Here is a 72,089-nt window from a genome sequence, read left to right as displayed (position 1 = left end):
TAATCTCTAAAATGCACAGGAAAGTCCAACACCTCTACAACAAAAAGACAAATAATCCAATTAAAAAGTGGACAAAAGAAACGAACAGACACTTCGCCAGAGAAGACATTCAAGAGGCTAACAGACATGAGGAAAATGCTTGAGGTCACTAGTCATCAGAGAAATGCAAATCAAAACCATGATGAGATACCGTCTCACCCTGGCATTACTGGCACGAATTAAAAAAACAGAAAATAACAAATGTTGGAGAGGCTGCAAGGAGATAGGAACTCTTATGCACTGATGCTGGGAATGTAAAATGATACAACCATTTTGGAAAATGATATGGTGCTTCCCTACAAGCTAGAAATAGACATACCATATTACCCAGCAATCCCACTCCTGGGAATATATTCTAGAGGAATGAGAGCGGTCACATGAATAGATATATGCACACCTGTGTTCCCTGCAGCACTGTTTACAATAGCAAAAAGATGGAAACAACTTAGATCCCCGTGGACAGATGAATGGATAAACAAACTTTGATACATACACACAAAGGAGTATTACACAAGTATAAAGAACAATGATGAATCTGTGAAGCATCTCACAACATGGGTGAATCTGGAGGGCATTATGCTGAGTGAAATAAGTCAATCACAAAAGGACAAATATCGGATGAGACCACTGCTATATAAACTCATGAAAAGGTTTACACACAAAAAGAAACAATCTTTGATAGTTACGAGGGAGGGGAGGGGTGGGGATGGAAAAACACTAAACAGACAATAGATAAATGGTAACATTGGTAAAGGGTAAGACAGTACACAATACTGGGGAACCCAGCACTACTTGTACAAGGCAAGGCCATGGAAGCTCCATAGATGCATCCAAAGTCCCTGAGGGACTTAATTACTGAGCTGAGGGCTATGGGGACTATGGTCTCAGGGCGTATCTAGCTAAATTGAAAGAAAAGAAAAGGAAAGAAAACAAAACTTCATCATTTGCCCCAGGCAGCCACTGATTTGATTTTATCCCTACAGATTAAATGGCCTCTTTCTGAATTTCATACACATAGGAATTTATGACATCTAATTTTTTGTGTCTTTTGTGCTCTTTTGCTTAGCATAATGTTTTCGAAATTCATCCATGTAGTTGCATGTATTGGTAATTCATTCCTTTTAATTTTTGAATGGCTATTAAAAATGTCACAATGAGCTTTTAATTTTTTTGTACATGTTTTTTCTTGTATATGTGCATATTTTTCTATTGAATATATGCCCAGGAGTAAATTTATTGGCTCATAGGGAATGCCTATATTCTAATATAGTAGATATTACCAAAGAGATTTTTAAAACTCAGTAAAATACATACCCGCAGGCAGTGTATGAGAGTTCTCGTTTCTTCCCATCTTTACCGACACTTAATAGTGACAGTGTTTTGATTTTAGCCATTCTGGTGGGTGTTTAGTGGTATCTCATTTCTCTGAACTTCCCTAAAGATTAATGAGTTTGAGTATCTTTTCATATGTTTACTGGCTATTTATATATATCCTTCTTAGTAAAATGTCTGCTCATTCCTCTTGTTCATTTTCTGTTAAATTGTTGGTCTTTTTCTTAGTGACTTACAGGAGTTCTTGAACTATTTTGGATACACTAGTTCTTAATTTGGGTTACTCTTTATGTTATGTGTTGAGAATATCTTCTTGTACTCTGTGACTTGCCTTTTCACTCTTAATGGTGTCTTTTATGAGAGAAGTTTTAAATTTTAAAGTAGTCCTTTTTTTTTTTTTTTTTTTTACCAATCCTTCTCTTTACAGTTAGTGCTTTTTATTATTTTTTGGTAAAATCTTTCATTACCCCAAGGTTCTGATAATATTGTTCTATGTTGTCTTCTAGAGGAGTCCTAAACCCAGCCCAACCTAGATGGTGCAAATAGTTAATGTGGTTGGCTATTAACCGAAAGACTGGAGTTTCAAGTCCACCCAGAGGTGACTTGCAAGAAAGGCCTAGTGATCTACTTCTAAAAATCAGTCATTTAAAACTCTATGCAGCACAGTTCTACTCTGACACACATGGGTATCTTCTAGAAATTTTATTGTCCTTTTTGATTGTGCAAATTTATCACATATAAATCTATAATGTGTCTGGAAATGGTTTTTGTATTTGGCATGAAGAAGGCACAACCCAAATATTTGGAAAGTAAACAACAAACTTCTAAATAACTCATGGGTCAAACTGGAAATCACTAGAGAAATTAGAAAACATTTTGAATTACATGAAAGTGGAAAGATGGCATATTAAAATTAGTGGTATGCAGCTAAGCAGTACTTAAAGGGAAATATATGGCATTAAACACTTATATTACAAAAGAATAAAAGTCTCAAATCAATGATCTAAGCTTACAACTTGAGGACATAGAGAAAGAAGTGCAAATTAAATTAAACCTGAATCAAGCAGAAGGAAGGAAATAACAAAAATAAATGAAATTGAGAGCAGAAAATCATTGAAATCAAAAGCTGGTTATTTGAAATACTATATGAAATAGATAATCCTTTAGTCAGAATGATCAAGGGGGGCAAAAAAAGAAAAGAAATTATACAAAATAAAAATATCAGGAAAGAAAGAAAGGATACCACTACAGATTCCTGCGGATATTAAAATGATAATAATGGAATATTATGAAAAATTCTATGCCCATTAATTTTATAGCTTACATCAGTGGATAAATTTGTTGAAAGACACAACCTGCCAAAGCTCACTCACAAAGAAACAGATATCCTGAAGAGTCCTATCTGTTAAAGAAATTGAATTTGTAGTTAAAACAATTGTGACAAAGAAAATTCCAGGCTTTACTAGCTAATTATATCAAACACTTATGGAAGAAATAATGGTAATTCTCTACAAAATCTTCAAGAATATAACCAGTTTCTGTCAATTCAATTCTGACTCATTGCGACCCTATAGGACAGAGTAGAACTGTCCCATAGGGTTTCCAAGGAGCAGCTGGTAGATTTGAACGGCTGACCTTTTGGTTAGCAGCCAAACACTTAACCACTGCACACCACGGCCCCACAGAAGAGGAGAAAATTGTTCTCAACTCATTTTACGAGGTCAACATTGCCCTTGTACGAAGACGTTACAGATTAATATCCCTCATGAACACAGACACAAAAGGTTTTTAATTATAGATTTAATTTCTTTAATAGATGTAAAGCCTGTAAACATTTCTATTAGTCTCATACCAGTTTTGGATAAGTTGTGCTACCGAAAGAATTTTTCTATTTCATTTGCAAAGTACAGTTGATCTTCATTATTCACCGATTGCCTATTTGTGAATTCAGCTACTTGTTAAAATTCGTTTGTAACTCCAAAATCAACACTAACTGTGCTTTCAGGACTATTTGCAGACATGCACAGAGTGATGAAAAATTCAAGTCACCTGAGGCCGAACAAGATGATACTTCCTTATTTCAGCTGTCATAACGTAAACAAGTGTTGTTTTGCAATCTCTTTAGTGCTACAAGGGCAGTTGGGTAGTAGTGAGAGATTCGCCTACCCTGGGAATCTTTCCAAAACATTTATCTTTTCACAGTGGTACTCTACTTAAAGACCAATGATGACTTTTTTTGCCCACACGATAAAGTTTAAACTCCAGCATTACTAGGATATCGGGACATTCATACTCTGGTCTCTGCTAACGTTTATGGTTTCTTCAACCATTTTCCTTCACCCCAGGACTACTGTCCATTCCCTAAACAGGCAATGATCTAGTTTCCATACATGAGTTTTTCTCCATACCTACTTTTCCTGAAAGTATGGTCAGTTGTGATCAGTGGGTGCCATCAGTCATTGTTCCAGGATTCTCAGACAAATTGTCCTAGAGACATCCTGTAATTACTTTGTCTGTAATGAGTTCTTCCAGGATCTATACTGCTCTGGGATCCAGGGCCCCTAGGGTCCAGGGAAATTTAGAACAGGAGATGCAAGAACAGATGGTGTAGACAGACACAGGCTCCACACACCTATAGTGAATAAAGGAGAGCAGAATCTCAGGCCAGGGTCCTGGAGTCACCCTCAGACACACTGGGTGAGTTGGGCAGGTGGGTGAATGAGCTGATCCCTTAGTGTCCTTCCAATCTGAGAATCTTGATGTCCCAGGTTGTATGCTATTGGGTTGCCATGAGTCGGAATCGACTCAATGGCAAAGGGTTATATACTGCAGGATAGTTTTTTGGGTAGTATAGCCCTTCTCTCTAACACTTTTCTGCCTCCCAAGACTTCCTCACATCCTAGAAATATTTTTTTATTAATGTTCACCAGTTACAACCTCTTCGTTAATGATAACATTCATAAATATTACTTACTATGCAATGTGTTCTCCCAAAATTACATCATTTCAGCATAATGATAGCTCTGTTAGGTAGGCATTTAATACAAGAGATCTTAAGCCTTTTCTGTATGTTCACATTACTCAGGGAGCTTCAGAAACTTTGCCCTGGCTTCCTTCTCAGAGATTCTGAATACATTTATCTGAAGGGGCTCACCTATCTCTTTTTTTTTTTTTTAAGCATTGTATGTCAAAGTGTAGTCCATGGACCAGCAGCATTGGCATCACCTGGGTGCTTATTGAAAACGTATGACCTATAGGCTCAGAATCAAAATCTTAACAGAGTCACCAGGGTATTTGCATGAACATTAAATTTTTAGAAGCACTACCCTGAATGATTCTTATGTGCAGCCCAGGTTGAGAACTAACTGATTTAACATGCGTAGGAAATGAGAAGCTCATACACCTCCTCACTGGCAGCGCCTGGAAGTGATATCTCCCTTGTCTGTGATCCTTAATCATATTCTTGACACCAGAGATGGAGGCCACTCATTTACCAGGGAAGCAAAATTCTGAGAAAACAAGTGTTTTCTTCCCAGTATAATGTCAGCACATAACAGCCAATATGAAAACTGTTAATGTCACTGGGTTAAATAGTATCAGCAGGGTGAAAAGCCCATCAGTTGGACTCGCCATTGTCTTTTCAGTGAGGAGTTTCCTGTATCCCTTAATGCTCTTTCTTGCTTTCTTTGTCAGTTTTGAGGCACATTGAGGTATGGTTATCTGGGAAAGAACTCAAGTGAGTGCTTCAGAGTAGAAATTATCTTTGTTCTTTCTGCTTCTCCCATAATGTCTAAAATTCCCCGTCAGACTACTAATCACAATAATAAAAATAACATCATGTAGATTTAAACATAAGGGTGTTTAGACTGAGTTATTTGCATTAGTGAATAGCAGTTTTTCTGAGGTTCTCTGATATTTTTCATGGGTATTAAATTACATCCATGAAGTCTGCAATAGAGTGTCAAATTTAGTGCTAAATGGTTAAAGCTAATAAGTACTTGTTCTGGAAGAATTTAGTAGAAGTAGTTATTCTGACGTAACGAGAATGTCTGATGCCTTTAAATTTGGAGTAATGCATGTCATAACTGAATGACAGCCAATGAACGCATATGAAACACTGGCTACATGCCAGGCACTACGCCAGGTGCTGATGCTACAGCAGTCAAGAAAGCAGACATGGCCTTTCCTGCATGGAGTTTACAATGTGGTAGAGAAAAAGCTAAAGTAATTTCAAGTGTATAGAGTACTCTTGGGACAAGTACAGGATGCTGTGGAAGCACAGCGGTGTGTCCTGACTTAGTCCAGGAGACAGAGAATGTTTAGTTGAGTAAGCGACATGTAATGTTATACTTGAAGGCTAAGTAGGGTGAAGGTAAGTGAAGGGGGAGCAAAGGGAAGAAGGTGCGAGGCAGGAGGAACAGCAAATAAGAAAGGCTGAGGGCAAGAAATGATGACTTTGAATTCCCACATTGCTGAAGAGTGGAGTGCAAGTGTCACTTTGTGGCCAGATGAGGCTGTTAAAGTAGGCAAGGGTCAGGTCCTGAAGCACATTTTGTGCCCTTGAAAGGAACTTTGCTTTAATCTTAAGAGCAATGAGAAGGCACTAAGGAGCTTAAGCAGGAGAGACAGATGACCAGATTCTCATTTTAGAATGCTGCAGGGTGAATGGCGGGATTGAAGGAGAGTAAGCCTGGGAGCTGGGAGATGTTCCTGCAAGAATTGTCCAGATAGGATACGACGTCAGCCTGGGCTAGAGGAGTAGTGGTTGGGATGAAGAATGGATGAATTAGAAAGAGAATTATGTGGCAGAATATATAGGCTTGATAGATTGGTTGTTGATGATGAGAGAAAGAAATTAATGGAAGAACACTCTTAAATTTCTGACTTGATCACTTGGATACCTTTTACTGAGACACGAGACACTTGAGGCAGTGCAGGTTGGGAGGCGTGCAGGTTTGGATCATGAATTTAGTTTGAGATCTGTTGGGTTTAAGATGCCTGTGATATAACCAAGGGAAATAAGCAACTGAGTATACAGTTCTGAGATTACATGGAAATCTTTGCCATAGGAGGAGATGAGATTTTCATGGAGTATATGTATAAGAGAACCTTGTTTAGGAAATAACACTGGGAACATCATATGTAAGGTACTGACAGAGCAGAATAGAGTTCAGCTGCTAACCAGAAGGTCGGCAGTTCAAATCCACTTGCTGCTTCTTGGAAACCCTATGGGGCAGTTCTACTTTGTCCTGTAGGGTTTCTATGAGTCAGAATTGACTTGACAGCAATGGGTATGGCACAGATCAGAAGCCAATTACAGTCACGGAGAATGAATGAAGGGCCAGGCAAGTAGCAGAAAAAACAGACCATTGGTTATGTCACAAACTAAGAGGTGTGAGTCTTTTGGAAGGAGGGCATAATGTTATATGTTATAGAAAAGTGAAAACAAGTCATTTTTGATTATTGAGATTCTGATTGTAGAAATTGACATTGTTATGATGAGGGAAAAATAAAGTATCATTACAGAGCATCTAACATACCGTATATCAGAGAAATATGTTTATTCCTCTGGTCAGGTTTTTAATGAACACTATTTTTCTATTATTACTTCCTAGTGATGTTAGGAACAGATAATGTCAGGAAAGAATCAAACCACCATCTTTGAGTTCATCCTCCTGGGCCTGCCCATTGATCCAGAGCAGCAAATCCTGTTCTATGGCCTGTTCCTGGCCATGTATGTTACCACCGTCCTGGGCAACCTCGTCATCATAGTCCTCATTCGACTGGACTCCCATCTCCACACACCCATGTATTTGTTTCTCAGTAACTTGTCCCTTTCTGACCTCTGCTTCTCCTCGGTCACAATGCCCAAACTGCTGCAGAACATGCAGAGCCAAGTTCCATCCATCCCCTACGCCGGCTGCCTGGCCCAGATGTACTTGTTTCTGTTTTTTGCAGACCTGGAGAGCTTCCTGCTTGTGGCCATGGCCTATGACCGCTTTGTGGCCGTCTGTTTCCCCTTGCACTACACCACCATCATGAGCCCCCAGCTCTGTCTCTCCCTGGTGGCAGTGTCCTGGGTGCTGACTACGTTCCATGCCATGCTGCACACCCTGCTCACTGCCAGGTTGTGTTTTTGTGGAGACAACTTGATCCCCCATTTTTTCTGTGATATGTCTGCTCTACTGAAGCTGGCCTGCTCTGACACTCAAGTTAATGAGTTGGTGATATTTATCATAGGAGGACTCGTTGTCGCCATCCCATTCTTGCTCATCATCCTGTCCTATGTACGAATCACCTCCTCAATCCTCAAGATCCCTTCTGCCAGAGGTATTTGTAAGGCTTTCTCCACCTGTGGCTCCCACCTCTCTGTGGTGTCTCTTTTCTTTGGAACAATTATTGGTCTCTACTTATGCCCATCTGCTGATCGTTCTACTATTAAGGAAACTGTCATGGCTTTGATGTACACTGTGGTGACCCCCATGCTGAACCCCTTCATCTACAGCCTGAGGAACAGGGACATGAAGGGAGCCCTGGGGAGAGTCTTGTGTAAAAGAAAAATTCTCTCCTTTCTATGATTTGGAATTTTTACATTAATTATTTTTTTTTAGTAGGTATGTTGATATTGAATTAGGGCACTATTTCAGACTTCTTTTTACCTCACCACAGAAATGTCTTTTGTAATCAAATAGTACACAATTCTCCACTAGGTAAAAGAGAAGAAGTAGAGCTGTGTAGTTGAACTAGGGAACAGTTTGGGGTCTTGGTGACTTGCTGGCTACACCTTCCTCTTTGTGTTCCTACTAGGGAAAGTATAATTTAAGAACTGCTCTTTTATGGGATCTTTATGCTCTCTGTTGTTATACCACTGATGTATCACAGGAGTTAATTTTTTTAAACCAAAATGTGTTTTGATTGTGTTATCATTTTAAATAATACTCCACACTACTTTTGGTCAATACTGAATAAAATCCAAACATCTTAATCTCCCATCCTCCATCTGCTCGATCAGACTTCTTATTGTTGAATAAAAATATCTTCTACTTATGTACTCCTGCTCAATTTTCCCCATCATCTTATCTCTTAACAATTTTTCCCTGATTTATTTTCATTTCACCATTACCTTTTCTGATCTGGCCTGACCCTAAAGAAATTTTTCTATCCCCTAGGATTTCTTTTTGAACTACAGTAGTGTGTTTTTCATTTAAGTGAGAACTAGTTAATTCTCTGGGGCCTTAAACATTATTCCCCACCAGAAAAGGAGAAGGAAGCTAGAATCTACCAGATTCTAGCTAGAATCTTCTGTTTTGTATTTTGGACTTTACAAAAAATCTTTACATCTGTGTTCTTATTCTGCCCTCATGAAAATTGTAGGGAAGGAGAGACAATATTATCACTACTTGACAGACAAGTACGGAATTTGATAACTTACCAAATCACAGAGTGAGTCCACTGGTGAGCCTGTCTAAGATTCCAGACTTTCTGATTCTGCTCTTCTCCTTTTTTTTTTTTTTACAGTAAGAAGGGGGAAGCCATTATTTTTTAAACTCTTAACTTCGCCTATGGCATGGACTAGGTGTCCAACCTGAGTGCATTTTATTTCCTTATAGTCACCTCTAAGCGATGATATCTAAACTCATCATTTTAATTCTCTCACTTATTCTGCTGACCTCCAGATCTTTGCCTTCAGCTCAGACCTTTATCCATAGATCCCAATTATTATTCTCATTAGCCCAGGGGTCATTTCCACTTGATGTTCTACGAGCACTTCAATCTCAACATGCACAAAACTGAACTCCGTATATCCACCCCAAACCTGCTCTTTATCCTATATACCATATCTTGATTTGTGATGCCACCTTCTACTTAGTTACCCAAGCAACTACTTCTGTATAAGTACATACGTGTTTAGAAGTAGATTACAGTTCACACAGTTTGTAATTATGCTTTTCATTTAATATTGTATTCCCAGAAATACGTGTGGTACTCAAGGTAATACTATCTATTATAACACATAAGCCCTGAAATCTCTGAGGCATAATACAACAGAAGTATCAGTGACAAGATAAAAGATTAAATTCAATTTAAATTGCATTCTCCTATACCAGCAAAATCCAACTAAAAAGGCAATGAAATTGATCCTATTCTCTACAGAAATGAAAATATGTGGAAGAAATATAGGAAGAAAAAATTACTGAAGGATATAAAAGATGGAGTCCATGAGAATTTGAAATTATGTTCTGCATTTTCCTCCTTTTTGTCAAGATTCTTCTATGGCATCTTTGATCAAAATGTTCAGTAATGGTACCTGGGCACCGTCTAGTTCTGGTCTCATGGTAAAGGAGGCAGTTGTTCATGGAGGAAATCAGCCACACATTCCATGTCCTCCTCCTATTCCTGACTTTCCTTCTTTCTCTGTTGTTCTAGGCAAATAGAGACCAGTTGTTGTGCTTTAGATGGCCGCTTGCAAGTTTTTAAGACCCCAGGCACTACACATCCAACTAGGAGGTAGAAGAGAGACACTAAACATGTTATTAGGCCAATTAACTGGGATGTCCCATGAAACCATGACCCTAAACCTCCAAACCAAGAAACCAAATACCATGAGGTGTTTGGTTGTACACAAGCAACCTCAGCAGCTACTTTTTTTTTGGTCACTGTTGTAAATGTATCTAATACACAGCTTTTGCGAATTAAACCTTTTACAAGTGTACAACTTATTAACAGCACCTGCAATAATCAGCTGTGCAACTATACCCTTAATACGATTTTTCCATTCTCATCAATCCCCCCTCTTCTCCTATCTTCCACTCCTGGTAATCACTAATAAATTTGGTTTTTGCACATTTGCCTTTTCTTGTCTTTTTATATAAGTGCTGTCATACAATATTTGTCCTTTTGTGGTTGACTTATTTCACTCAGCATAATGTCTTCAAGCTTCACCCATATTGTAGCATGTATCAAGCAAGATTACATGTCTCCTACAGGCTGAGTAGTATTCTGCTGTAGGTATGTATCATATTTTGTTTATCTATTCATCTGTTGATGGACTTTTAGATTGTTTCCACCTTTTGGCTATTGTGAGTAGTGCTGGAATGAACATTGGTGTATTAGTCTCTGCTTTCAAGTCTTTTGGGATATACCTAGGAATGGAATTGTGGGTCATATGGAAGTTGTCAAGGATTTCATTTTACTTGAATCATCAATCAACAACCATGGAAGCAGCAGTCAGGAAATGAAATGATGCATTGCATTGGGCAAATCTGCTGCAAAAGTTCTCTCTATATTGTTAAAAAGCTAAGACGTAGCCTCGAAGACTAAGTTGTGCCTGACCCAGGGCATGCTGTTTTCAATCTTTTTTTTTTATATGCATGTGAAAACTGGACACTGATTAAGGAAGCCCAAAGAAGAATCGATGCCTTTGAATTATTTTGTTGGTGAAGAATATTGAACATACCAGGGGCTGCCAAAAGAACAAACAAATCTGTCTTGGAAGCAGTACAGCCAGAATGCTCATTAGAAGCAAGGGGGGCAAGATTTTGTCTCACACACTTTGGACTTGTTATCAAGAGGGATTGGTCCCTGGAGAAGGACATCAGGCTTGGTAGAGTAGAGGGTCAGACAAAAAGAGGAAGACCCTCTATGAAATGAATTGACATAGCGGCTGCAACAATGGGCTCAACCATAACAATGATTGTGAGGATGGTGCAGGACCAGGCAGTGTTTCATTCTGTTGTGTATAGGGTAGCTGTGAGTTGGAACTGACTTGATGGCACCTAACAACAACATAACAACATGGTACTTCTGTTTTTAGTTTTTTGAGGAACTGCAGCACTGTTTTCCAGAGCAGTTGTACCATTTTGCATTCCCACCAGCAATGGGTAAAGGTTCCAATTTCCCCATATACTTGCCAACATTTGTTATTTTCTGTTTTCTTTTTTTTAAATCTTAGCCATTCTAGTGTGAGTGAAATAGTATCTCATTGTGGTTTTGATTTGCATCTCTCTGATAGCGAATGATACCAGCATCTTTTCATGTGTTTGGTGGCCATATGAATGTCCTCTTTGGTGAAAAGCCTGTTCAAGTCCTTTGCCCATTTTAGGATTGGGCTATTTGTCTTTTTGTTGTTAAGTTGTTGAAGTTTTCTGTAGATTTTGGTTATTAGATTTTTGTCAGATATATGGTTTCTGAAGATATTCTCCCAGTCGGCAGCTTGTCTTTTCACTTTTTTGGTAAAGTCTTTTGATGGAGAAAAGTTTTTAATTTTTATGAGGTTGCATTTATTTATTTTGTCTTTTGCTATTCGTGCTTTTATTATTCTATTAGATAATCCATTGTTGAAAGCTAGGCCTGACAGCTTTGTCCCTGCTTGCTCTTCTAAGGATTTTATGGTTTTAGTTTGCACATTTACGCCCTTAATCCATTTTGAACTTGTTTTTGTATATGATGTGAGGGATGGATCCTGTTTCATTTTTTTGCATGTGGAATAATTTTCCCAGAACTGTTTATTGAAGAGACTCTTATTTCTCCATCAAGTGGACTTAGCACCATTGTCAAAAATCACTTGACCATAGATGCGTGGGCTTATTCCTGGACCGTCAATTCTATTCCATTGTTCTATGCGTCTATTGTTATACCAGTGCCAGACTGACTACTGTAGCTGTATCCAAAACCTGTTACCATTTAGTCGATTCCAATTCATAGTGATTCTATAGGACAGAGTAGAATTGCTCCATAGAGTTTGCAAGGACAGACTGGTGGATTCAAACTGCCGACCTCTTGGTTAGTAGCCGTAGCCCACCACAACTCTTAACCACTCTGCCACCAGGGCTCCTGTAGCAATATAGTATTTTTAAAAGCAGAAAGTGTGATTCCTCCTACTTCGTTCTCTTTTAACATTGCTTTAGCTATTTCGGGCCTCTTGCCATTTCATACAAAGTGGCAGATTTGTTTTTTTATTTCTGTAAAGAAGGCTATTAGATTTTTGATCAGGATTGCGTTGAATCTATAGATCACTTTGGATAGTATTGACATATTAAGAATATTAAGTCTTCCAATCTGTGAACATAGAACATCTTTCCATTTATTTAAGCCTTCTTTAATCTCTTTCAGCAGTGTTTTATAATTTTCGTTGTATAAATCCTTCACGTCTCTGGTTAGATTTATTCCTAGGTAATTTATTCTCTTAGATGCTTTTGTAAATTGAATTTTTTTCCTAATTTCCCTTTCAGATTTCTCATTGCTGGTGTATAGAAACCCAGATGATTTTTGTTTGTTGACTTCGTGCCCTGCAATTTTGCTAAACTCCTGTATTAGCTGTAGAAGTTTTCTTGTGGACTTTTTGGGATTTGGGATTTTCTATATATAGGATTTTATCACTTGTGAATAGAGATAATTTTACCTCTTTTCTAGTCTGGATAACTTTTATTTCTTTTTCTTGTCTTAGTGCTCTGGCTAGGACTTCTAACACAATATTGAATAGAAGTGGTGAGAGCAGGCATCTTTGTCTTGTTTTCAATTTCATTGGGAAAGCTATCAGTGTTTCTCCATTAAGTATAATGTTGGCTGTTGGTTTTTCATATGTATCCTGAATCACAGTCAGGAATTTCCCTTCTATTCCAATCTTATTTAGGGTTTTCATCAAGAAAGGGTGCTGGATTTTATTAAATGCTTTTCCTGCATCCAAAGAAATGATCATGTGGTTCTTTTCCTTTGTTCTATCGATGTGGTGTATTATGTTGTTTGATTTTCTAATGTTGAAGCATTCCTGCATTCCTGGAAAAAATTCCATTTGGTCATAGTGTATGACTTTTTTACTATGCTGTTGGATTCTGTTTGCCGGTATTTTGTTGAGGATTTTTGCATCCATATTCATAAGAGACATTGGCCTGTAGTTTTTTTTTCTTGTGGTATCTTTGTCTGGTTTTGGTATCAGGGTTATGTTTGCTTCATAGAATGAATTAGGGAGTATTCCTTTCTTCCCTAGCTTTTGGAAGAGTTTGAACAGTATTGGTGACAATTCTTCTCTAAATCTTTGGTAGAATTCCCTAGTGAAGCCATGTGGTCCAGGACTTTTTTTTTGTTGGGAGGTTTTTGATCACTGATTTGATATCTTCACTTGTTATGGGTCTGTTGAGACTTTCTATTTTCTCTTCAGTTAGTTTGGGTAGGTTGTGTGCTTCTAAGAATTTGTCCATTTCATCTACGTTAGCCAGTTTGTTGCCATACAGTGATTGTCTTCTTGACTGCATTGCTTCCAGTGAGAAATTTACTGTCATTTTTATGTTTGTTCTTATGTATATAAGGTGTCCCCCCTCACCCTGGCTGCTTTTAAGACTTTTTTTGTTTTAAGCGATTTGGTTATGATGTTCCTTCATATTATTTTCAGTTTTTTGCACTTGGGGGTTTGTCAAACTTCTTGGGTCTGCGGGTTTATAGTTTTTTTTTTTTTTAATCAAATTTGGAATAGTTTTGTTCTTTATTTTTGTGATAGACTCTGAACTAGAGGACCCAGCCAAGCCTTGCCTAGATTCCTGACCTACAAAAACTTTTCTTTGTTGCCTAATGCTTAATATCTTTTTTTTTTTTTCTTTAACAGAAGAATATATTTTCTCACAGTTTAGGAGGCTACAAATCTGAATTCAGGGATCTGGCTTTGGGAGAAGTGATGCACAGTATCTTGAAAGCTGTTTCACATATTTTGTCTCACATTTATGTTTAAGCAGGAGGGTACAGACAGTCTCTGTTACTGCATCTTGGTCAGAAGCAGAAGTAGAGCTTAGTTTTTTTTTTTTTTTCATTTTATCATGCTTTAGGTGAAAGTTTACAGCACGAATTAGTTTCTAATTAAAAAAATTTATACGCAAATTTTTTTGTGAAATTAATTGCAATTCTTGCAATGTGTCAGTACTTTCCCCCTTTCACCCTGAGTTCCTCTTGTCCATCTGTCTAGTTTTCCCGTCCCTTCCTACCTCCTTGTCTTTGCTTTTGGGCTAGTGTTACCCATTTGGTCTTGTATAGTTGATTGAACTAAGAAGCACGTTCCTTACGTGTGTTATTGCTTGTTTTATAGGCCTGTGTAATCTTTGGCTGAAAGGTGGACTTCGGGAGTTGCTTTAGTTCTGAGTTACCAGGGCGTCTGGTGGTCACAAACACTTAGTTTTTAATGGACCAGGTATGCCATAGACAGAGTCAGAGTGGGAAATCTGATAGAAGACAGGGCCTTTGAAGGATGATATCTGCAGTGGGTATATTAGAAAAAAATCCAATATGTTTTAGCCTTGGTTTGGGCTCGAGTGAAAAGAAAGCAAGCAAAAGTTTCTCCTGGCAAAATTACTAACCACAAGCCCACTTTCATGTGTGGCTGGAATTCATACTAACTACCAAAACGCTGGTAGTTCAGATCCACCAGCCCCTCACTGGAGACCCTACTATGGTCAGATGTGTGATTGTATACCGATTTACAGGCTCTGGTCAATGGTTTGACTAGATGGTCAGGGACTTGGAAGGAACATGATTGGAATATTGGAGACAAGGAGGTTTCAGGTGGAATTATGTGAATAGACCTCTCTGAATGGGCCATAAAAACCAAACCAAACCCGTTGCCGTTGAGTCAATTTCAGCTCATAGCAACCCTGTAGGACAGAGTAGAACTGCCCCATAGGGTTTCCAAGGAGTGCCTGGTGGATTCGAACTGCAGACCTTTTGGTTAGCAGCCATAGCTCTTAACCTCTACAGCACCAAGGTTTCCAAATGGACTGTGGAAGTGAAGATATTTGTGTCTCATGTGTATGGTCACTGAAGGGTGTCCTGGTTTCCACAGAACACGTTATCCTATCCACTTGATTGTCTGGAATGGATGGTAGAAGAAAAAAAAATTAAGGTAGTTCTAAATGCCAGTTACAACCATGTGACCTGTTGCAGACATGAAGACTTATTTCTATGAGTAGTCCTTCCTTGTATGTGTGCATCAAATATTTTAGTTTTCTTCATTTGTAAAATATAAGATGTAAATGGGGCTAGTGCATTTTCAGCTGTACGCATGTTGGTGGTATCATGTTAGGCACAGGTAAGATTTTGTAATTGTCTTCATTTAGAGAGTGCGTATGGTTTAAGGAGATGTGTACAGGTGCCAAGCTTAGAAGGAGTGGACTGTGATGATTAAGATTGTGTGTCAACTTGACTGGGCCATGATTCTCAGTGGTTTGTCAGTTAGGTAGTGATTTAGTTTGTCAGTTATGTACTGATGTAGTTTGTCAGTTATGTAATGATGTAATTTGGCAGTTAGGTAATGATATAGTTATACCTCATTTTGTGATATAATATAATCACCTCCATGAAGTGATCTGAGTTAATCAGCCAACCAGTTTTAAGGGGCATTTTCTCCAGGGTGTGACCTGCATCCAATACATATGGATGCTCTGGCAAAGCTCACTGGCTTTTGCTCACCCTGGATCCTGCATCTGGCTCTTTGTCATCTGGCCTCTGGTTCTTGCGACTTGAGCTGGTGGTCTGCCATATTGCCTGCTGCTCTTGGGATTAGTTGGCCTCCACAGCCTTTGGGCCAGCAGCCTGCTGTCTTATCTGTTGATCTTGGGTTTGTCAGCCCCTGCAGCTACAGGAGCCAGAAGAAGCCTCCAGCCTGAGACCTGACCCACGGACTGGGGCCTTGGTAGCCTTTACAACCGTGTGAGCTATTTCCTTGAGATAAATCTCTCTCTATATATATATTCTTCACTGGTTTTACTTCTCTACAGATCACGCTCTTATCTTCTCATCTCTGCTTTAGAGTGATTGTTGTCCTTTCGGTCTCATGTAGATTTTTTTTTTTTTAATTTTTTTAGTGGGGCACTATACTCATGAGTAATAGCCTTTATTTTGTGTGTCAATTTGTTATTTCCCTAGAAGGTGACCTCAGGGGATAGTTTTGGTTCAAGGTTTAAATAGTATTTCAGGACAATATACTCAGGGAGTTCTCTAGTCTCAACTGGTTCAGCATATCAGGACTTCTTAAGAATTTGAGTTCTGGTCTGCATTTTCCCCCCATTCTACCAGTGTCCACCTATTGTGCTCCTGAACAGAATGGTTGTTAGTGGTAGCTGGGCACCATCTAGGTCTACTTGTCTCAGGGTATATGAGGCCATGGTTCATGTAGACAGTCCTATAGACTAGTTTCTTCTCTGAGTTTTGGGTTTCCTTTTTCCTCTTTTGTTCCAAACAAGAAGAGACTGAGAGTTGTACGCTAGATGGCTGTTTACAAGCTTTTAAGACCCCAGGAGTTACTTACCTCTCTAGGATACAAAACATGAACTTTGTGGTACCAATTTGAGTTGTTCCATGAGACTAAGGTACTAAGCCTTGAAAACCTTTATTGCAAGGTGTTTGGTAATGTCTGAGAAGTATCTGTAACTGTGTCCTCTATGATTATATATGTATGCACACACATATCTGTATGTACCATATTTTTACACAAATAATACACACCTTCTATGTATGTTTTCCATCCAAACCCTCCCCCCACAAAGTATTTTTGTAAGTGCACTGTGCTAATTTTTTTTACAGCAACATGTAAAAAATTTGCATAATGGGACTTATGAAAATACCACTTGGGGGAGGGCACGGTTGGCAAGGATATACATATAAGTACTTCTAACTGTGCACACATATGTACTCACCTGTACCTATCTGTACACATATATGCCTATACAGCTACAGATGTGACCATACACTAGTTTTTTGGTTACTGTTGGTGTTGTAGCCAAATTCTATATGTCATATTTTTAGCACAAATGTCCTTTGTTCTTGTGTGCTTCTTAGTAGTATCAATTACTTTGGTCAAGCTGTGCTCATGACATCCACATTCTGGGCTACTTTTCTCATCACCAAAAATAACAAGTATCTACGATTTAGAGAGTGACTGCCCCGTCCCCCGTTCCTGGTAACCATCAATGAACATTGGTCTCTGTATATATATCTATTCTTGTCTTCTTATAAAAGTAGGATCATACAATATTTGTCCTTATGTGATTGACTCACTTAACTTAGCATTATGCCCTCCAGATCACTCCAGGTTATAGTATGCTTCTTGGACTTTATGGTTGTACAGTATTCCATTGTATGTACATACCACATTTTGCTTATCGATTCATTCATTGAAGAATATTTAGGCTGTTTCCTTTTTTTTCTTTTCTTTTTTTGCTACTGTGAATAATGCTGCAAAGAACATAGGTGTGTGCATATGTCTATTTGTGTCACTTCTATTAGGTCTCTAGGCTAAATACCTAGAAGTGGAATTGCTGGATGATAAGGTAGTTCTATTTTTAGTTTTTTTTTAGGACGCATCATACTGTTTTCCATAGTGGTTGTGCCATTTTGGCTGTAATCTTTTTGGAATCAGATCACCAGGTCTTTCTTCCACAGTGCCACTAGGTGGGTTTGAATTGCCAACCTTTCAGTTAGTAAACCAAAAAAACCCAAACGCATGGCCATCAAGTTGATTCTGACACATAGTGACCCTACAGGACAGAGTAGAACTGCCCCATAGGGTTTCTAAGCAGCAGCTGGTGGGTTTGAACTGCTGATCTTTTGGTTTGTAGCTCTAGTTTTAACCACTGCACCACCAGGGCTCAGTTAGTAGGTGAGTACAAACCATTTGCACCATCCAGGGACCTCCTTGACACACATGCTTTAAAACATATCTACTGCCTCTGTGTTAGTAAAGATTGTGAATATAGCTCACCTACACTCTCCCCATACTATTAACAATTTTTTCTAGTTACAGATTATTTTTAGTGCTATCATTTATATTGTTAAATAATATGCTAAAAACACCTGCACGGTATTTTATTTTGTGAGCTCATGTGACATTGGGCTGCCAGAGTGGTACTGACATGCTGATTTGGGGTGGCTCAGGTTGTTTATATAGACTGGGCTTTGTATAAAATATTTGCCTAGCCACATACTCTAGGGGTGACCCTAAATGTATGATACAAAATAGCTATTATCTACAACGTAAGGAACTCATATAAACAATGAGGACGCATAGGAATACTCTAATTAAATAAATGGCTAAGGGTCAGAAACAATTTACCGAAGAAGATGTGCTGGTAATTCTTCATTTTACTGCTTCTCCCTACCCTTCTTCTCCTCATATCCATTCTCTGCCCTGGATGACCTACTCTGTGCCCTGGAGGCTAACTCATGTGAAAGCATCCCTGGACTCTCTTTTGGTTGGCTTTGGCTCATTCAGGAACTGTCTCAGTGCCATGTCTCTGGCAGTAGCTGTGTATTTGTATGACGATTCTGCCCTTTTGGCCAGTCTTTCATAGCTCCAGCTCTCACTTGGCACTGGTAACACTATTTCCTCCTTTTGCCCTTCAGCCCAAGTGTAGTAGCAGCTTCCTGCTGGTCTCTGAGTGCTTTAATATCTCTTGTTTATTCCCTTAACTCGAGTTGGTTGCCACAATCAGTTAAGCACTCAACTATTAGCCAAAAGATTGGCGGTTTGAACCCAGCCAGAGGCACCTCAGAAGACAGGACTGGTGATCTGCTTCCAAAAACCCTATGGAGCAGTTCCACTCTGCACACATCAATTGGAATTGGCTTGGCAGCAGCTAAAAACAACATTCCCTTAATTCAGCCCATACTTTGGTCAGTAATTCTTTCCTTAAAGTGTCTTTATTTGCACCATCTGGAGGGAATTCTGTTTCCACGTCTTGATCATGAAAAAGAAAATGGTGTAAGTTTTGGGGGTACTATTTGGCAGTATGTATCAAAATCCTTGAAAGGGCATAGTACTTTTCAACACAGGAATATCCCACTTATGGGAATTAGTAGAAAAGGGATAGAGATATGTGCAAAGATTTAGCTAAGAGTGCTTAACTCACTGCAGTTTGTTATACAAAAACGTTTGAAACAACATAATTGTTCAACAGGGGATAAGTGACTTGGGATACAGCAGAATGATGGAACAATACGCAGCCAGATGGAACAATAACAACTCAGATGTGCTTGCTTCTTTCCCTCCTTCACTCTGTATCCAGACCATCCCAAAATTCTGAAAATTTTACTCCTAATTTCCTCTCAAACTTGTTCCCTTCTCTATTCCCACTGCCACTACGGAAGTTTAGGCCCTATCACCATCATCCTTCCCGTGGATGACTGTAACACCCTCTTAACTTGTCTCCCTGCCTCTGGTCTCAACTGCCTTTGATCCGTTCCCCACACAACAGCCAGGGAGATCTTTCTAAAAATTCAAATTTGATTGTTTATTCCCTGCTTCAGATACCTCAATGATTTCTCATTGGTGTTTGTGTAATATACAAGCTTCTTACTTTGGTTTACATGGCCCTTCAAGACCAGACTCTGCCTACCTCTCCAGCTTTCTATCTCACCTTTTCCCTCCTCCCACAGCCTTCTATCTACGGATCTACCCCCTCTGATCACACCATACACCTCAGGCATACTGAACATTCTTTACTTTGTAAAAAAGCTCTAGGATTTCTTTCAGCTCTGGGCTTTTCTATATGCCATTTTCTGTCTCTGGGTACTTTTGCAGCCCCTTTTCCTGGAAAGCTCTTCAGATTCCAATTAAACTTTTCTTTTCCCTCAAGATGTCTTCCCTGACATACTGGATAAGGTTAATCTGTTGCCATTGTCAATTTTGACTCATAGTGACCCTATAGGACAGAGTAGAACTGCCCCATAGGGTTTCCAAGGAACACCTGCTGGATTCAAGTTGCTGACTCTTTGGTTAGAAGCCAAGCTCTTAACCACTGCACCACCAGTGGCCTCTAGATAAGGCTAACCCACTGCAGTCGAGTTGATTCTGACTCATAGCGACCCTATAGGACAGAGTAGAACTGCCCCATAGGTTTTCCAAGGAGCGCCTGGTGGATTTGAACTTGCAACCCTTTGGTTAGCAACCGTAGCTCTTAACCACTTCACCACCAGGGTTTCCCTAGATAAGGTTAGGTGTTGTAAAATCTAGGGAGTAGCAGTAGCAAGAGTGTCAGAACCTGTGTAACTTCAGGGTGGGATAATGCAAATCAAGATCAGTCCAAGGCTAATCCACTCTCCAACCTTTTTACCAGTTCTGACGCCAGCTGTCCCTCCCATGGCACTCTCTGCTTCTCTTCTGGGTTAGATAATCCATTGCAACGACCATGCAGAACTCACAGACCATACTTACAGTTAAGTTGTTTATTAAGGAACAGGGTTTCTATAAAGGAACAGCTCAGAATCAGGATCCACAGGCTACAATTCAGAATCAGGATCAGGAAGCATGTAGGCAAAGTCTCCCTTCTTCAGTGCAGGACAGCTCTCTCAGCTCCTCTCGACTGTGCAGGCCCCCTCTCGGCATCCTTAGGGCAGCCGCCTCTTGGCCCTGCCATTTTTCTCCATCAGCTCTGCCACTAGGCCCTTTCTGGGCCTCTCACTGTTTTCAGTGTTATAGCCCTTGACCTGTGTTATAGCTCTTTTAGGAGGTTTCTTGCCTCCTCTCTCTGCTTCTTCTATCTTCTGTCTTCTTTGTTCCTTCTGCTTTTTCCTGCTTCTTCTCTTCCTGCCTCAAAAATCTCTGTGGGGTTGGTTGCTTGTACACATAACTTATAGTCAATTTTAAGGCTTGGCCCCTCCCAGTGGGGTACCACAAACTCTTGGTAGGCCACAGACATTTCATTTGCATAGTAGGCTCTAGCCATCTCATTTGCATAGCCTATTGATTTACATAGATCAAGAGGCAATTGTTCAGACAGAGCAAGGGGATACTGATTGGTTTAAAGTCAGGAAAGGTGTGCGTCAGGGTTGTATTCTTTCACCATACCTATTTAATCTGTATGCTGAACAAACCATACGAGAAGCTGGACTATAGGAAGAAGAATGGGGCATCAGGATTGCAGGAAGACTCATTAACAACCCGTGTTGTGCAGATGACATAACCTTGCTTGCTGAAAGTGAAGAGGACTTCAAGCACTTACTAATGAAGATCAAAGACCACAGCCTTCAGTATGGACTGCACCTCAAAATAAAGAAAACAAAAATCCTCACAACTGGACCGATGAGCATCATCATGATAAACAGAGAAAAGATTGAAGTTGTCAAGGATTTAATTTTACTTGGATCCACAATCAACAGCCACGGACTCAGCAGTCAAGAAATCAAAACACACATCGCATTGGGTAAATCTGTTGCAAAGGACCTCTTTAAAGTGTTGAAGAGCAAAGATGTCACTCTGAAGACTATGGTGCGCCTGACCCAAGCCATGGTATTTTCAATCACATCATATGCATGTGATAGCTGGACAATGAATAAGGAAGACCGAAGACGAGTTGACGCCTTTGAATTGTGGTGTTGGCGAAGAACATTGAATATACCACGGACTGCCAAAAGAACAAACAAATCTGTCTTGGAAGAAATGAGGCCAGAATGCTCCTTAGAGGCAAGGATGGCGAGACTGCGTCTTACATACTTTGGACGTGTTGTCAGGAAGGATGAATCCCTGGAGAAGGACATCATGCTTGGCAGAGTACAGGGTCAGCGGAAAAGAGGAAGACCCTCAACGAGGTGGATTGACACAGTGGCTGCAACAATGAGCTCATGCATAACAACGATTTTGAGGATGGCGCAGGACAGGACAGTGTTTCGTTCTGTTGTGCATAGTGTCTCTATGAGTTGGAACTGACTCGATGGCACCTAACAACAACAACATTGATCAATCCCAGCAAGGTACATACCAATCACAGGGCAGGCTGCAGCCCAGAACCAGACAAAAAAGTATCAAAACCAAGTTGTTTTCAGCTTACCGAGGGAATGAGAATCAACCTGGACAAAAGTAACAAACCCTCTGTGGTAGAAAACTAGGGCAAATGTAACTCCTCAAGGCCTAAGAGAAAAATCTCTCAAGCTGTTTTTCCAAAGAACCAAGGCAAAAGCCTGCATAAAGAAACTTATTTCACCACAGGTGTCCTTGATGTGTGTCCTCTTTGCATCCTGTATTGCCCTATGATAACTGGCATTAGCTAGACTGTAAGCTCCTTGAGGCCAAGGATCTTGTCTACCTTGGTCACTGATTTTTCCCACAGAACATGCTTAAATGCCTTGCACATGGTAATTACCAGTTGCCATTGAGTTGATTCCGACTCATGGCAACCCCATGTGTGTCATAGGATTTCTTCCAAGGTATCTCTGAGTAGGCTCAAACCTCCAACATTTGATTAGCAGCTGAGTGCATTAACTGTACACCCAGGGACTCCCAGCCAAGGAGAGAAAGTCAGTATATATGGAGGTAACCACTGGACAACATAAGACAGTGGTGATCAAGTTCTTGATATTCGATTTTGATAACTGTTGTAGAAGGCCAGATACTATAAAAGATAGAAAAGGGAATTATCAGTGTGGGCTCTCTTGGTCAGGGAAAGCTATCTTGAAAAGGTCAGTCTTGAGGTGAACCCAGAATTCTGTCTCTGGATGTGACTTCATCAGAAATGTGGCTCAGAAAGGTGCATGGGTAAGGGAGTGGGGCAGGGGAGGAAGGGTGGTGTGTACTCGGTTTGTTACTAATGAGTTTCTTTGGGACCCTGAGATCCCAGGGGTCAGGGCATTGTAGAAGAGAGGAGTCAGAAGACAATGGCAGCGGCTTGGGCTGGAAATGCGTGATGTGGAAGTAGGAAACAGGAAACAGGCTCCAGAGCCACACTGGACAAGCTGGGTAAGATCGGAAGGAGTTCAGATGAAGTAGTTACCCTATAAAACTATAGACCTTCTTAACACCAATATACTAGGATTTCAATTCTACAGGGTGATTTCTGCAGCATGAGTTAGAAGTCATCAACCTCATTATTTTTCACTCCCAGTAGTGACACCCACCTCCAAATGTTTTTAGAGAACTTTGTATGTTACAATTACCAGTTATTCCAAACCTACAATTCTGTAAGGTGGGAAAAATTTACTGATGGTGGAATGGAAGGCTGGAAAACTTCAGAAATTTACCAAAGTCACGGGCCAGTAAATGACACAGTCTCACTTGTCTGGACTCCTGAATATTTTGCCAGGGAGGGACTTTCCAAGACACCATCCTGGGGCTCACTTCCGTGGAGCCAGTTTTCGTCACCTTCTATTGTGCTGTCCTAGTATTAAAATCTTAACTAGAGATACAGTCATCTGATAGCTTGAGAGGAAATCCCTGTTATTTGGGCTCTGATCTGTCCCTTCTGGGCCACTAGATTCTTCCATCCCACAGTGCTCCTCCACACATTCCCTACTAGCACTAAGGCATTGGGCTCATTGAAGGGACAATCAGGGTAAGGGTACTTGGTGAAATACTGCACCTGGGTAATAGTACTTTACAGTAACCCAGTAAAAAACCAGAGCAACAGTAGTAAGTCTTATTTATGCCACATTTTGTCTCACCATATGTCACATTTGTTTTAACATGGATTGTTTAATTTTTTTCTTTCCTATGGCATGACGAGTTACTTGCTGTCGTATCACCATTAGACTAATAAGAGAATACAGGCTTAGAGAAGTTAGGTTTCTGGGGCAAGATCACTAAGCTGGTGAGGAGTAGAGTGATGCGATCCCAGCCAGACCAGCTCCAGAGACCTAGAATTTAAATACTGTGTATGCCACACTGGAGTCCTCCCAATACTGGCTGTTTCTCTCACAAGGTCCATCTCAATTCTATTCCCTTCTAACTCTTACTTCCCTGACCAATGTCCCCTGGGTCATGAGGTCATAAAGGGAAAGGTGACAAGATGCTTGTGTGAGTTAGGGCAGTATTAATCCAAGTAACAACGGGATCAAAATAGACGTGTCATTTTTCCAGTAGTTGCAATGCCAGGAATTGGATCCAGAAGCTTTGGGAGAGTTGAGCACTCTCCTCTACTGCCTTCTAATCTTGAGCAACTCAGACCTTCATGACATTCTGCAGTGTGAGCATCCACTGTGGATTTAGATGGCCTTCAGGCTGAGGCAGGCAGGGAGCATGGGCTTGGATCTGTTTAGGCTGATCATCTCCCTCCCCATGTCCACTGAGGTGGGTAACTGAGGGAGTGTGATAAACTGGTGAGGGTGTTATTGTTAGGTGCTGTTGAGTTGGTTCTGACTCATAGCGATCCTATGTACAACAGAACGAAACACTGCCGGGTCCTGTGCTATTGTCACAATTGTTGCTATGCTTGAGCCTATTGTTGCAGCCACTCTGTCGTAGGTATTTTAAGTGCCTCCCAACCTGAGGGGCTCATCTTCCGACACTATGTCAGATAATGTCCCACTGCTATTCATAAGGTTTTCACTGGCTAATTCTTTTCAGAAGTAGACTGCTGGGTCCTTCTTCCTAGTCTGTTTTAGTCTGGAAGCTCAGCTGAAACCTGTCCACCATGGGTGACCCTGCTGGTATTTGAATACTGGTGGCATAGCTTCCAGCATCACAGCAACACACAAGCCCCGCAGTATGACAAACTGAGAGACACATGGGGTGAGGGTGGGTCGATAAATAAGTGGGCTTTCCTTTGGGGTAGGAGTATTGGGAGTAGACCAGACAGAAAGAAGGGGGCAGGTGGCTGATGGATGTGTGGCTGGCAGAGCCTCCATCTGGTTTTGCACACTACCTATTCCAGGTAAAGTGGGTGGAGAGGCAGCTCAGGAGAGCTCCCAAGTGCTCATGGTTCTGGCGGCCCTTCAATTCTCTTGCTCCTGACTGCTCTCTGGCCCACCTTCTCCTTCAGCCTCCACTGGTGGAGTCTCAGGGTCTGCAGACCCTATGAAAGTGAAGAGTTAGGTGGAGGTTGGTTTAGGAGACTTCACTGCTGGGTTTGTCGTGGTGACCTGATCTTTGCCAGAGTGTTCTTTCCCTCTGTATCTGGCAGCACTGGCCTCATTAGGGGCCTGCTCCAGTTTACTCAATGGGCCAAATGTGGCTAGGATGATGTTTCGGTTTGGGTTGTGGTCAAGTGCTTCATATCTGGGAGTCTGTTGCAGTCCTCAGAGTTGGTTGGTTGTTCTTCCTTTCACCCTCCAACAGCCCTGGGACCCAATTTTTCTTTTCTGAATTTAAGAGTTTTCTAGTGCTTCTGGAGAAAATGGTCCATTTATTTTCTAGGTTGGCCTCTCCTTTGCTTGTTTTAAGTGAGAGCCAGTTACCCTGATTAACTTTTCCTCAGTCTGATTCCCAGTGGGTTTATATGATCCAGAAATCCTCAAAACTTCAGGCATTCCAATAGCACCATTCTGATTTCCAGCATAGCTACTCACTATTTAAAAATTTACCTGCTATTTTAATTTGTTACAGAATATGCCATGGAAAGCTGTACCTTAGAGTTGTGCTGGGTAATACAATAGTCCCTAGCCACATGTGGCTCTTGAGCACTTGAAATGTGGATGTAGGCTGACTGAGATACACTGTAAGTGCAAAGCACTCACCAGTTTACATTGATTTAGTAGGAAAAATTGATGTATAATATGTCATTAATAATTTTTAACATTTATTAAATGTTGAAATAATATTTTGGGTATATTAGCTTAAATAAAATGTTATTAAAATTAATTTTACCCCCCCTTTTTTTTTGTTTTTTTAAATGTGGCTACTAGAAAATTTCAAATTACCTGTGTGGTTCACGTTTGTGGCTGCATTTTACTTCTAGTGGACGGTGCTGCCTTAGATTCATTAGCGTCCTCCATTTTGATCCCTCCCAACGTTTTGATACTTTCAAAATTTCACCCCTACATGTGATGTTACCTCTGGATTTAAGGCAACATATATAGATATTTTTATTATGTATTTTGGGAAATCCTCAGAAAAAATTGCCTATGTAGGGCCTGAGACATCCTATTAAATGATTGTTTTTCTTCTAAAGTTAGTTCAAACTGACCAACTCCGATTACACCTTTTCCTCACTTATAGACTATCTTGTTATCTGATGTTTTGCATTCATATAATATACATTCTTCAGCCAGCCTTTGCAATTTGTATTTTCTTAGGAAAGCATCCCATCCAGATTTTTAAATTTACTTGAGAGGGTCTAGAAAAATAAAAAAGAATTCAGCTTTATGAGTATATCCTTATTCTTATTCCTAACATGCTAAATTGATCTCTTTTTAAAAATTTGATTTTCCAGTTTTGTCTATTTGTTGCTCTTTTGAAAGAAACAGCTCTCAAATTATTTTATTAATTTTGCTGCTTTTCTAATTTATTGATATCTTCCTTTAGCTTCAGGACTCAATCCTCTTTGAGTTTTTACCTTTGTTTCTCTTTTTCAGCTTAATACTATACTCATTTCTTTTCATTTTTTCTCTTTTAATCAATGGAAATTAAGCAATAATTTTTCTTCTATGGTGATCTTATATGTCTTAATTTCTTTTTGAACAGAGAATTGGTTTCTTGATTGCTTATTTGACACTAAAGTTATCTAGAAGAGTCTTTTGTAATAGTGAAGTAGTTTTCTATTAACCTTTTTTGTTATTAGTTTTTCATTTTACTGCATTATATTCAGAACTTGGTCTTCTATTTTTGGACTGTAAGTTCTCCTGCAGGAATTTATTGTACTTTATTGTCCATCATGTGGTATAAAAACAAATAAAGATGACGATAGTGTCAAAAGTAAACCAAATATACAAGTGTACAACTTGACACTTAAAATGAACAAGATACACATGGTCTTTACCCTCATGGAGGGTCCTTCTAGATGGTATATTACATTAAGCAGCCCCAGTGAGATTTGAGCTCATGACTCCTGATTTAGAACAAGGGATCCCAATGCCGGGCTAGGAAGACACTGAATGCCAAGTGATTGGCTCAAGGGCATCCAGAGAAATAATGGGAGAAGCCCAGCACTAATCATCGCTCTGACTTCTTGAAGAAGTATTAATAATTTATGTTTTTATTTTCCTCTCTGAAAATCAAGGCTTTCACCAAAATCATCAGGTTTGTTGGCCTAGAGCTACACATGTTATTTTAAAATTTTCTTCCTCTGCTCTGAATCAAGGCTTGCATCGTATCTTGCTGCCTTCTGGTGGCATTGCCAGGTCCTCCCTGTTCTTGTTATCCACCGACAGTTCTTCTACTCTCTGCCCCTTGTTCAAGGGAATTTGTTTTTTGGTTTTCTGAGAAAAAGTTTAATTTCACCTCCCAATTCTGGTCAAGAATTTTTTTCTATACGAGCAAATTCTGTCCTCATACAGAGGCATGGGCTTCTGGAAATAAAACCCAGGAAAACTTGTGGCATATTTCTGCTTTCCCATCACATCTCTTTCCTGAGGAAATGAGCACATAATTTACTACCCACCTGAATGGGGGGAAGAGAAAGTGGAAACCAAGGAAACAAAAAACCTCAAAGGTTAATATCTCAAAAATTATTCCATCACATCATTTTTTGGAGATATTCACCAAATGAGAGAGTTCAAGGGCCATATTTAATTCTCTGTGCCATGAACTGGTTGCTATGCGCTGTGTTTTTCATGGTTTCCAATGCCTACGAGACATTCATTTTGTGCACCTCCACCAAAAGGAGATCTTTTGCTTGCCTTGCTGCTGTGTTCAATGATCAAGAGGAAGTGGTTGTATTTCTGAATAGTCTGAAGCTCACAGTAGGTATTCCTTTTTAATTATTAGATGTGTGGATAAAAACCATTTCCCACTCCCTCCCTCAGAATGCTTTACTCTCAGAACTCATCCTGCCTCCGCTCCCTCTATTAGGCTTTATCTTGATAATACCTACCAACCTGCAGTATGTATCTGTCCTGGAAGCACTCCTGACTAAATGAATTAATGCATATTAAGGTTTTAGCCTAGTGTATGGCCCAGAGTAAGCACTGACAAACATTGCTGTTGTCTTATCACTATCATCGCCATCACAATCACCACCGCCATTATCATCACCATCACCATTCCTGAGTGATAAAAATGAATAAGAATGGTGGCTGGCTTTACGACTGAGGTTATAGTATTTGCATCCTTAAAATAGAGGCATACAGAGGTGTTTTCTTAGACAATTACCTGCCTAGTTTCAGACCCTGTTGATCTGATCCCACCCATGATACAGTTATGGAACATTCTTACAGAAGTTTGGAATATGGTTAAATTTGACTCATAACTTCCTATGCTGTTGTAGTTTTTATTTAAGTAAGCATTTGTTTATATAGTTGGGAGAGTACTTATGACTTACTGGCATTTAATTAAAAATGTTTTTCCGAAGGTTTTGCAATTGTGTATATGTGTATAATATATTCATACTTTCATACAAATTATTATTAATTTTTAAAAGGTAAAACAGAAGCAACATGGGAAGGAGAAACCAAACTGTTGTCTCAGAGTTCCTCCTCCTGGGCCTGCCCATTGAGCCAGAGCAGCGAATCCTGTTCTATGCCCTGTTCCTGGTCATGTATCTCACCACGGTCGTGGGCAACTTCATCATTATCATTCTCATTCAACTGGACTCCCACCTCCACACTCCCATGTATTTGTTTCTCAGCAACTTGTCCTTCTCTGACCTCTGCTTCTCCTCTGTGACCATTCCCAAATTGCTGCAGACCATGCAGAACCCAGTCCCATCCATTCCCTATACAGGATGCCTGGCCCAGATGTACTTCTTTCTGCTTTTTGCGGACCTGGAAAGCTTCCTGCTTGTGATCATGGCCTATGACCGCTATGTGGCCATCTGTTTCCCCTTGCACTACACCACTGTCATGAGCCCCCAGCTCTGTCTCTGTCTGGTAGCACTGTCCTGGGTGCTGACCACGTTCATTTCTTTGCTGCACACTTTGTTCATGGCTCGGTTGTCTTTCTGTGCAGACAACGTGATACCTCACTTTTTCTGTGACATGTCTGCTCTGCTGAAGTTGGCCTGCTCTAACACTCAGATAAATGAAATGATGATATTTATCTTGGGAGGGCTTGTCATTATTGTTCCATTCCTGTTGATCTTTTCGTCCTGTGCACGAACTGTCTTCTCTATCCTCAAGGTCCATTCTGCCAGAGGCATCCGAAAGGCTTTCTCCACCTGTGGCTCCCATCTCTCCGTGTTGTCTCTCTTCTATGGGACGATTATTGGTCTCTATTTATGCCCGTCAGCTGATAATTCTACTGTAAAGGAGACTGTCATGGCTGTGATGTACACTATGGTGACCCCCATGCTGAATCCTTTTATTTACAGCCTAAGGAACCAGGACATAAAGGGAGCCTTGGGAAGGGTCTTTTCAAAAAGGATATTTCACTTTTCTTTGGGCCCGTGACTCTAAGGATTAAATTATGTTTTCAAACTGTTGGTGTTAATATAAAAAATGAGTAGTATTCTGAATAGTTAAGTAGCACTCAGACTTGGCACTTCTAATGTAGCATCCATACCACTTCCAGAGGGTGTTTCCTCACATTTTACTATGGGACGCATCATCATGCTTCTCTGATTTATCACTCGATCCCAGGAGTGATGTAGCAGAAGGTTTGACATGCGGTGAACACTCAGTAAATTTTATTAAATGTTAAATAAACACCACTCTAACTTTGGTGTTCACTGTACTCACCAAAACCAAAAAACCAAACTAATTGCCATCAGGTTGATTCTGATTCATAGTGGCCCTATAGGACAGAGTAGAACCACCCCCTACAGTTTCCAATGAGTGCCTGGTGAATTCCAACTGCTCACCTTTGGTTAGCAGCTGATCTCTTAACCACTGCACCACCAGGGCTCCACAAAAGAATGCTGTTTTTGTTGTTGTTAGGTGCTGTTGAGTCGGTTCTAGCTCATAGCAACCATATGTACTACAGAGTGAAACACTGCCCGGTCCTTTGCCATGCCCACAATCATTATGCTTAAACCCATTGTTGCAGCCACTGTGTCAATACATCTTGCTGAGTGTCTTCCTCTTTTTTGGTGACCCTGTACTCTGACAAGCATGATGTCCTTCTCCAGGGACTGATCCCTCCTGATAACTTGCCCAAAGTATGTAAGATGCAGTCTTGCCATCCTTGCTTCTCAGGAGCATTCTGGTTGTATTTCTTCCAAAATAGATTTGTTCGTTCTTTTTGCAGTCTTGTACGTAGATCAAGAGGCAGTCGTCTGAACAGAAAAAGGGGATACTGCATGGTTTAAAGACAGGAAAAATGTGCTTCGAGGTTGTATCCTTTTGCCACACCTGTTCAATCTTATGATGAGCAAATAATCTGAGAGGTTGGACTGTATGAAGAAGAACGGGACATCAGAATTGGAGGAAGATTCATTAACAACTTGTCATATGCAGATGACACAACCTAGCTTGCCAAAGTAACAAGGACTTGAAGCACTTACTGATGAAGATCAAAGACCACAATCTTCAATATGGATTACTCCTCGACTTAAAAAAAACAACAACTCATAACTGCACCAATAAGCAACATCATGACAAATGGAGAAAAGATTGAAGTTGTCAAGGATTTCATTTTATTTGGAACCACAACCACACCCATGGAAGCAGTAGTTAAGAAATCAATAAAAACATTGCATTGGTCTAATCTGCAGCAAGGGACCTCTCTAAAGTGTTGAAAAGCAAAGATGTCACCTTGAAGACCAAGGTTCACCTGACCCAAGCCGTGGTGTTTTCAATCGTATGTTATGCATGTGAAAGCTGAACAATGAATAAGGAAACCTGAAGAAAAATCAACGCCTTTAAATTGCAGTGTTAGGGAAGAATATTAAATATACTCAAAGAATACATCCCCCAAAAGCCAAACCCACTGCTGTCAAATCAATTTCATCTCATAGTGACCCTATAGGACAGAGAAGAACTGCTCCATATGGTTTCTGAGGCTGTAAATCTTTACGGAAGTGGGCTACCACATCTTTCTCTCACAGAGCAGCTGGTGGGCTTGAACTGCTGATCTTTTGGTCTTTAACCACAGGGCTTTAACCACTGCGCCACCATGGCTCCTATCAAAGAATATACAGTGGTCCCTAATTCCCTAAGAAATAAAATCCAGATTCCTCACCATTTCAGTGCTTTGCTTCTACCAAACATATCTATTCAGTGAAAAGTACCTTCTAATATTTTATTTAGAAAAAGTTAGAATTTTGTGCATGCTCTTGTAATTTTTCACTCTCTAGTATCATCATTTCTCCTCTTGCTAACCTATTCAGTTCTTAATTTTCTTTTACAGTGTGAATTAATTTTATTTAATGATCACATTTTATAATTATTTTTTCCCTTTCTGAATTTACTAATCGTTTGTCAGTTATTAACGAATTAGTTCTTTTGATAATAACTATATTTTGGATAAGAATTCTCCTTTTGCATTAAAATTGTATAATATGGAATGTATCATAGAATTCTGCTGTAGATTGCTAAATTTATAGACAATAAAATAGTGGCCCAGAGGATAGCCTAAGGTAACACAAATAGTGAGAGAAGGTCTAGAATCTATTTATGACTCTCAGGTCGGTGTTTTTCTTTCTGGAATATTGTGTCGAAATTATTTAACTCTTTCTTTATTTTCTTACAAAATATGAGCATTTTGAACACATGTGCTCTCTAATCTCTATAATGCCTAGTTTGCTGCCTGACATCTGTTAGATATAGAATAAATACTGATTGATTTGATTTGAATGCATTTTCGTCTATCCCTTGAAATGGATTTATGTCTTAAAAATCCCACCTTTTAAACAGAGCGTTCCTAGTCAGGTTAGCTTTGACTTTGACTTCATTTCTTCTTAAATGCTTTTTTTTTTTTTTTTACTGATTAGTAAAATAATATCTGCTTACTGGAAATTACTCAAAGTATAAATAAATGAATAAAGTAGAATGTGAGGGTCGCCATAGTTCTGCTCCCAGTGAAGGCAGTTAAAAGTTGGGAAATATTATTCCAGATATTTTCCATGTACAAGTTAGCATTATGTATAATAACTAAATAGAGCTATATGCTATTTACTCAATGTTTTCCTTAAAAATATAATGTGAACATCATTCTGTATGAGGACATGTGACTCTTCCTTATTACTTTCAGAAGCTAGATAGTATTTTGTTGACTGGATATATTTACCATAATTTATTTAAATAATCTGTTATTGGTGGACACTTGGGTCGTTTTCAATTTTTTATCATTTTGAAAAAGGCTTCAGTTTTATAGGGTGGCCTATATATATTTTTGTGGTTTTGTTTTGCATTTCTATAGACACGTTCTTAGAAATGGGTATATTAGATCAAAAGATATGAACATTTTTAAATTGGATAAAAATTGCCAAATTACTTCCAAGAGTTCTGTTGTTTTATATTAGTAGTAAATAAGGCATAGCTTCATAATAACATTTTTAAATATCTTGGGTGACAAGTTATCAATAATCTTCTCTTCCAAAATTTTTCCGACACATTTATTCTTTCAAATACACTTCAGATCTTTTTCTTTTTTTTTTTTTAAGGAGAGAAATGGTAGATTTTATTGTAGAATAGAAAACAACCAAAACAACAACCCAGCTTGGGGTAACACTGAGAATGACTCCTGTGTCGCATTAGCACTGGGAGGTGCTTCAAACTCTGAAATGGGAGGGAGAGTTTTATGCATAAGGACTGGGTGTTACACATGTGTTACAATGAGTGACAAGTAAACTTTTCACAAGGTCAGTTAATCATCAGATTTTCTGGGAGCAAAGTGTGTACATAAACAACTTTCTATGGAACAGTATGGTCATTACATTCCTGAAACATTCTATTGCTTGCTTATTCATGAACTACAACTTTGTCTTACATCAGTTGAAAGTGTCCTTTCTTAGCACAAAACATATTTATCATAGCAGAAATACGTAATTGTTCACTCAAGAGGTAGAGGGTGCACATATGCTGAAAGCAGAAGAAAAAGGGGATATAAGACAAAGTGAAGTTTCGATTCAAAGCTGAGTCAGTCAGTCATGTCAAGCATCTCAGTTTTAATGTGTTCTTTCACATTGGGAACATGCATGTTCTTTTTTTATTGAACTTTAGATGAAAGTTTACAGAACAAACTAGTTTCTCTTTAAACACTTAGTACACATCTTGTTCTATGACATTGGTTAACAAGGCATGGCATGTCAACACTCTGCCTTCTCCACCTTGGGTTCCCTATTGCCAGTTTTCCTGTCCCATCCTGCCTTCTAGTCCTTGGTCCTGTGCGGTTGTGTCCCTTTAGTCTTGTTTTCTTTTCTGGGCCTGTCTGATCTTTGGCTGAAGGATGAACCTCAGGAGTGACTATATTACTGAGCTGAAAGAGTTCCTGGGGGTCATACTCTCAGGGTTTCTCCTGTCTCTGTCAGATCAGTAAGCCACGTCTTTTTTGTGAGTTTCAATTTTATTCTACATTTTTCTCCAGCTCTGTTCCAGACGCTCTATTGTGATCCCTGTCAGAGCAGTCAGTGGTGGTACCTGGGCATCGTCTAGCTGTACTGGACTGTCTGGTGGTAGATGTGGTCCATTGGTCCTTTGGACTAATCTGTCCCTTGTATGTTTACTTTTCTTCATTCTTCCTTGCTCCTGAAGGGGTGAGACCAGTGAAGTACCTTAGATGGCCGTTCACAGCCTTTTAAGACCCCAGCCACTACTCCCCAAAGTAGAATGTAGAACATTTTCTTTCTAAATTATGTTATGGCATTTGAGCTAGATGTTCCCGAGACCGTGGTTCCCACAGCCTTCAGCCCAGCAATTCGGTCCCTCAGAGAATCTGGATGTGTATGGAGCTTCCATGACCTTGTCACAGGCCATTTTTGAAGGCCACCTTTACTCTAATAAAATGAGGAGATGATGGGATTTAAGAGGTGAAGTAACTCCTCGTGACATATTTTTTAAAAGTCCCTTTGCCTGTTCTCTGGAGAATATTTTTTACAGAGAAAAGAATAGATTCAAGGAGATCTGTTTAGGCCCTTTCCTCATGCTACATGTAAGAAATGCCAATGGCTTGAATATGACACCCCCCCCAAAAAAAAGTCAAACTTTTTGCTCTTTTTCTTATTGAGTTTAAACTTCAGATCTACTTTATTAAATTCCAGTAAATTACTTATTGGGATATTAATTGGAATTGCCATGAATTATACTTTTAATAAGGACAATGGGCTGTTTATATGATTGTGTTAGAAACTATAAATAAAGAACACCATTCCATTTATTACAGCTTGTTGATTTCTTAACTTTGAATCTGTACATTACTTTCTATGTTTAATCCTAGGTATTTTACATTTAAAAAAGATGTTTAGGGGTTCACTATTATGTTTCCTTGCAGGTTATTGTTTGTACACAGAAAATTTATTGTTTTGCATATTACTTTGCAACTGTTCACCTTATTAAATTCTCTTGTTTCTAATATTTTCTGTTAAATTTATTGAATATTTTGCATCAGAGCTAACATAAATATTGATAAGTATGCATATTCATTTCCAATGCTTACTTTTATTATTTCTTTCTCTTATCTAATTGCATTCGATACTAATTCAAGAATAATGTAAAATAAAAAAGCAGAAATAACAAATGTTGGAGAGGTTGTGGGGAGATTGGAACTCTTATACACTGCTGGTGGGAATGTAAAATGGTACAACCACTATGGAAAACAATATGGTGCTCCTTAAAGAGCTAGAAATAGAAATACCATATGGTCCAGCAATACCAGTCCTAGGAATATATATATCCTAGAGATATAAGAGCCATCACATGAATAGACATGGACACGTATGTTCATTGCAGCATTATTCACAATAGCAAAAAGATGGAAACAGCCTAAGTGGCCATCAACAGATGAATGAATAAACAAATTATGGTACATACAATGGAAACTATGCAATGATAAAGAACAATGATGAATCTGCAAAACATCTCACAACATGCATGAATCTGGAGGGCATTATGCAGAGTGAAATAAGTCTGCCACAAAGGACGAATACTGTATGAGACTACTATTACAAAAACTCGAGAAATGTTTACACATAGAAAGAAAAAATCTTTGATGGTTACGAGGGAGGGAAGGAGTGGGGAGGGGAAATCACTAGATAGTAGATAAGTGATAGCTTTGGTGAAGGGAAAAAAAAAACAAAGTACAGGGAAGTAAGTGCAACGTGACCAAGGCAAAGTCACAGACATTTCGTAGACACATCCAAATTCCCTGGGGGACCAAGTTACTGGGCTTAGGGCTGGGGACCATGGTCTTCGGAGACATCTAGCTCAATTGGCGTAGCATAGTTCATAAAGAAAATGTCCTCCATTTGACTTTGGTGAGTAGTATTTGGGGTCTTAAAAGCTTGTGAGTGGCCATCTAAGATACATCTACTTGTTTCATCCTTTTGGAGCAAAGGAAAATGAAGAAAACTAAAGACACAAGGGAAATGTTAGTCCAAAGGACCAATGGACCACAAGTACCAAACCTCCACCAGCCTGAGCCCAGAAGAAATAGGTGGTGCCCTGCTACCACTGTCAATTGCTCTGACAGGGATTACATTTAGACAGTCCCGAACAGAGTGGGAGAAAAACGTAGAAAAATTTCAAATTCACACACACAAAAAAAGACCAGACTTACTGGTCTGACAGAGACTGGAGGAACCCCAAGACTATGGCCCCTGGACACCCTTTTAACTCCGAATTGAGATCACTCCCGAAGTTCACCTTTCAGTCAAAGACTAGACAGGTCTATAACACAAACAATAACACATGTGAGAAACGTGTTTCTTAGCTCAATCCTGTATATGTGACCAAATGAGCAAGACCCACCTAAAAGCAAAGACAAGAAGGCAGGAAGGGACAGGAAAATGGTATTAATGGAAATGAAGAAACTAGGGTGGAGAAGGGGAAAATGTTGACATATTGTGGGGATTGCAACAATGTCACAAAATGATTTGTATATAAATTGTTGAAACAGAAACTAATTTGCTCTGTAAACTTCCATCTAAAGCACAATAAAATGAAAAAAGGAATAATGTAAAATAATAGTGTTTGTAAAGGACACTCTTGTGTTGTTCCTTACTTTAGGAGAATGATTTCCATGTTTTGCCATTAAGCATTATGCTTACTGTTCGTTTGTGTTGGCTGTCAGCTTATTGATGACAAGAACCTTCCTCCAGAGCGGACAGAGAAAGGCTTCCCCTGGAGCGGACACCCTGAATTTGGACTTCTAGTCTACCAGACTGTGAGAGAATAAACTTTTGTTTGTTGAAGTCATCCACTTGTGGTATTTCTGTTATAGCAGCACTAGATGACTAAGACACTTACATTATTGTTTGTTTTCATTTAACTAATCAGGTTTTAGTTTCACTGACTAAGCTACTGTTATGTTGTATTTCTAGTTCATCAGTTATTGATTTTCTCTTTACTAATTTTGTTTCTTTAGTGTTTTTGTTGTTTTATTTTCATAGACTTTGAGTTAAATTATGTATTCTTCCAAAGTCTTTTTTTCTATTAAATACTTTTAACAACTACATTTTTCTCTAAGTATTATGGATACAGAGAATTTTCATTGTTGTTTATTTCTTTTATTATTATTTTTTCACTTTTATTTATCTTGTTGAGAATATGCATAGCTGTTTATTTCTTTATAATGTGTAATTTGAATGTTTTCTCTTTTTCCTCAAGAAGTATTTTGAAGTATTTTTCCCCTTAAATTTTGAAGAGGAGAGATTGATTTTGGCTATCATTTTGTTGTTAATTTCTAATTTTAAAGTGTTTTGTATATTATTTCTACATTTTTGATTGATTTTCTATTTGACTAATTTTTTTTGGCTTAGTACTTGACGGGTGAGTGTTTGAAAAGAACTTATATCTTATGTTTGTTTGCTATAAGCTTATATAGAATTTTATAAATATTATAATAAAAAATGAAGTATATTGAATATTTAACTGTATTATTCAAGTCCTCTATGTCATTACTTAATTTTTTACCTGCTTGATCTTTTAATTTCTGGAAGTTTTCATTTAAAGCTACGTATTATGATTATTGAAAACCCTGGTGACATACTGGTTAACAGCTACAGCTGCTAACTGAAAGGTCAGCAGTTCAAATCCACCGGGCACTCCTTAGAAACCATATGAGGTAGTTCTACTCTGTCCTGTAGGGTCACTATGAGTTGGAATTGACTTTTTGGTTTATTATGATTATGGAGCCCTAGCAGTGCAGTGCAATCCATACTGAAGGCTGTGGTCTTTGATCTTCATCAATAAGTGCTTCAAGTCCTCTTTACTTTCAGCAAGCAAGGTTGTGTCATCTGCATAATGCAGATTGTTAATGAGTCTTCCGCCAATCCTGATGCCCCATTCTTCTTCATATATTCCAGCTTCTCAGATTATTTGCTCACCATACAGATTGAGTTGGTATGGTGAAAGAATACAGCCCTGATGCACACTTTTCCTGACTTTAAACCACTCAGTATCCCCTTGTTCCATCCAAACAACTGCTTCTTGATCTATGTGCAGGTTTCTCATGAGCACAATTAAATGTTCTGAAATTCCATTCTTTGAAATGTTATCCATAGTTTGGTATGATCCACACACTCAAATATGGATTGCACTTCAACATAAAGAAAACAAAATTCCTCACAACTGGACCAATGAGGAATATCATGATAAATGGAGAAAAGGTTGAAGTTGTCAAGGATTTCATTTTACTTGGATCCACAATCAACAGCCATGGAAGCAGCAGTCAAGAAATCAAAAGACACATTCCATTGGGCAAATCTGCTGCAAAAGACCTCTTTAAAGTGTTGAAAGGCAAAGATGTTACCTTGAAGACTAAGGTGAGCCTGACCCAAGCCGAGGTATTTTCAATTGCATCATATGCATGTGAAAGCTGGACAATGAGTAAGGAAAACTGATGAAGAATTAATGCCTTTGAATTGTGGTGTTGGTGAAGAATATTAAATATACCATGGGCTGCCAAAAGAATGAACAACTCTGTCTTGGATGAAGTACAACCAGAATGCTCCTTAGAAGCAAGGATGGCAAGACTATGTCTTACATACTTTGGACATGCTGTCAGGAGAGATCAGCCTGTGGAGAAGGACATCACGCTTGGTGAAGTACAGGGTCAAAGAAAAAGAGGAAGACCCTCAACAAGATGGATTGACACAGTGGTTGGAACAATGGGCTCAAAGCATAAAAGTGATTGTGGGCATGGTGCAGGATGGGGCAGTGTTTTGTTCTGTTGTACACAGGGTCGCTGTGAGTTGGAATTGACTTGACAGCACCTAACAACAGCAACAACAGTGGTGCAGTGGTTAAGAGCTATGGCTGCCAACCAAACAGTTCACAGTTGGAATCTACCAGCCGCTCCTTGGAAACCCTATGGGACAGTTCTACTCTGTCCTATAGGGTTGCTATGAGTCAGAATCGACTCCACAGCAATGGGTATTGTGATTATGGTTCTACACATTCGCCATGTATTTTTAATATTTTGTTTTATGCCAATACCATATTGTTTAAGGCATTAAATTTCTGATTATTTTATCTTACTGAATTATGTTTTTATTATTACTATATATGTGTACATACACACACATACACATATGTATTTCTAATTTAATGCCTTTATTACCTTGAACCCTACTTTGATGATGTTGATACTCTTGCTTTGTGCTTTGTTTATTATATTTATAAAACTGATGTGTTTATTTAAACAAAACTCAAATGGTACTGAAAGGCCCACACTTTATCTTTCTAGACCTTCTTATATGCAAGCACACAAATGCGTGTGTTTTTATTCCAAATGTGCTGGAGCTCCTTTGTGCTAATCTACTCAGAACTGTGGTATATTTAAAAGAAAAGCAAATCTGATACCAAAAAGGCATTAAAAATAACATAGGCTTCTACTTCTAGCAGCATGGTGGACTGAGTGAACATGGATGCCCTCTAGCATTTATAAATGTATGGAAAGTTTTGTCTGAAATGAAATTAAAAAAAAATTTGAAGTCATAGTTGAGATGGAAAAAAGAGCACTTAGTAGGAGCTGATGCCGTAGTGGCCTGAGAGGGCTTCAGATTCTGATATAAGTTGTATGCTGGGCCTTCAACATTCATACAGGAATTGAAGACGTGGCCTTGGTTCATGAGAGGCAAGAAGCTGGAACTGAGGTCTTTGAATAAGCGTAGAACACAGAGGCTCTGCCCCTTTTGCAAAAAGCAGCAAGAAAACTTGTTGTTCACCCTGGGCTCTGACTAGATATACGATTTCTGATAAATTGAACCCCTGTGCTCCTTAAAAGCGAGGATGGAGATACTTCCTTCTTTTACTGTAGACATGTCATCAGGAGGGACCAATTGCTGGAGAAATACATCATGCTTGGTAAAGTCAAGTGTCAGTAAAAAGAAGGAGAGCTTCAATGAGATAGACTGGCACAGTGGTTGGAACAATAAGCTCAAACATAGCAACGATTGTGAGGATGCCAGAGGACCAGGAAAGATTTCTGTTACGCATGGCACCAAACAACAACAACAACAAATGCACAGGTGAAAGGTCTAAATTAACCTACCTATGTAGTGGAATATGAAAAAAATAAATCAATTTTCCCACTGGCTGATTCCAGGGTCTCTCCTCACGAAGCCTAGCAATAATACGACTTGGCAGGAACTCTGCTAACCCAGTGCTGATTATGTAAACTTCCCATGCAAATGACTTCCGTGAACAGGCTGTTTCTCTTGTCAAGAAGACTGAAATCTTACTTGCAAATTGCAAAGCTCAAGGTCATCCAGCCTGTTGGGTTATTCTTCCCCTCTTCCAAGACTTCTGTAAATGGTCAAAGTGTGGAGAGATATGAGGTCCCTCCGCTTGGAGCATCCTGCTAGTCTGTGCCTGTGAATTTAAATCTGCCTGGAGCCTGCCCTATGGGTTATTTGTGGTGTTTCTGTCACTCCCTTGCTTGGCACACAAGAGACCAAGAAGATAAATCAATACTTAATCCAGAAATTTTGAAACTTTTAGGGAGAAACAAAAGCACTCCTCAGGCTCCACAAGATTTCCCCTAAAATTTGGTTGTAAAAATTTAGAAAGCAATTAACCAGTAGGCAAACAGGAAAAACATCACTCCAAGAACTGGCAATAAGAGACAATCCAAAAGAAACTATAGAATAAATGTATAAAATTATTATGGGAGATAAAAGAAGGAACAGAAACCTTTGAGGAAAGCTTAGAGCAAGAGATGAATCCGATTATTCTCGAAGTGTCTATCAGACAGGGATGCTACATGAAGCGTGTGGCTCTTGCTGACAAGAGAAACACAGCCAGAGGCTGTTTTGGAGAAAAGCCTTGTCCTTTTTGGCAAGGGAATATTCTCCTATTGAAAAACAACACTTGGTTCTGAGTCCTGGTAAGGATGGGATGCCTGACAATGGGATGCCTGGTGACCCATCAGAAATTGGGTGTTGTGTGATTCTTCTAGCAACACTCCCAAGCAAATCATGAAGGCACAAGAAGCTGCGTGAACAGCAGCCTCACCTACCAACATGCCTGTTCCAGTGGTCTCTTCCCAAAGCTACATATGTTGTCTCCTGGGGGATTCTCCATGACTATTTGAGAAGGAAAAAATAAACCCAGTGTATGGATGATTTTGTACATTTTGTTGGCAACAGCCAGAAGTGAACATCTGTATTACAGGCCCACTCAAAAGTGGCCCTGGAGGTCTGTGGAGTAGAGAAACCCACCTAGGGAGCAGAGCACTGAGAGATGTATCTCTCCATTCATCTTCCCTGGAAAGAAAGATGTCCTGAGGCAAAGAATTATTTGCTGTTTTGTTAGGTGCGCTGAGTCACTTCCAACTTAGTGACCTTATGTACAACAGAGTGAAACACTGCTTGGTCCTGTGTCATCCTCACAATCACTGGTATGTTTGAGCCCATTGTTGCAGCCACTGTGTCAATTCATTTCATTGAGGGTCTTCCTCTTTTTTTGCTGACCCTCTTTCTACTTCACAAAGCATCATGTCCTTCTCTAGGCATTGGTCCTTCCTGATAACATGTCCAAAGTATGTGAGATGAAGTTGCACAACCCTGGCTTCTAAGGAGCATTTTGGCTGTACTTCTTCCAGGACAGATTTGTTCATTCTTCTGGCAGTCCATGGTATATTCAATATTCTTTGCCAACACCATGATTCAAAGGAGTCAATTCTTTGGTCTTCCTTACTCATTGTTCAGCTTTTGCATGCCTAGGAGGGGGCTGAAAATACCATGGCTTGGGTCATGCACACCTAAAGTGACATCTTTGCTTTTCAACACTTTAAACTGGCCTTTTGAAGCAAATTTGCCCAATGCAATACGTCATTTGATTTATTGACTGCTACTTCCATGGGCATTGATTGTGGATCCAAGTAAAGTGAAATCCTTGACAACTTCAATCTTTTCTCTGTTTATCATAATGTTACTTATTTGTCCAGTTTTGAGGATTTTTGTTTTATGTTGAGGTGCAATCCATTCTGAAGGCTGTGGTCTTTGATCTTCATCAGTAAGTGCCTGAAGTCCTCTTCACTTTCAGCAAGCAAGGTTGTGTCATCTGCATAATGCAGGTTGTTAATGAGTCTTCCTCAATCCTGATGCCACATTTTTTTTCATATAGTTCAGTTTCTCTGATTATTTGCTCAGCATACAGAACGAATAAGTATGGTGAAAGAATACAACTATAATGCACACCTTTTCTGATTTTTCAACCTCCCAGCATCTCCTTGTTGTGCTCGAATGATTGCCTCTTGGTCTATGTATAGGTTCCTCGTGAGCACAATTAAGTGTTCTGGTATTCCCATTCTTCACAGAGTTATCCATTATTTGTCATGATCCACATAGTTGAATGCCTTTGCATAGTCAATAAAACACAGGTAGATATCTTTCTGACATTCTCGGCCTTCAGCCAAGACCCTTCCAACATCAACAATGATATCCTTTGGTCCACGGTCTCTTCTGAATCAGGCTTGAATTTCCAGCAGTTCCCTGTTGATGTACTGCTGCAACTGTTTTTGAATGACCTTTAGCAAAATTTTAATTGCGGGTCATATTAATGATATTTGCCCATGTGTTCCAAGATCGGATAAAGCAAGATTAATGAAGTTTGGTGATATTTTTGTGGAAGAAATAGATGGACGGACCTTAGAAATACAGGGATTCCACCTGAGGAGGAACCTACAAGAAGGTTTGTTACACTACAGCACACCTAGCAAACCTCTGAAAAACCCCCTTTAGGTTTCTACTGGTTTCTCTCCACTTGGTTGCTGTTGGTTGTACTTTTTTCTTCTCCCCAAACTATAAGACTCCTCTCTATGCCCCCTTGTTCACTTTTATAGTTTCCAAAATTTAAAAGTATAATCTACTGCAAACATTCAGGCAATATAAAACTAATTTAACCGACTGGTCTGTACACACCAGAAACCGTAATGGCGTAGTGGGTAAGTGCTATGGGTGCTGACCATAAGCTCGGCAGTTCGAATCTATCGGGAGCTCCTTGGAAACTCTATAGGGCACTTCTACTCTGTCCTGTAGGGTGACTATGGATCGGAATCAACTGGAAGGCAAAGGGTTTGGTTTTGGTTTGGATGTACGCATCACTAAGGACAGACACTTTGTTGTTTCTGATCTAATTTTTATTTAACAGGAAATAAGACGCTGTTGGACAAAACTGATAGTACTTTGAAAGCTACAAAGAAAGAAAGAAAAAAAAAGGTTCTTTATCAATGAAATGCTAGTGAATTCAGCCCTGCCCTCACAACTCTTGGGGTGCAGCCCGGCATCTGAACTCCTTTTTTAGGGCGCCCTTGACCTCTTTGTTGCGAAGGCTGTAGATGAAAGGGTTTAAGGTCGGCGTGACCACGGCATAGACTACGCTGGCCAGGCGGTCGTAGTGGGCTGAGTAGGCCGACAACGGTCGGAAATAGACGGAGAGGACAGACCCGAAGAAGAGCGACACCACCACCAGGTGGGCCCCGCAGGTGGAGAAGGCACGGCGCCGCCCCCCAGCGGACCGCACTCTGAGCACCGCGACAAGGATGCAGACATAGGAGAGGGACACGAGGAGCAGCGGGGTCAGCACCACGGCCAGGCCCTCAGAGAAGATGGCAGTCTCCGCGGCGGATATATCCGAGGTTGCCAAGCTCAGCATCACCGTCATATCGCAGAAGAAGTGGCGCACAGGGGCGCAGGCGGGGTAGGAGAGCGCGGAGATGACCAGCGTGTGGAGCAGTGAGTGGAGGTGGGCCACCGTCCAGAACGCCCCCACCAGCGCCGCGCAGCGCCCGGGCGTCATGTGGGCGCAGTAGTGCAGCGGGCGGCACACCGCCACCGCGCGGTCGTAGGACATGGCTGCCAGCAGGTAGCTCTCAGTGATGCCCAGGGCCACGAAGAAGTACATCTGGGCAAAGCATCCCTGGAAGGAGATGGCCTGGCCTGGGTGGAGCAGGCTGATCAGCAGCCTGGGGACCGTGACGGTGGTAAAGCAGACGTCCACGAGGCTCAGGTGACCCAAGAAGTAGTACATGGGATAGTGGAGAGCCGCATCGGAGCTCACCACCACCACCATGCTCAGGTTGCCCAGGGCATTGAGCAGGTAGACGCCAAGGAAGAGCAGGAACAGCAGCGGGTGGGCGTCTGGCCCGTCCATCAGGCCGAGGAGGAGGAACCCTGGGGCCGATGTGAGGTTGGCCAGAGCCTTGGAATGCCCAGACGGGTGGGAGTGCTGAGGGCAGAAATGAGGCAGCAGGCCTAAATGCTGGGGGCTCTAGGTAGACTTCCTGAGATATTGGGGCTCTATGTAAACAATGTTTAAAAAAAATTTTTTCCTTGCTAAAATGATTTGAAAACTACAGTGCTCATGCAACAATCCTAATTTTATTGCTGAAGAAACTGAGTCTCAGAAGAGTGTTCTAAGTTAGTAGGCAAGGGCTCAGGCTTTGGAGTAGGTCAGACCTAGCTTTGAGTCCTGACGCTGCCACTCAGATGGTGTGAACTCTCTGAACCTCAGTTTCCTTAGTAGTTACTCCTGATGTTGGTTGTGAGGATACAGTGGATAAGAGGTTTAAACACTCAGCGGATAAAACCCCACACCTAATAAGCACTCAAAACTGTTACTTATCTATCATCATTATTTGCTTGTTTAATAGCCAAACAATTAGTTAGGGGCAGAGCTGGGACTGGGACCCAGGCCTTCTGAATATCAGTCAAATTTTCTTCACAAAATACCTTGTGAATTTACCTTTCAATTTTTCAGCACATACTGTATGCTAGCTCAGGGGTTGGCCAACTTTTTCTATAAAGGGCCAGATAGTAAATATTTTAAGCTCCGGGGCCAGACAGTCTCTGTTGCGATGACTTAACTCTGCCCTAGTAGCATGAAAGCAGCCATAGATGACAATACATAAACAAATGACCATGGCTGTGTTCCAATTAAACTTTATTTACAAAAATAGGTGGGAGCTAGATTTGGCCTGCAGACTGTACTTTGCTGACACCTGTACTAAATACCACGAGGGACAGAGTGATGAACAAGTCTTAGCTCCTGCCCTCAAACAGTTTGACCTGTAGCAGCTTGCAGAGTGTTATGTACTTTATTAATTTTATGAACTAAGTGAGTATAAATTATTCTTTCTGGAGGAGTTTGGGAAGAATCCAAAGAAGGGGTGGGATTTGAACCAGGTCTTGGAGAATGAATACGGGTTCAGGAAAAAGACATGATATGGTGGGAAGGGGAGGGCGCGTTCCAGGCAGGTGGAAGAGATTGGGGTTGTTGGCAGAGAAGGCATGGAGGGAAGAGAGTGAGACATCGGCATATAACCCAGACACAAAGTTTTTCCTTGCTCTGACCAAAGAGTGCACAAAATCAGTTGGGCAGAAACTTTGCAGAGTTGATAAGTTAACCAAGTGATTTCACTTATCTGAGCAACAATGCACTTGTGTCATCCCCACTCAATCTCTTCCTTAAACATATTCTTTTCTCCCTTTGCTCCTAGGTTTCTAGAAATGTTCTGTTACTAATCTAGCCCATTCACCTTTTGCCAGGAAAGTCATCTCTTAGCAGGGAGGCTCATCTTACTGCTGTCCAGTGATATGTACACATAATTTGTCTAATAAATACTTGTTGAATAAAGCTTTTCTAAGAGGAATGAATGAAAACAAAGACAAAGGGGGAGTGAAGAAGAGGAGATGATGGGCAAACTACAGTGATCACTTCTGTCACTTCCTGGGAGAGGCTCCAGATATATCCTCTTTTTTCATTTTTCTGCTTCTCTATTATTGTCACGTATTGGTTGACAGCACTGAGTTTACTGGGATTGGTTGTACCAGGGAAATAATCTGCTTGTGTTCATGCCAACCCCCTTCACTTCCCCCAATATAGAATCAAAGTCCCCCACTCAGTCTCAGAGCTAGGACCTTAGCCCTCTCCAATCCAACCTCTTTTGAGTATAGGATTCTCCTCCACAAAGCCACTGACCTTCCCTCCCAACCTGCATGTGGGAGGGTATGGGATGTCATGGAGAGAGCACTGGCTTTGGAGTCAGAGCTGCTTTGGTTTTAATTCTGATTGGCCATGTAAACATAGACCCACCTTCATGTCATCTCCATTCTTCTGACCTATAAAATGGGGAAATTGATTCCTATCTCACATGGTTGATGACAGGATTTAATGAGGTTATGTATGTATAAGCACTTAGCACAGAAGTGGTGCTCAATAGATATTAGTTCCCTTCCGCCAAAACTCTGATGGTTCGCCCTGCTCCTTGATGGCTCCTTGAGGCATTCCAGTCCGCTTCTGGAGGGCTGTAGTTACTTAAGTATGTTTTTCTTTAATCTCAGCTGAAACCTTCTCTGTAGCTTCTACTCATGAGCCCAGTTTTGGCCTCTGGAGTTACACATCCAAGTCTGCTTTCTCTGCAGCTTTTCACATGGTGGTTGAAGAAATCTATTTTGTGTCTAGTGAGTCTTCTTTGCCCCAGCCAAACACCCTGGTACCTTAGACTCTTCCTTATAGACTTAATTTTTAGATCCTTTGCCATTCTAGACACCCACTGCTTTGCCAATATTTTTCTTAATGGAAATGAGATGCAGTGCTCCAGCTGGAGTTGAAGTGGGCAGAATTCCCTGGGGCAGTTTAACAGCTCAACCGTACACTTCATGTCTGTTTATTGAGTGCCAGGTTTGTGCGAGGTATTGTGTTAGGCTGTGGGGCTATAGAGGTACATCAACCACATCCTCGACCTTCAGCCATGCACAATGTAACAAGCACCACACTATCTGTATGAACAAAGTGGGAGTGACTTTCTCTGCCTGCCTGTTTCAGACCAACTGGTTACTATCGAGTCAATTCTGACTCATGGCAACCCCATGTGTTGCAGAGTAGAACTGCACTCCACAGGGTTTTCAAAGCTGTGACCGTTCAGAAGCAGATCACTAGGCCTTTGTTCCAAGGCACATCTGAGTGGGTTTGAACCACCAACCTTTCGGTTAGTAGTCAGGCACTTAACCATTTGCACCACCCAGAGACTCCATGCCTGATTCAGGGAAAGTTCCAAAGAAGAGTTGAAGTTTGAACTAGGTCTGGAAGAATGAGTGGGAAATTATCAGGTTGACAGAGGCATGGGAGTGGGAAACGCCTTTCATGCAGTTGGAAGAGAATGTGAAGGCACAGGACGATGTTTTGCTGGTGGAGTAGAGCTAAAATATGACCTCTTCCTTGCTAATGCTGTAAGGCACAATGAAGGGGGGTGGGGAAGAAGGTAGGACACAAGGTAGGAACATAGCTGAGCAGCGTTGGGTCCTCTCACCTGAAGGGCTGCGTGCCAGACCTCAGCACTGTCTGCAGAGCCTCTGGGCTGTTCTTCCTCTTGGCCAGAGATTACCAGTCCTGAAGGCAGATCCATTGTCAGCCATCTCAGCCCAGAGACCTTAGCCTGTTTCTTGCTGGCTAGGGCAGCAGCCCTAGAGAGAGAGAAAGCCAGAGCTGTGAGGACCCTGAGAATTCCTTATTCATGCTGTGCCCACTTAACTTTACTGCCTCTCTTCACTGCCCATTAAATACAGTGCATACGTATTCAAAGCCTTCCAACGTGGCTCCCAGTGCTCTTGTCCAACCTTAGCTCCAACTACTTCCGTGTGTTGCCCTCCCTCCCACCCCAGCCAGTTTGGCCTTGTTTCTGTCTCTTGGTTTCATCTTTCTCACATGCCATCCCATCCCTGCCTGAAATGCTCTCCCTGCCTTATCTCAATACCCAGCTTTGGCTCCTCCTCTTCCAAGAGGTGCCATCCCCTTTCCTGACTTCTCCAGCCCAAAAGTAACTCTCCTGTGAAACTAAGCCCTCATTTGCCCATTATCAAAGTGACTTTTTCTTCTGGGATGCTCACCTTCCTTACTAGATGGTGAACCTTCTGAGGGCAAATATTTAGTTGTCTTTTCCCATCTGACCTTAGTCCTGGGACAGACCTGGCAAAGCCAAGAAAGGCTCCACAAAGGAGGTGGCATTTGAGCAGGGCCAGCTTAAAGGACAAGGCATTCACTGAGCAGACAAAGGGAAAACCATGTGCAAAGGAAGTTACAAGGGAAACTTCAGGGAAGTTACTTAACCTCTTTGAGCTTCATTTTTCTTTTCCCCTTCCAAAAGTTGGATAATAATAGCATCCTTATAGTTGGCTGTGAAGATTAAACAAGGTAATATATATAAAAAAGCACTTGGCAAATAGTAGGCACCTAGTAAAAGTCGATTTCCTCACCTACCCCAGGCCCTAAGTACTTTTGGTGATGGGGAGATATGGTGAGTGATTTATGCTGGTTCTTGCAGAGACACCTGGCACAGGGCCAGTTTCCCTGGTTGCTGAGCTGCTCTAGTTGACTCAGAGTCCTTTCCATAGGCCCAGGTATGGAAGGTGTTTGCTTCGAAACAGGTGAAACCAAAAAAACCAAACCCGCTGCCATCGAGTTGATTCCCACAGGGTTTCCACGGAGCGCCTGGTAGATTGGAACTGCCGACCTTTTGGTTAGCAGCCATAGCTCTTAACCACTGTGCAACCAGGGTTTCCTTGAAACAGATAGGAAGGACTTATTTAAGTTTACAAAATGAGTCAGGGATAATTAAGATCTAGAACCAGAAACCCTATCTCCCAGGCAGCTTGTGGCCCTAAACTCTATGAGGAAAGGGTCACTTGTGGTAGCAAACACTCAGATGCACCAAGACACAAAAATACACAGGGATGCGTGCTTTCTCATAGACACAGACATATCCTGGTGCATCCAGACACACAGACATGCCCAGACATACACTCACACCCACTTGGACAGGAATATACACACGTTGGCACTCATGGACTCCCACTTACAGTCATTTATCCACAGACATACACATGTATGCAGATCCATACACTTAGAGAAAATGTAGACACTCATGCCCAGAAGTCACATACACATGAAAACCCAAACACAGACCCACAAATGCAAACAGGTGCAGAGACATAAAGAGACATTCACAGATTCTTGCAGACACACATCCTGGCACGAGTCTATGCATCAGCACCACTGAATGCCAACTCCTTCCTCGCTCTGGTTCCCTCTTGCCTCTGGTCTCTGGCTGCCTACACAGAGTGGGGAGTGGGCAGTGCCAGGCAGGGGAAAACTTTGGTCCTGGGCCTCTATCCAATTTCTTCATTCCAGTTTCTTCCTGGTCACCCCAGATTCTTTTCTCAATGGTGCCCCAAATAGCTTCCACTTTAACCACAGTTTTTAACTCAATATGAGCCCTCTTATCTCCATTTGGTATTCCAAAGACACAATCCCCCTCCTCTACTCTGCCAATGTGTCATGCATCTCTCTTCAGTAATTTATTCAACAATCTTAACTGCTGTATCTACTCTATGCCAGGCAGGTACTGACTTGAGGACCAGGCAGGGAGGGCATTTAGAGAAGGATAAGACAAAAAGCTCACTTTCCTGTCTTGATATCTGGCAATGATTCTTAGATATCACCTCACCCAGCACCCATGTCACAAACAGGGGAAGCAAGGCCCAGAGAACACCGTGCCTGAAGTCATTCAGCAATCTGGGGACAGAGCCAGGATTCTAATCCAGTCTTCTGAATCCCGCCTATGCTCTCTTCCACTTCCACATGTTGTCTGCCACATTTTGGTGGTTACTTCTCATTTATTCCTCTCCCTCAGAAGCTTGTTTTACCCACCTGGCCTTTTTTTCCATTGATTATTCCTCTCCCTGCCTCCCTGTCTGACGACTCACCTGTGAGCACAAATAGACTCTGCCCTCTGCGCTCTACACTCAGAGGCTGATCCACGTCCAGCAGAGGTAGGAGGAAGGTGTGTGGGCCCAGGAGAGAAGATTTACCTCAATAGGCCAAGGCAGGAGGAGTGGCACTCAGGCTGGGAGCAAAAGGGGTCACATACTAATTAATTAACCAGGAAACTCCATGGAGAGCTGTGATGGCCTGCTGGAACCGCTGGCCCCATGAGGACCCCTCAGCCCTCAGCCAGCACTGCTTCCCTTTCCTACTCTGCTGGAGAGACAATGGAAGAAATGGAATGAAGGAGTCTGGCACCCAAGAATTGGGATGGAAGCCTCTCAGTGTGGTGACCACCCCTACTGGCCAAATGTGCTGAGAGAATGCTGTCACTCCTCTGCCCCCTACCAAGGGGCACCAAAGGCTGAGAGGGACAGGGCTTGTCAAAGATCACACAGCCAGGGGACCCTGGCCTCTTTTCCCTGGCTGTCTCCATGCTGAGCTGTGACCACCACCCTTAAAACTGTGACCTCACTATGTGATTCCTCTGCTCTGGGATAGCTCTTCCTTCTGGCCCACTGTGAGAAGAGCAGTGAAGTGGATCTGGGCACCTAGATGCCCAGACTCCTAGCACAGGCCCCGGAAGCACTTCTCAGAACTCCAGGCCCACTTCAGCCCCAAGAGTCCCACCTAACCCAGGACTGAGGGGGGCAAAGGGGAGTGCTGGAGCTGTTAGCAGCCTCTGGCTTCAGGGCAGCTGAGTCTCACACCCTGCACGGAGCTGCTGTTGATGGACTTGAGGGTAGCTGCTCTCTATCACTCCACAGCCAGGCTGGAGATAGCGGGACCTCAGCCCTGCCCAGCTTACGGGAAAGCTGGTGCCAGAGCAAGATGATTTCTGCTTCTTGTTTCAAAGCCTCTCGACTGTCCTTTCGGCCTCATGGACCTCGGCGAAGCCGCCCTTCTCGATCTGAGGGGTTGACCTAATTTTCCAGGCTGAACTGATTTCTCCTGAGGGAAGCCTGTTTCTCATCTGCCCTTTCTCCACCTGGGGTGCAGAACTGATAGTCACACCCCAGAGTATGTACTTCTCCAGCTCAACTATTCATTCATTTGAAAACATTTATTCAGCCTCTTTGGGGTGCCCAACTTTGTTGAGCTCTGACAAGTGTCAGAGAAGTATTGAGAAAAACAATATATTCGAGTCCTGGTTTGGCTACCAACCACCTACGGAACTCCAGGCAAGACATTCCCTCTCCCTGGGTCTCAGCTTCCTAATCGATAAATTGATAGTGGGTGAAACTGATGGAGTTTGAGGACCTCTTTAGTGTCCAAGGGCATAAAATTCTGAGGATGTGCCCTTAATAGTTTATATTCAGGTTGGAGAAAGGTAACTGTGGCACAGAGACTTACAATGCTGGGCAGTAAGGGCCCTGGGGACTTAGAATAAGAAACAGTGCCTGTGGCTCGGATGTCAGGGGATACTTCTGGAAGGAGATGGAGTTTAAACTGAAGAATAAGGTGGATTTGGGTGTGTGGGAGGGTAGTGTGGGTGAAAGCAAGGTATCAGTAACCACACTTGATGCAGAGGGGACTTAGGGAAATACAAAAGAAGGAAAAAGCTGCCTGTGTAAGTTTTTAGTAGAGGAAAACATCTAAGAGTCAGCTTCCTGAGACTCTGGCACCTCTGTGCCCCTACTAGCTAATCTTAAGGAAGTTACTCAAATTTTCTGCACTTTAGTGTCTCACCTGTAAAATGGGAGAATAGTAGAATCTGCTTCATAGAGATGATATGAAGACCAGATGCGTTAATGAATGTAAAGCCCTTAGAATACTGCCTGGCATACAGCAAGTACTAGTTACAGGTTGGCTATTACCATTATTGTCTCTCAGCAGTGCCTACTGTGTGCTGAGTTTTAGATTTTGCTCTAGGGTCACTATGAGTCGGAATTGATTCGATGGCAACGCATTCACTCTCCTGACATGGATTAAAAAAAAAAAACTTTTTGAAAGAAGAAGCTATTTTTAATCTCTCCATTCTCCAGAAAAGCATGAAATGACCTTTGGTCAACTGTAAAGAGACATTATCTTCAAGTTGCTAGTAGCTGTTTCAAGTAGAGTTGAGAATACTGGATAATGTCCTAAGAATATCATTGTTGTTAGAGTATGTGGTTAAAAAGAAAAACAAAAAGGCTCAAACCTGTTGCGGTTGAGTTGACCCTGACTCATAGCGACCCTGTAGGACAGAGTAGAACTGCCCCATAGGGTTTCCAAGGAGTGGCTGGTGGATTCAAACTGCCAACCTTTTGGTTAGCAGCCAAACTCTTAACCACTGTGCTACCAGGCTTCCATGTGGTAATATGTGGCCCTATTTGATGTGTTCCTATTGTTTAGCAATGCAAAGTACAGTCATGCATTGGTGAATGTCCACTCTATGTACCGTGAAATAGAACTTCATGTGATTCGGCTGTTGTTCAAACACCATATTGCATACAATCACCAGGTTACAAATGTCAAAGTTACGTAGAACCAATCCCCTGTAAAGCCCATTACATTAAAAATATGAGAGGGGGGCCAAGATGGCAGAGTAGTTAGATGATTCTGATGATCCCTCTTACAACAAAGACATGAAAAAAAAAGTGAAACAATTATATATATGACAAGCTAGGAGCCCTGAACATCAAAGGGCAAGTTAGAAAAGAGATTAAGCAGCAGGGGGAGGAAGAGATGGTTCAGAACCGGTCCTGAATCACCAGAAACTCTTAGGCGCCATTCCCTGGCCCAAGTGTGGCAGGCCTGGCAGTAGTGTTCCAGATGTGGTTTCTTCAGGGGAATACAGCTAGCTGCACAGCCTACTCACACCTCCGGAACCAGAGAAGAAGGGTGCTTTCGGCAAAAACTAAGTACTTGTATTTATCTCACCCTCAGCTGCCAAGCCAGCTTCAGTGGCTGTCAATTTCCCTGGGCCTGAGATGGGTGCCCTGAGCCATTCTCCCAGCCTTGGAGAAAGAACAAATTCACAATTGGAGGAAAAGATAGTCTTCCAATTCCACTAAGCTGGGGAGCTCAGGACAGAAGCAGCTCCTGTCCAGGCATAAATGGTCCATGGACTTTGAATACCTTTCATGCTTGCCTGGACCTGTGTGGGCCCGTTTTAGGAGAATAGACCCTTGTTGGCAGACTGCAACTGTTTCAGCTGTGCGCTGGAAATGTGGGTGGTTGATGTTTGAAACCACTTTGCCTATTAAACAGGGTCCTCACTTACCATCAGGCCTAAGGACTGGTGGCTCCATCCATATCACCTAGCCACCCATGACAGGGGTCCAAGGACAAACGGTACCTCCCAGTCCTTACAACCAAAAGCATTGGGTGCCCATGGTCCATCTGCAGAATCCACATACCTGTGTGCTCTAGGGAACAGGGATGCACTTTCCTCACAGACACTCGGGGGGCGGTTGTCAGCCCCCTGCCTTTTTCATGACCCCCTGCTACAAACAGATATCTGTACCTACACCAATGACCCCTGCCCCTCTAAGACTGTAGGACAGAGCCTGTACCACACACTTGATGACCAACTACCTGGACACCTGAGCTGAATCCATACAAGAAAAGTGAATGGACTTCTTGGCTCATGTACCTGATAACAGCTCTAGCCATCTGGTGACAGGACGTTAGAGCTTCAAAGGCAGAAATAATCAAGCTAGCTCACTCAAACAGCCTATTTGGGCATATCAAAACAAAACAAAGCACGAAGCTGGAGTACAATAAGCAAACATAAAATAAACTAATACAATAACTTATAGATGGCTTGGAGAAAGCAGTCAATATCAAATCACCTAAAGAAGCAGACCATAATTACTTCAATAAGCTCTCAAAACAAAGAGTAAAGGAATCTGGATGAAGGTGCTTTCCTTGAATTAGCAGATGCAGAATGCAAAAGATTAATATACAGAACTCTTCAAGACATCAGGAATGAAATCAGGCAAAATGCAGAAGAAGCCAAGGAACACACAGATAAAGCAGTTGAAGAAATTAAAAAGGTTATTCAGGAACATAATGAAAAATTTATTAAGCTACAAGAATCCATAGAGAGACAGCAGTCAGACATTCAGAAGATTAACAATAAAAGTACAGAATTAGACAACTCAGTAGAAAGTCAGAGGAGCAGAATTGAGGAAGTGGAAGGCAGAATCAGTGAGACTGAAGATAAAACACTTGGCACCAATATATTCAAAGAACAATCAGATAAAAGAATTAAAAAAATGAAGAAGCCCCAAGAATCATGTGGGACTCTCTCAAGAGAAACAACCTATGAGTGATTGGAGTACCAGAACAGGGAGGGATAACAAAATACGGAGAGAATTGTTGAAGATCTGTTGGCAGAAAACTTCCCTGATATAGTGAAAGATGAGGAGATATCTATTCCAGATGCTTATCAAACACCGCATAAAGTAGATCTCAAAAGAAAGCCACCAAGACATACTATAATCAAACTTGCCAAAACCAAAGATAAAGAGAGAATTTTAAGAGCAGCTAGGGATAAACCAAAAGTCACCTTCGAAGGAGGGTCAATAAGAATAAATTCAGACTACTCGTCAGAAACCACGGAGGCAAGAAGGCAATGAGATGACTTATATAAAGCATAGAAGGAAAAAAATTGCCAGCCAAGAATCATATATCCAGCAAAACTGTCTCTCCAATATGAAGGTGAAATTAGGACGTTTCCAGATAAACAGAAGTTAGGGAATTCATAAAAATCAAACCAAAACTATTAGAAATACTAAAGGGAGTTCTGTGGTCAGAAAATCGATAATATCAGATATCAACCAAGAGTAGAACACAGAACAGAGCAACCAGATGTTGACCCAGATAGAGAAATCACAAAAATAAATCAAGATAAAAAATGCTCAAAACAGGGAAACAGAGATGTCATTATGTAAAAGAAGACAACATTAAAACAGTAAAAAGGGACTAAGAAATGTAGTCATAGATCTTTCATGTGGAGAGGAAATCAAGATGATATAAAAAAGTTAGGTTTAAACTTAGAAAAATAGGGGTAAATATTAAGGTAACCACAAAGGAGACTAACTATCCCACTCATTGAAATAAAATACAAGAAAGAAATAAAGACTCAGCAGAAACAAAATCAACAACAGCAAATAATAGGAAAAGACAATGTATAAAGATAAACTACTCAGCACAAAAAATAAAGTGGGAAAACGAAACTGTCAACAACATACAAAAAAAGACATCAAAATGACAGCACTAAACTCACACCTATCCATAATTATGCTGAATATCAGTGGAGTAAAGGCACCAATAAAGAGACAGAGAGTGGCAGAATGGATTAAAAAAAAAATTGAGGTACGTACAATGGTTCATGATAACAAATAGGCACCTGGCAGTGCAATTGCTTTGTACACAGAGACATGAGATACACATGTCGTGTGCAGGAAGCTGTTTCATTTGCTATGTCCAGTTACATCCAGTACATCCCATTCTCAGATCAAGATTTCTGCAAACTTATGGGACCACGGATATATATGGGGTCAGATGTTGCCCAAATGGACATACTACTGTGCATGATGTACTATTGAACAATGAAAACATGGTTGCCGTTGTATATATAGAATGATGGCAGTAACTAAAACAAAGGAATCATCCAGAAACTTGCCAGCCATAAATTCCTAAGGCATGGTTTCCTTAAAAATTTTTTTTTTAATTTTCTTGTTTTTTTCCCCCTTCTTATCTTTAAATTTGCTTTGATTTTTTTCTTTTCCTACTTTAAGAGTAACATGTACTTGTTATAACAAGTGAAAAAATCTTTCCTGGTCCACTCTCCATTTCCCAGCCCCCTGTGGTAATTAGTGTTGACAGCCTCCTTCCACACCACTCTCCCAGCTCACACAAATTTACACATATGTATGTGTGTGAGCATCTATTTACATGTTTATAGTAAGTTTTTCTAAGTGTATTTTTTTAGCATAAAGAGAATATAATACAGGAAATATTGGCAAAAATATTTTAAATTGTAGCAAAGCAGGTATTTTCGTTTGTATTTATTCCCTCCCAATACATATATGGAAACCCTGGTGGCATAGTGGTTAAGAGCTACAGCTGTTAACCAAAAGATCGGACATTTGAATCCACCAGCCACTCCTTGGAAACCCTATGGGGCAGTTCTACTCTGTCCTTTAGGGTCACTATGAGTCAGAATCAACTTGACGGCAATGGGTTTGGCTTTTTTTAATACATATATAATGCTAAGCAATATTCTTTTCATTTTAAACCATATATTTTACTTTTATTAAAACAACCATGGTATTCATGTTAATAACTGTAATGCTCCATGAAGCAGACATACATACATATTTAATCATTATTGTAATTTTGAACAAGTTATTGAGGAACGTATGTCAACTTAGGCCCTTTTTCTTCCTTGAAGCTTTCCTAAGACCCCGGAAAGAGAAAATCCAGGGTCAAAGAGATAAACATTTTTGTTACTCCCGACCGTTGTGGAGACGGTACTTATCAAATGAGTTTTTACCAATCTTGTTGCCATCAACAATGGCTGAATGTGCTTTCTCCACATTGTAAAGTATTATAATCATTTTTAATATTGATTTTTCTTGATTTTTGGCTTTGTGGAAATACCCCCTAGTTTTAATTTTTTTTGACTGTTAAATGCGTTTCTCCACAATCACGTGAAATATAGCTGTGCTTACCTGGCTTTACCTGCCTGACTTAGTAGAGTATGTTGTTGTTGTGTCCCATCGAGTGGATTCTGACTCACAGCAACCCTGTAGAACAGAGTATAACTGCCCCACAGGGTTTCCAAGGCTGAAATCTTTACAGAAGCAGGCTGCCACATCTTTCTCCTGTGGATAGACTGGTAGGTTCCATCTGCCAACCTTTCAGTTAGCAGCCAAGTGCTTAACAACTGCTCCACCAGGGCTTCTTCAGATCAGGATGTTGGTCTTTCTCAGGCTTTGCTACTGAAAAGTAATGATCTATAAAACAAGCCATCCAATGACTGCACGTTTTCTTTCGTGTAAATCTTTTAAAGTAAATTCTATTTTTATATTAGCATAGTTATAATTCTCAGACAAGTGAATAAATAAAAGATGAATATCATCAAATTTCATATCAGTTTAAACCGACTTGTGGAAAAATTTTGAAATATATATCATGCGATGTGAACACAAAAGATATATAAGATATCAGGTTGCAATGTAATAAATCTAAAATTTTGAATATTTGAGATGCTAATATTTTCTTCTGAAGTATCAAAGTAAGAAATTATACCTTATGGATAACTATTGGCATTATTATTATTTTGTAAAGAAGATATCACGTTAGTTTGTGATAATTCTTATTTAGGGAAATATAAAGATGAAGAAATTATAAATTCTATTTTTGAATCACCAAGGATCAAAGCTCTAAATGGACTTGTTTGGATTTAGAGAGTTCTCTGGGCTAATTTGTAAATATGCCTTGGGCCAAAAACTCTGCATGAGTGTTGCTCTCTTTACTTGAGGCAATTGTCTTAGGCTGTGTTCTTTAGAGAAGCAAAACCAGTGAATTGTATACAGACATATGTCATTTTATTGTGCTTAGCTTTATCGTGCTTCTCAGATACTGCATTTTTCACAAATTGAAGGTTTGTTGCAATCGTGTGTTGAGCAAGTCTGTTGATGCCATTTTTCCAAAAGCATATGCTCACTTTGTGTCTCTGTGTCATGTTTTGGTGATTCTCTTAATATTTCAAGGTTTTCATTATTATTATATCTGTTATGGTGATCTGTGACCAGTGATCTTTGATGTTACTATTATAATTGTTCTGGGGCCCCACAAATTGCACCATATAAGAGGGCGAACTTAACCTATAAATGTGTGTGTTCTCAGAGACCTACATCATCCTGAGACCAGAAGAACTAGTTGGTGCCCGGCCACAATCGATGACTGCCCTGACAGGGAGCACAGCAGAGGACCCCTGAGGGAGCAGGAGATCAGTGGGATACAGACCCCAAATTCTCATAAAAAGACCAAACTTAATGGTCTGACTGAGACTAGAGGAATCCCGGCGGCCATGCTCCCCAGACCTTCTGTTGGCACAGGACGGGAACCATCCCCGAAGACAACTCATCAGACATGAAAGGGACTGGTCAGCGGGTGGGAGAGAGATGCTGATGAAGAGTGAGCTAATTATATCAGGTGGACACTTGAGATTGTGTTGGCAACTCTTGTCTGGAGGGGGGATGGGAGGATAGAGAGAGAGAGAAGCTGGCAAAATTGTCACCAAAGGAGAGACTGAAAGGGCTGACTCAAGAAGGGGAGAGCAAGTGGGAGTAGGGAGTGAGATGTATGTAAACTTATATGTGATAGACTGATTGGATTTGTAAACGTTCACTTGAAGCTTAATAAAAGTTAATAAAAAAAAATGTGTGTGTTCTGACCGCCCCACCAACCAGCCATTCCCCCATCTCTCTCCTCCTCCTCAGGCCTCCCTATTCCCTTAGACATGACAATATTGAAATAAGGTCAATTAATAACCTTACAATGGCCTCTAAGTATTCAAATGAAAGGAAGAGTCTCACTTTAAATCAAAAGCTAAAAATGATTAAGCTTAGTGAGGAAGGCATGTCAAAAGCCAAGACAGGCCAAAAGGAGGCCTCTTGTGCCAAATAGATAGCCAAGTTGTGAATGCAAAGGAAAAGTTCTTGAAGGAAATTAAAAGTGCTACCACTGAACACATGAATGATAAGGAGGCGAAACAGCCTTCTTGCTGGTAGGAAGTTTTAGTGGTCTGGATAGAAGATCAAACCAGCCACAACATTCCCTTAAGCCAAAGCCTAATCCAGAAAGAAGTCCTAACTCTTTCATTCTATGTAGGCTGAGAGAGGTGAGGAAGTTGCAGAAGAAATGTTTGAAGCTAGTGGAGGTTGGTTCATGAGGTTTAGGAAAAGAAACTGTCTCCATAACATAAAAGTACAAGATGAAGCAGCAGGTAGTGATGTAGAAGCTGCAGCAAGTTATTCAGAAAATCTAGCCAAAATAATTGGTGAAAGTGGCTGCACTAAACAACAGATCTTCACTGTAGATGTAACAGCATTATATTGGAAGAAGATACCATCTAGGACTTCAATAGCTAGAGAGGAGAAGTCAATGCCTGGGTTCAAAACTTCAAAGGACAGTTTGGCTCTCTTGTTAGGGGCTAATGCACCTGGTGACTTTAAGTTGAAGCCAATGCTCATTTACCATTCTGAAAATACTAGGGCCCTTAAAAATTATGCTAAATCTACTCTGCTTGTGCTCTATAAATGGAACAGCAAAGCCTGAATGACAGCACATCTGTTTACAACATGGTTTACTGAATATTTTAAGCCCACTGTTAAGACATTCTGTTAAGAAAAAAAAAAAAAGAGATTCCTCTCAAAATATTATTGCACACTGACAATGCACCAGGTCACCCAAGAGCTCTGGTGGGGATGTACAAGATTAAGGTTGTTTTCACGCCCGCTAATACAACATCCATTCTGCAGCCCGTGGATCAAGGAGTAATTTTGACTTTCAAGTCTCATTATTTCAAAAACACATTTCATAAGGCTATAGCTGCCACAGATTCCTCTGAAGCATCTGGACAAAGTAAATTGAAAACCTGTTGGAAAGGATTCATCATTCTAGATGTGTGAGAATAGGTCAAAATATCATTAACCAGAGTTTGGAAGAAGTTGATTCCAAACCTCATGGATGACTCTGAGGGGTTCAATACTTCAGTAGAGGAGGTAACTGCAGATGTGGTAGAAATAGCAAGAGAACAAGAATTAGAAGTGGAGCCTGAAGACGTGACTGAATTGATGCAATCTCATGATAAAACTCTAACAGATGAGGAGTTGCTTCTTAAGGCTGAACAAAGAAAATGATCCTTTGAGATGGAATCTACTCTTGGTGAAGATGCTGTGAACATTGTTGAAATGACAACAAAGGATTTAGAACATTACCTAAACTTAGTTGATAAAGCAGCAGCAGAGTTTGAGAGAAATGACTCCAAATTTGAAAGAAGTTCCTCTGTAAGTAAAACTCTATCAAACAGCATCACATGGTACACAGAAATCTTTCATTAAAAGGAAGAGTCAATCGATGTGGAAAACTTCATTGTTGTCTTGTATTAGGAAATTGCCACAGCCACCCCAGCCTTCACCAACCACTACCCTAATCAGTCAGCAGCCATCAACATTGAGGCAAGACCCTCCACCAGCAAAAGGATTAACACTCATTGAAGGCTCAGATGATACTTAGCATTTTTTAGCCATAAAGTATTTTTTTAATTAAGCTATGTACAAGTCAAAGCTGAAGAAAATTAGAATAAGTTCATGAGAGCTGAAAATACAACCCTGAGTATATCCCATCTGAATTTAGAGACCATATCAAGAATAGATTTGATGCATTGAACGTTAATGATCAAAGACCACAGGAGTTGTAGAATGGCGTCAAGGACATCACACAAGAAGAAAGCAAAAGGTCATTAAAAATACAGAAAAGACCAAAATGGATGTTAGAGGAGGCTTCAAAACTTGCTTTTGAATGTAGAGTAGCTAAAGAGAAAGAAAGAAATGGTAAAGTAAAAGAGCTGAACAGAAGATTTCAAAGAGTGGCTCAAGAAGACAAAGAAAAGTATTATATTGACATGTGCAAAGACCTGGAAATAGAAAATCAAAAGGGAAGAACGCACTCGGCATTTCTCAAGCTGAAAGAATTTCAAGAAGAAAAAATTCAAGCCCTGATCTGCAATATTGAAGGACTCTACAGGGAAAATACTGAACAATGCAGGAAGCATCAAAAGAAGGTGGAAAGAGTATGCAGAATCACTGGACCAAAAAGAATTGGTCGATGTTCAACCATTTCAGGAGGTAGAGTATAATCAAGAACTGATGGTAGTAAAGGAAGAAGTCCAAGATGCACTGAAGGGAATGACAAAAACAAGATTCCAGGCATTGACGGAATACCAATTGAGATGTTTCAACAAATGGATGCAGCACTGGAGGTATTCAATCCTCTACGTAAAGAAATTTGGAAGACAGCTTCATGGCCAACTGACTGGAAGAGATTCATATTTGTGTCCATTCTACAGAAAGGTGACCTAACAGAATGCAGAAATTATCCAACAATATCATTAATATTACACACAGGTAAAATTTTACTGACAGTCATTTAAAAGTGGCTGCAGCAGTACATCAACAGAGAATTGTCAGAAGTTCAAGTCAGATTCAGAAGAGGACATAGAATGAGGGATATCATTGCTGATGTCAGATGGCTCTTGGCTAAAAGCAGAGAATGACAGAAAGATGTTTACCTGTGTTTTATTGACTATACAAAGGCATTTGACTGCATCATGACAAATTATGGATAACTTTGCAAAGAATGGGAATCCCAGAACACATAATTGTGCTCATGAGGAACCTATACATAGACCAACACGTAGATGTTCAAACAGAACAAGAGGATACTGTGTGAGGAAAGGTGTGTCTCAGGGTTTTATCCTTTCACTGTACTTATTTAACCTGCATGCTGAGCAGATAATCTGAGAAGCTGGACTATATGAAGATAAATGCAGCATCAGGATTGGAGGAAGATTCATTAACAACCTGTGATATGCAGATGACACAACCTTGCTTGCTGAAGGTGAAGAGGACTTGAAGCACTTACTAATGAAGCTCAAAGACCACAGCCTTCAGTATGGATTACACCTCAACATAAGGAAAACGAAAATCCTCACAACTGAACCAATAAGCGACATCATGATAACCAGAGAAAAGATTGAAGTTATCAAGGATTTCATTTCACTTGGATCCACAATCAACACTCAAGAAAGCAGCAGTCAAGAAATCAAAAGACACATTACATCAGGCAAATCTGCTGTGAAAGACCTCTTTAAAGTGTTGCAAAATAAAGATGTCGCCTTGAAAGCTAAGGTGTGTCTGACCCAATCCATAGTATTTTCAATCGCATCATATGCATCTGAAAGCTGGACAATGAATAAAGAAGGTTGAAGAAGAATTGACAACTTGGAATTGTGGTGTTGGCAAAGAATATTGAATATACCACGGACTGCCAAAAGAATGAACAAATCCATCTTGGAAGTAATACAACCAGAATGCTCCAGGATGGGGAGGCTTCATTTCATGCACTTTGGGCATGTTACCAGGAGGAACCAGTCCTTGGAGAAAGACCTTATGCTTGGTAAAGAAGGACATCATCCTTGGTAAAATCCAACAAGATGACACAGTGGCTGCAGTAATGGGCTCAAGAATAACCAATGTGAGGCTGGCACAGGACAGGGCAATATTTCTTTCTGTTGTGCATAGGGTCGCTATGAGTTACAGCCGACTCAATGGCACCTAACAAAAACAACATCGGTCTTTTAGACATAATACTGTTGCACACTTAGTAGACAACAGTATAGTGTAAACATAACATTCTTTTTTTTGCCAAGTTTACACATTTCTTTTTTTTTTTTTAATTTTTATTCTGCTTTAAGTGGAAGTTTACAAACCAAGTCAGTCTCTCATACAAAAATTTATATACACCTTGGTATATACTCCTAGTTGCTGTCCCCCTAATGAGACAGCACACTCCTCTCCACTCTCTATTTTTGTGTCCATTCAGCCAGCTTCGGACTCACTCTGCCCTCTCATCTCCCCTCCAGAGAGGAGCTGCACACATAGTCTCATGTGTCTACTTGAGCCAAGAAGCTCACTCTTCACCAGTATCATTTTCTATCTTATAGTCCAGTTCAATCCCTGTCTGAAGAGTTTGCGTTGGGAATGGTTCCTGTGTTGGGCTAACAGAAGGTCTGGGGACCATGACCTCCTGGGTCCTTCTAGTCTCAGTCAGACCATTAAGTCTGGTTTCTTACAAGAATTTGAGGTCTGCATCCCACTGCTTTCCTGCCCTCTTAGGGGTTCTCTGTTGTGTTTCCTGTCTGGGCAGTCATCAGTTGTAGCCGGGCACCATCTAGTTCTTCTGGTCTCATACTGATGTAGTCTCTGGTTTATGTGGCCCTTTCTGTCTCTTGGGCTCATAATTACCTTGTGTCTTTGGTGTTCTTCATTCTGCTTTGCTCCAGGTGGTTTGAGACCAATTGATGCATCTTAGATGGGTGCTTGCTAGCATTTAAGACCCCAGACGCCACTTTCCAAAGTGGGATGCAGAATGTTTTAATAGATTTTATTATGCCAATTGACCTAGATGTCCCCTGAAGCCACCGTATAAGGGGAATTTATACAAAGCCAACAGCCAACATCATCCTAAATGGAGAGAGGCTGAGAGCATTCCCTTCTGATCTGGAACCAGACAAGGATGCCATTTATCACACTCTCATTCAACATTGTGCTGGAGGTCCTGGCCAGAGCAGTTAGGCTAGATAAAGAAATAAAGGGCATCCACATTGGCAAGGAAGAAGTAAAAGTATCTCTAGTTGCAGATGACATGATCTTAGCCATAGAAAATCCTAAAGAATCCTCAAGAAAACTACTAAAACCAATAGAAGAGTTCAGCAGAGTATCGGGATACAAGATACCAAAAACCAAACCCACTGCCATCGAGTTGATTCCAACTCATAGTGACTCTATAGGGATACAAGATAAATAGACAAAAATCAGTTGGATTCCTCTACATCAATGAAAAGAACATTGAAGAGGAAACCACCAAATCCATACCATTTACAGTAGCCCCCAAGAAGATAAAATGCTTAGGAATAAATCTTACCAGAGATGTAAAAGACTTAAACAAAACTACAAAACACTTCCGCAAGAAACCAAAAGAGAACTACATAAGTAGAAAAACATACCTTGCTCCTGGATAGAAGACTTAACATTATAAAAATGTCTATTCTACCAAAAGATTTAATGCAATTCTGATCCAAATTCCAATGACATTTTTTAATGAGATGGAAAAACAAATCACCAACTTCATATGGAAGGGAAAGAGGCCCTGGATAAGTAAAGCAGTACTGAAAAAGAAGAACAAAGTGGAAGGCTTTACTCTACCTGATTTTAGAATCTATTATACCACCACAGTAATCAAAACAGACTGGTACTGGTACAACAACAGATACATAGACCAATGGAGCAGAATTGAGAATCCAGACATAAATCCATCCACATATGAGGAGTTGATATTTGACAAAGGCCCCAAAGCAGTTAAATAGGGAAAAGACAGCCTTTTTAACAAATGGTGCTGGCATAACTGGATATCCAACTGCACAAATATGAAATAAGACCCATACCTCACACCTTGCACAGAAACGAGCTCAGAATGGATCAAAGACCTAAATATAAAGTCTCAAATGATAAAGATCATGGAAGAAAAAATAGGATCAACATTAGAAGCCCTAATACATTGCACAAACGGTACACAAAACGTTACTAACAATGCAGAAGAGAAACTAGATCACTGGGAGCTCCTAAAAATCAGACACCTGTGCTCATCCAAAGACTTCACCAAAACAGTAAAAAAGACTACCTACAGACTGGGAAAAAGTTTTTAGCTATGACATTTCTGATCAGCACCTGATCTCTAAAATCTACATGATACTGCAAAAACTCAGCTACAAAAAGACAAATAACCCAATTAAAAAATGGGCAAAAGATATGAACAGACGCTTCACTAAAGAAGACATTCAGGTAGCTAACAGACATATGAGGAAATGCTAACAATCAGTAGCCACTCAAGAAATGCAAATCAAAACTACAATGAGATTCCATCTCACTCCAGCAAGGCTGGCATTAATCCAAAAAACACAAAATAATAAATGTTGGAGAGGCTGTGGAGAGATTGGAACACTGCTACACTGCTGGTGGGAATGTAAAATGGTACAAGCACTTTGGAAATCAATTTGGCACTTCCTTAAACAGCTAGAAATAGAACTACCACAGGATCCAGCAATCCCACTCCTTGGACTATATCCTAGAGAAATAAGAGCCTTTACATGAACAAATATAGGCACACCCATTTTCATTGCAGCACTGTTTACAATAGCAAAAACATGGAAACAACCAAGGTGCCCATCAACAGATGAATGGATAAATAAATTATGGTATATTCACACAATGGAATACTATGCATTGATAAAGAACAGTGATGAATTTGTGAAACATTTTATAACATGGAGGAATCTAGAAGGCATTATGCTGAGGGAAATTAGTCAGTTGCAAAAGGACAAATATTGTATAAGACCACTATTATTAAGAACTTGAGAAATAGTTTAAACAGAGAAGAAAATATTATTTGATGGTTACGAGAGGGAAGAAGATGGGAGGGTTGGAGAGGGGTATTCACTAATTAGATAGTAGATAAGAACTAGTTTAGGTGATGGGAAACAGAACACACAATACAGGCTAGGTCAGCACAAGTGGACTAAACCAAAATGAAAGAAGTTTCCTGAATAAACTGAATGCTTCCAAGGCCAGCGTAGCAGGGGCAGGGGTTTGCGGACCATGGTTTCAGGGGACATCTAGGTCAATTGACATAATAAAATCTATTAAGAAAACATTCTGCATCCCACTTGAAGAGTGGCATCTGGGGTCTTAAATGCTAGCAAGCAGCCATCTAAGATGCATCAATGGATCTCAACCCACCTGGATCAAAGGAGAATGAAGAACACCAAAGACACAAGGTAATTATGAGCCCAAGAGACAGAAAGGGCCACATAAACCAGAGACTACATCAGTATGAGACCAGAAGAACTAGATGGTGCCTGGCTACAACCGATGACCGACCCGAACACAACAGACAACCCCTGAGGGTGGAAGGGAACAGTGGGATGCAGACCTCAAATTCTTGTAAGAAGACCAGACTTAATCATCTGACTGTGACTAGAAGGACCCCAGAGGTCATGGTCCCCAGACCTTCTGTGAGCCCAAGACAGGAATCATTCCCAAAGCCAGGGAATGACAGGGCTTGGACTGGACTATGGGATAGAAAATGATATTGGTGATGATTGGGCTACTTGGATCAAGTAGACACATGAGACTATGTGGTCAGCTCCTGTCTGGATGGGAGATGAGAGGGTGGAGGGTGTCAGAAGCTTGCTGAATGGACACAAAAATAGAGAGTGGAGGGAAGGAGAGTGTTGTCTTATTACGGGGAGAGCAATTAGGAGTACATAGCAAGGCGTGTATGAATTTTTGTATGAGAGACTGACTTAATTTGTAAACTTTCACTTAAAGCGCAATAAAAATTAAAAAAAAAAACAACAACAGATTTACTGGTTGGAGGGAGACCGGAGGAATCCCTGCGACTATAAACCTTGGACTTCCTTCTAACTTGGAACCGAAGGCATTCTTGAAGATCACCTGTCAGCCAAATAATAGACAGGCCTATAAATTAATGTGTATTAACACATGAGGAAAGTGCTTCTTAGAACAATCATGTGCATGACACAGAAAGGATAACATACGCCTAAAAACAAAGAAGAGAAGGCAGGAATGGGCATGAAAACTGGGCAAATGGAAATGGGGAACTGAGGGTGGTAATGGGGAGAGTGCTGGCACATTGCGGGGAGTGCAAACTATGTCATGGAACAATATGTGTATGAAGTATTTAATTGGACACTAATGTGCTCTGTAATCCTTCACTTAAAGCACAATAAAAAGAAAAAATAATTTCAAAAGGGACAAATACTGTATAAGACCACTATTATAAGACCTCAAGAAATAGTTTAAACACAGAAGAAAATATTCTTTGATGGTTATGAGGGTGAGGAGGGAGGGAGAGAGAGGGGTATTCACTAATTAGATAGTGAACAAGAACTATTTTAGGTGAAGGGAAAGACAACACAAAATACAGGTGAGGTCAGCACAACTGGACTAAACCAAAAGCAGTTTCCTGAATAAAGCTGAATGCTTTGAAGGTCAGCGTAGCAGGGGCAGGGGTTTGGGGACCATGGTTTCAGGGGACATCTAGGCCAATTGGCATAACAAAATGTATTGAGAAAACATTCTGCATCCCACTTTGGAGAGTGGCATCTGTGGTCTTAAACGCTAGCAAGTGGCCATCTAAGATGCATCAATTGGTCTCAATCCACCTGGATCAAAGGAGAATGAAGAATACTAAAGACACAAGGTAATTATGAGCCCAAGAGATAGAAAGGGTGACATAAATTCTGAGACTACATCAGCCTGAGACCAGAAGAGCTAGATGGTGCCTGGCTACAACTGATGGCTTCTCTGACGGGGAATACAACAGAGAATCCCTGATGGAGCAGGAGAATAGTGGGATGCAGATGTCAAATTCTGGTAAAAAGACCAGACTTAATGGTCTTACTGAGACTAGAAGGACCCTGGAGGTCATGATCCCCAGCCCTTCTGTTAGCCCAAGACAGGAACCATTCCCAAGGCTACTCTTCAGGCAGAGATTGGACTGGAGTATGAGAGAAAATGATACTGGTGAGGAGTGAGCTTCTTGGATCAAGTAGACACATGAGACTATATGGGCAGCTCCTGTCTGGAGGGAAGATGAGAAGGCAGTGGGGGACAGAAGCTGGTTGAATGGACTTGGGAAATACAGGGTGGAAAGGAGGAGTGTGCTGTCTCATTAGGGGGAGAGCAACTAGGAGTATATAGCAAAAAAAGGTGCGTATAAATTTTTGTATGGGAGACTGACTTGATTTGTAAACTTTTACTTAAAACACAGAAAAAAAAGAATAGAAAATGGCTCACTTGGTTGGTATGTCTGTGGGTCAGGCAACAGGCTTGGGCTTCTCCTGACTCATGTAGCTGTAGAGGCTGACAAATCCCAAGATCAGCAGGTGAGCTGCTAGCTCTAGTTCCAAGAACTGGAGGTCAGATGATGATGAGCTGAATGCAGGATCCAGAGGAAGCAAAAGCATTGAAACTCTCTGAGAACTGGTCCTTGCTGAAGACATTGAGCAAGCAGTTCTTGCCACACCCACCGACGGCCACCCGTGTCTTCAGGATGGTGGCCGTTGCCCATCATCGCATAGAGAGGATGCTCCACCTGGTGACAGGTTCCCAAAAGACCCCTGAGCTCCTCAGTGGAAAGTATCCCTGGAGGTCTTCCGCATTCAGGACTCCAGCTGATGCTGGTAGGGGTCGAGGTACCAGTAATTCCTTGCCTAAGAGTGGGGGGAGGGGGCTGGCCAACTAAAGAACCGACTGCGGAGCCCAGGAGGGTGGACTCCAGGAGGAGGAGGGGAGTGACCGAGGCCCCCTCGTGCCTGCCCTGTGTGTGGTTTATTTAGTATTTTCATAATTAATGAAGCTACACACCTTTTCATGAACTGATTATTCACTTGGCTATCTTCTTGTGTGACAGCCAAGTTTCTTGCACACTTTTCTATTGAGCTGATTTGTAGAAATTTCTTTTATTATGGATTCCGGTCTTTGAAGTTTCTGTTTATTGTAGCTGTACCAAAAAGAAATGGAGGACGTTCAGCCATTTCAGGAGGTAGCATATGATCCGGAACAGACAGTACTAAAGGAGGAGGTCCAAGCTACACTGAAGGCATTGCTGAAAAACAAGGCTCCAGGAATTAATGTAATACCAAACTGATGTAGCATTGGAAGTGCTCACTCAATTATGCCAAGAAATTTGGAAGACAGCTACCTGGCCAACTGATTGGAAGAGACCCATATACGCCTATTCCCAAGAAAGGTGATCCAACCGAATATGAAAATTATCCAACAAATCATTAATATCACACACAAGTAAAATTTTGCTGAAGCTCATTCAAAAGTGGCTGCAGCAGTATATCAACAGGGAACCACCAGGAATTCAAGCCTGATTCAGAAGAGGATGTGGAATCAGGGATATCATAGGTGATGTCAGATGGCTCCTGCTGAAAGCAGAGAATACCAGAAAGATATTTACCTGTGTTTTATTGACTGTGCAAAGGCATTCAACTGTGTGGATCATAACATATTATGGATAACGTTGTGAAGAATGGGAATTCCAGAACACTTGTGCTCAGGAGGAACCTATACATAGATCAAGAGGCAGTCCTTCAAACAGAACAAGGGGATACTACATGATTTAAAGTCAAGAAAGGTGTGCATCAGGGTTGTATCCTTTCACCATACTTAATATGTCTGTATGCTGAACAAATAGTCTGAGAAACTGGATTATATGAAGAACATGGCATCAAGATTGGAGGAAGACTCATTAACAACCTGCAATATGCAGATGACACAACCTTGCTTGCTGAAAGTGAAGAGGGCTTGAAGCACGTCTGATGAAAATTAAAGACTACAGCTTTCAGTATGGATTACACCTCAACATAAAAAAAAAAAGAAAAATTCTCACAATTGGACCAATAAGCGACATCATGATAAACGGAGAAAAGATTGAAGTTGTCAAGAATTTCATTTTACTTGGATCCACAATCAACAGCCACAGAAGCAGAAGTCAAGAAATCCAAAGACGCATTGCATTGGGCAAATCTGCTGCAAAAGACCTCTTTAAAGTGTTGAAAGCAAAGATGTCACCTTGAAGACTAAGGTACACCTAACCCAAACCATGGTGCTTTCAGTCATCTCATATGCGTGGGAAAGCTGGACAATTGGATAAGGAAGACCGAAAGAATTGATGCCTTTGAATTATGGTGTTACTGAAGAATATTCAGTATCCTGTGGACTGCCAAAAGAACAAATAAATCTGTCTTGGAAGAAATACAGCCGGAATGCTCATTAGAAGCAAGAATGAAGGGACTTCATCTCACATGCTTAGGACATGTTGTCAGGAGGGACCATTTTCTGGAGAAGGACATCATACTTGGTAAAGTAGAGGGTCAGTGAAAAAGAGGAAGACCCTCAATGTGGTAGATTGAGACAGTGGCTGCAGCAATGGGCTCAAGCATTACAATGATGGTGAGCATGGTGCAGGACTGGGCAGTGTTTCGTTCTATAGTACGTAGAGTCGGTATGAGTTGGAACTGACTCAATGGCACCTAACAACAATAACAAGTGAATGTCTTGTTTATAAAGAAATACACAATGATGTATTTAGATTGTGAGGATGGCGGAGGACCAGGCAATGTTTTGTTGTGTTGTACATAGGATCGCTATGAGTCAGAACCAACTCGATGGAACCTAACAATGAACAACATTTGCGTACATGTAAATTTAGATTGTTAAATCTTTCTGTTGAGTTGAACCCTTTATCATTATGAAATATCCCTTTTTATCTCTAGTATTTTTTGCCTTGGTGTGTATTGTATATAATATCAATATAGACATGGAATCTTTCTTCTGGTTGGTTTGTTTGAATTATGTATGTATATTTTTTTTTATAATATACCTACTGTTATGGATTGAATTGTGTCCCCCCAAAATACGTGTCAACTTGGTTACACCATGATTCCCAGTGTTGTGTGGTTGTCCTCCCATTGATATAATATTCCTCTGTGTTGTAAATCCTAAACTCTGCCTGTGGTTAATATTCCTCTGTGTTGTAAATCCTAATCTCTGCCTGGGGTTAATAAGGCAAAATTAGATTATATGAAGGAGTATTAGAGTGGGATGTAACACCCTTGCTCAGGTCTAATCCCTGATCCAATGTAAGGGGAGTTTCCCTGGGGTGTGGCCTGCACCACCTTTTGTCTTACAAGAGATAAAAGGAGAAGAAAGCAAGCAGAGAGGGGGGAACCACATACCAGCAAGAATGCAGTGCTGGGAGCAGAGCCCATCCTTTGGATCCAAGGTTGCTGCTCAGAGAAGCTCCTAGTCCAGGGGAATATTGATGACAAGGACTCTTCCTCCAGAGCCAATGGAGAAAGAAAGCCTTCCCCTGGAGGAGGCACCCTGAATTTGGACTTTTAGCCTACTTCGTTGTGAGGAAATAAATCTCTCTTTGTTAAAGCTATCCACTTGTATTTCTATTATAGCAGCACTAGATGACTAAGACACCTACATTAGCCATTTTACTTTCAACCTTTCCTTTTAACCTTTTTATATCTACATTCTTTAGATGTTTTTCCAGTAAAAAGTATAGAGTTTTAAAAAGATCCAGTATTTAGCCCATTTATGTTTAATGTAATTTATAAATTACTAATATATTCAGATTTAAATTTACCACCATACTTACAGCATTCTACATGTTCAGCTTTTTCTTTACATTTTTGGTCTACTTTCTTTCTTTCTTTTGTGTTTTTAAATTATCTATAAATTCTTCCTTTATTAGCTTCTCTTTTTAATATTCTTTTAGTTATTAGCACATGTATCCTTAGTTTATCAAAATGTAATATTAATTGATGTTGTACCTTCTTTCCAAATAATGCAGGGACCTTAGAACATTTTGACTCTATTTATCCGGTCTTAATTTATCTGCCTTTGTTGTATTGTATTTTGATTCTCTTTATACAGCTGTTCCTTGGTATAAGAGGGGGTTTGGTTCCAGGACCTCAGTGGATACCAGAATCCGAGGATGCTCAAGTCCCATATATAAAATGCTGTAGTATTTGCATATAACCTATGTGTATCTTCCCGTATACTTCAAATCATCTCTAGATTACTTTAAATACCTAATGCAACATAAATGCTATGTAAATAACTGTTGTACAGTACTGTACTGTTTAGGGAATAATGACAAGATGCCACATGAACAATGTTCAAACAACAAATGCTGGAGAGAGACTGAGGATCTGTGAAATGGTGGGAGGCTACTGCAGGGTATGCCTGCACATCTTTTCATTTGTGTGGATCCAGCATAGTACTCGGTGCTCAGCAAATTCAAGTTTTGCTTTTTTGAAACTTTTTTTTTCAAATAGTTTTGATCCACAGTTGGTTGAATCCACAGGTGTGAAACCCATGGATATGGAGGGCCAACTGTATTTTAAATTCTACAAAATATTACTATTGTTGTTTATTTTCTATTACTCACATATTTACTATTTTTATTACTCTTAATGTAATTCTGAGCTTTCATCTGGGATTATTTTTACTTTGATTGAAGAACGTCATTTAATATATTTCTTAATGTAGGTGTACTAATGTGGCATGCTCTCAGTTTTGTTTGTTGGATGGTGCCTTTACTTCACCTTCGTTCTTGAATAATATTTTTCCTGAATTTAGATTGGCAGTAACTTCCTTTCAGCAGGTTGAAGACATTGTTCTTTTGTCTTCTGCTTTCTTTTTTTCTTTTGAGAAGTCAGGTGTCAGTCTAATTGTTGTCCCTTGTATGCAAAGTGTCATTTTCTCAATGTGAGTGCTTTCAAGATTTCCACTTTGCCTTTATTTTTTTAGCATTTTTACTGCCATGTGTCTAGGTAGGTTGTAGTGAGTAAAAGGGAGTTCGGGCATTGACAGTTTGCATGCAGAGGGGGGCAGTTCCCCATAGCTAGAGACCTTCCAGAGCAAGCAGCTCAGGGAACCACAAGAAGGGGAAGAGGGCAAGGAACTCCTAGGAGAGGAGAGAGGGCTTATGTGTGGGAAGGTGATGTCCATCTATATTTCCTTTTGGAGATTTTCTTTCAACTTGTTCTCCAGTTCCCAAATTCTTTCTTCAGCTCTATCTACGTTGCGAACAAACTTATTATTCTTAATTTTGGCTATTGCATCATTCTAAAATTT

At 40.6% G+C, this 72,089-nt stretch overlaps 3 protein-coding genes across 3 annotated transcripts; 2 read left to right on the top strand and 1 right to left on the bottom strand.

Annotated features, from left to right (window-relative positions):
• Nucleotides 1–5,694: 5,694 nt before the first annotated feature.
• LOC100662364 (olfactory receptor-like protein DTMT) lies at nucleotides 5,695–8,591 on the top strand. The gene has a single exon (XM_064270397.1). It carries the CDS (start codon nucleotides 7,005–7,007, stop codon nucleotides 7,947–7,949), a length of 945 nt encoding a protein of 314 aa, XP_064126467.1. The 5' UTR covers nucleotides 5,695–7,004; the 3' UTR covers nucleotides 7,950–8,591.
• A 19,899-nt stretch (nucleotides 8,592–28,490) lies between these two features.
• LOC135228020 (olfactory receptor-like protein DTMT) lies at nucleotides 28,491–29,595 on the top strand. Its single transcript, XM_064270341.1, has one exon. It carries the CDS (start codon nucleotides 28,645–28,647, stop codon nucleotides 29,593–29,595), a length of 951 nt encoding a protein of 316 aa, XP_064126411.1. The 5' UTR covers nucleotides 28,491–28,644.
• Nucleotides 29,596–42,897: 13,302 nt separating this feature from the next.
• LOC100671684 (olfactory receptor 1L4-like) lies at nucleotides 42,898–67,497 on the bottom strand. The gene is made up of 3 exons (XM_064270339.1): nucleotides 67,457–67,497; nucleotides 47,054–47,207; nucleotides 42,898–43,971 (listed from the first exon to the last, which is right to left on the bottom strand). Exons 1-3 carry the CDS (start codon nucleotides 67,495–67,497, stop codon nucleotides 43,003–43,005), a joined length of 1,164 nt encoding a protein of 387 aa, XP_064126409.1. The 3' UTR covers nucleotides 42,898–43,002.
• Between the last annotated feature and the right edge of the window lie 4,592 nt (nucleotides 67,498–72,089).

This window comes from Loxodonta africana, chromosome 18 (genome assembly GCF_030014295.1).
Source record: "Loxodonta africana isolate mLoxAfr1 chromosome 18, mLoxAfr1.hap2, whole genome shotgun sequence".
In the NCBI taxonomy this organism is placed as follows: Eukaryota; Metazoa; Chordata; class Mammalia; order Proboscidea; family Elephantidae; genus Loxodonta; species Loxodonta africana.
This window is presented reverse-complemented; position numbering and strand designations above follow the sequence as displayed.

What these genes read in the sequence shown, in the direction of transcription:
- LOC100662364 (XM_064270397.1), top strand. Translation starts at nt 7,005, where the DNA reads ATGTCAGGAAAGAATCAAACCACCATCTTTGAGTTCATCCTCCTGGGC.
- LOC100671684 (XM_064270339.1), bottom strand. Translation starts at nt 67,497, where the DNA reads ATGGGCAACGGCCACCATCCTGAAGACACGGGTGGCCGTCG. An exon ending in GAAGACACGGGTGGCCGTCG is followed by an intron (nt 47,208 to 67,456) that starts GTGGGTGTGGCA and finishes CTCTCTCTCTAG; the next exon opens with GGCTGCTGCCCTAGCCAGCA. An exon ending in TCTGGCACGCAGCCCTTCAG is followed by an intron (nt 43,972 to 47,053) that starts GTGAGAGGACCC and finishes TTCTGCCCTCAG; the next exon opens with CACTCCCACCCGTCTGGGCA.
- LOC135228020 (XM_064270341.1), top strand. Translation starts at nt 28,645, where the DNA reads ATGGGAAGGAGAAACCAAACTGTTGTCTCAGAGTTCCTCCTCCTGGGC.